General features: G+C 41.8%; 3 protein-coding genes across 5 annotated transcripts; 1 reads left to right on the top strand and 2 right to left on the bottom strand.

The window, feature by feature from the left end:
• The first annotated feature begins 31,107 nt into the window (after window positions 1-31,107).
• On the top strand, window positions 31,108-35,609 carry mrps18a (mitochondrial ribosomal protein S18A). Its single transcript, XM_030047714.1, has 6 exons — window positions 31,108-31,325; window positions 31,808-31,839; window positions 33,221-33,325; window positions 33,974-34,097; window positions 34,834-34,903; window positions 35,044-35,609. Exons 1-6 carry the CDS (start codon window positions 31,175-31,177, stop codon window positions 35,186-35,188), a joined length of 627 nt encoding a protein of 208 aa, XP_029903574.1. The 5' UTR covers window positions 31,108-31,174; the 3' UTR covers window positions 35,189-35,609.
• A 168-nt stretch (window positions 35,610-35,777) lies between these two features.
• rsph9 (radial spoke head component 9) lies at window positions 35,778-40,713 on the bottom strand. Of its 3 annotated transcripts, XM_030047712.1 has the most exons (6): window positions 40,638-40,713; window positions 40,270-40,449; window positions 39,971-40,145; window positions 39,563-39,689; window positions 38,281-38,427; window positions 35,778-35,994 (listed from the first exon to the last, which is right to left on the bottom strand). In XM_030047712.1, exons 2-6 carry the CDS (start codon window positions 40,362-40,364, stop codon window positions 35,834-35,836), a joined length of 705 nt encoding a protein of 234 aa, XP_029903572.1. In that variant the 5' UTR covers window positions 40,365-40,449; window positions 40,638-40,713; the 3' UTR covers window positions 35,778-35,833. The 3 variants fall into 3 exon arrangements, with proteins under 3 accessions (XP_029903572.1, XP_029903571.1, XP_029903573.1); XM_030047711.1 differs by having other exon boundaries at window positions 40,270-40,673; XM_030047713.1 differs by lacking the exon at window positions 35,778-35,994 and adding an exon at window positions 37,437-37,573 and having other exon boundaries at window positions 40,270-40,673.
• A 5,947-nt stretch (window positions 40,714-46,660) lies between these two features.
• Window positions 46,661-61,947, bottom strand: tmem63a (transmembrane protein 63A). Its single transcript, XM_030047708.1, has 23 exons — window positions 61,826-61,947; window positions 59,605-59,784; window positions 59,292-59,371; window positions 59,032-59,110; window positions 58,697-58,734; window positions 58,446-58,588; window positions 57,658-57,709; window positions 57,393-57,501; window positions 56,995-57,065; window positions 56,715-56,795; window positions 56,460-56,583; window positions 55,860-55,993; window positions 55,477-55,635; window positions 54,670-54,823; window positions 54,475-54,581; window positions 54,270-54,356; window positions 53,114-53,179; window positions 52,733-52,895; window positions 52,158-52,263; window positions 51,674-51,841; window positions 50,961-51,076; window positions 50,832-50,882; window positions 46,661-50,235 (listed from the first exon to the last, which is right to left on the bottom strand). Exons 1-23 carry the CDS (start codon window positions 61,943-61,945, stop codon window positions 50,095-50,097), a joined length of 2,529 nt encoding a protein of 842 aa, XP_029903568.1. The 5' UTR covers window positions 61,946-61,947; the 3' UTR covers window positions 46,661-50,094.
• Window positions 61,948-72,089: the final 10,142 nt, after the last annotated feature.

Here is a 72,089-nt window from a genome sequence, read left to right as displayed (position 1 = left end):
CAGGACAGGGATGGGCCGGTGATGTGATTGACGATGTCACCCGGTGGGTGCATTAAGAGGGTCTGTGTGCTCTTGGGATTACGCACTAAATGAGCTGAAATCAACATTTCCCTTACTCTTTCTCTCTCGCTTTGTCTTTCTTTCTCACCCTCCTCTCCAAACATTGACTTTCCCAGTCTGTCCTGAGACTCTGGACAAATCCCATTGTGTTTTCTCTTGTGTGTCTTCAGAGCCAACTGAATATTTCTTTTTGCCCCTCCCTCAGAGAGCTCGCTCCCAAACCTTTGATTCTGTCGGCCGGACAAAGTAGTCAAGGCACAGCAACTCAAGGGGCAGTTTAATGAGCTCAGTCATTTTTAATCATTAACTCAATGCGCTGTGTATAATAGTTTATCAGTTGATTTAAAATATGAGTTAAAGGAACATATTACAAAGCATTCATGTCAATGAAGAATTGTCAGCTTAAGAGCAAACTGTACTCTGTGCATTTGTGTAAGTCTCTAAAAACGTCTTCTTATAGGATGTAGACTTGTTATCCATGCATTTTTAGGAAATCTTAGGTCTGTGTCTGATAAAAATGAAAATAATTCTAACCATGATGACAGCTAGTGTCCAGTTCAACCCATTACTGCAACCCTAAGGTTAAAGTAGCCATTCTTTGTTAGATATTACAAGCTCTATCCACTTTCTGCACTAGAGCTGATTCAGCTGCATAGTTTACTTTAAATGTTGCAATGATTATGTGACACATGCTGACACTGAAAAATCCTCACTTGCTATACAGTAAATAACAGTGGAATGCTGTTAATAAATTAATGGATTCAACCAATAAACACTTGTCAACATGACTGGACATTTGCTGATTGAACTTGTTTTCTTAACAAACTTCAGGCAGCAAGGACGCTTATGTTTTCAGCTGTAGTGCCTTAATGCAATTTGCAGTGTGTTTTATCACTTAGTTGACACTGCCTGTGGGTTCTCAGGGAAAAATTGCACCAGTCAGACACTGAATGATGTAGTGGGGAAAAACAAAATCATAGATGGTTTAAAAGAAGAGACACACAAAATGCAGTTATTCTTGCTTAAATCGATTAACGGGCAAGAAAAGCAAAACACCACATTGCACTTCCTCTATGACAGAGTTTTTTGGGGTTTTTTTTTTTGAGAAAAGAAGTTGAAAGTGAAGGTAATGCTGAGCCAGCAACATTAGAAGACTGGCATCAGCAACAACCACGCTTCAGTTCATGACGAATGAGGTGAGATGTGTCACGGTGTCGTGGGATTTTCCACAGCTCCACACTGTATCCACACTGATCTTATGACGCCTCTGTTATTGTAACTGTGCCATCCTGCACGTATCCTCAGCCTGCTAATGATACAGAGAGGCACTGGTGCCATCAGACTACAGGGCTTATAGACATGGTACTAGGTTTGCTATGGTCACAATATGAGTATGAAAGTGGACCAAGTATGAAATGTTCTGCTTAATACACCAGTCAGTAGTATTTCCTGAGAAATCAACTGCAAGCAGGTTATTATGCCTCATTTAGCCATTTCTCTGCCAGGCATCCACCAAATAAAATGATATGAAGTTGGAGACGCCTTTTATCCAGCCATTGGTTCCCATTCATTCCACTACAATATGAAAATGAGCTTTCAGAGACTTCAGACTTTCTTCACACCAGGATTCATCACTGTAATAAAGTCGTCCACATTAGTTTTCCTGAAAGCAGCAGCACTGTTGAGGTTTGATGACCTGAAACTGGGCAGTGAAACGGTCCCTCTGCCAGAAAGTAGTCCCCTGGGAAATGCTCGCTACACACAGCCAATTATTAGTTCTGTGGTTTCTGGTTTGACAACTTTGTTAGCTGTAGGAGCAGAACATTATAAGGTCAGTGTTTCAACCAAAAATTCAAATTTGAAAATTGAAAATTTTTTATATGTTGTGAAATCTTTAGTGACATGACTTGCAGAACGGTTAGTTGTGATGTAAAATGTGGGTAAAGTGTAATGCATGGGCCAAACACTCAAAATTAAGTCATAGCATTTTCAAATTCCATTAAAAATAGCAGCACAGCCATGTGCAAACTAGAAGTAATCCCATCTAACGTTTTACACAATATAAAACAATATAAAATATAAACACAATACAAAAATGCCATTCGTTTACAGATGCTTGTTGTTTATGAGTCTCTAACCTACAGTTACAGTCCAGTATGAAGTCACTTCGTAAGCGATTTACGTGTGACTTCAGTGCAAGTCCCAAACTCCTGTCCCCGTCTCTGCAGCAGCAGCACCCATAGGCTCTCCATTCGAATGCTGACCAGGTGTGGTCCTGTTTGTGTGGGAGAGGAATGTGCAGATGGATCTGTGTGTATTCCCCTGTATCAACAAACATGTGGATGCGGATGTCTCCAGATAGGAGGATGCTAGACTAATGTGCAAAAGGAGTAGAGGGGCTTTGTTAGGTAATGTGCTTGTCTGTTTCAGCCTGGCTGAGGATCTAAAGAGCCCAACTTGTGAAACTCAGGTCAGGAGGGATCCAGTAAAGGCAGTTCAAAGACACCCCCTGTTTGAATAGTCTGCAGGAGGCAATAGATAATGGTTTATAAACAGCAGAAGGGGATTTATCCTGAACACCCAGTGAACCTAAACACAGTGCATGTGCGAAATTGCACACACACACTGTGAAACTGCCTTTTTGTCCAGCAACTGATTCTTCACTCTTCCTCTTTCATTTACATAGAGACTTCCTGCTCTTCTGCCTTGAGAGCATCATCCTTTTTATGTGAGTCAGCAACATTAACAAAGCAGGAAAATTCAATCAGGAAAGTGTCAGGCTGAGGGATATATTTGATCTGTTTCCATGGTAAACCTACAAACAGAGTCACTGTACAGGGAAATACTGTACTGGCTGCAGTTACTGGCAGATCCACAGGAAACACCGGCAAAAGCCATTTTGCAATTAAGTCTTGTCATCGCTCTTCTCGAGTACCTACAGCAGCAGCTAAGCCACCTCTGCCTCTTGGGCCGAAGCCATGTGCTGAATGAGAGAAAAGAAGCCTCTAAAGAATCTCGGGTCTCTCTCAGATCCTGAAGGATTGAGTTTTGTAACGCTTGTATTATTGCCAGGGAAGCTGCGGTGTCGAGCTGAATTCAAGTACAGGACGAGAATCCATTCCAGTAAAGCCACAGATGTCTATCTCCTTGATTTAAAGGACAAATTTCAGCATTTCCTGCAATATTCAAAGCTTAAAGTGGTGGGCTGGATCTGAAGCCCACATGAAATTAGAATATATAGCATGGGTATCTGTGAATCTGTATATTAGAGCAGTTTAGCCACCACAAATATTACATGAATGAAGGTCACAGGGCACATGTCTCCAGCTTGATCATTCTTAGCAAGCATGGGAAAAGTGCTATTTGAATTGGTTTGGCACGACTTGGCCATGGGTTTTGCAAGACGTTGCAGCTGCAACATCACATTCATTTTGGCACTGGCAGTGACTTAAATCCCCCCATGCTGGTGTGCTGACCAAAAAGGCAGATCATGCATTCCGGTTGCACCTGAGTCTCATTCTCAGGTCCAAGAACAATGTCTAAAAAAAGTCAATTTTCCATTCTAAAAGTTTGCACACACATCTTTTGGTGTGCTTTTTTTTTTTTTTTTTTTTTTTTTATCCCTGCCTTTATTTACCCAGGGACATTTTCTTTTTCAGCCTCGCAAAATTCATTCATACCTTGCGAGCAGCTCCACTTGAGTAACTGGGGTCCGGTTCCTTGCTCAAGGGCAGCTTGATATTGGCTGTTGAGGGACACAAGCGCTCCCTTGTTGCTCTGGGGATTTAAACCCTGCTCACCTTGAGGCTACTGTCACTCATCTTGTCGTTGGGAAATAACTCATTCTCTACTTACAGTGAAGGATAAAAATCCATTTGAACCGGCTGTTCTCTATCACACAAGCTGTGGTGCAAAGTGTACTAGAAAATGCTGCTCAATAAGAACTACTGCTGATATTTTACTAAAGTAGGAGCAGAAGAATTGAGCAGAACTAGTTCAGTCAGGAAACTCTCCAGGTACCATCAGCTGACTGGTTCTTGACTGGCGGTTTTCATCATTAACCAATCATGTTCTCACTCCCTGAATTCAAAGCCCTTTAAATGACATGACTGTAAATGACAATCACGCTGCTTCTCATGCATTCCAGCATCACTTTAACCCACCTCCTCCCAGCTCCACCTGTTTACATCTGTTTTCAGGCTCTAGGGCAGGTTACATTTACGCCTCCGAAATCTGTACATGCAGCAGCTGTTTGTGAAGCTAAATGTGGTGCAGTGGTGAACATAAAAGCAGATCGAGTCCACCAAAGTCAGACCCGTTGTCATGCCTCATTGTTTAATAAATATATTTCCTATACGTGAGTTGTCCCGACTAACCTGCTGTAAAACCCACTTAAAACAACTATTCACCCATTTAAAACAGTTATTTAAATTAGCCTCCCAGTAAAAGTCACTGAATTACATTTTAGAAACAACAACATTGGAAGGTGTGATTTTTTCCCCCATGCATTTCTAAAAGAACAAGAACACAAAACTCAATTGGAAACTTGGAAATTACAACAAAAGCGCGCCATCAAAGCAAAAGTACGCTGTACTCTGTGTTGGATGCAATTTAAAATGTAGCTGAATACAGTGCTTCTGCAAAAATGTAGTAAAAATTAAATGTCTGGCTGCAAAGTGCACAAGTCAAGGTTATTCTACTTAACTAAAACTGAACTAAAACCCAAAACTACTTGAGAAACAAAAAACAAAAAACTAGATTTTAGGAAAAAAAGAAAACCAACAAACAATATTGTGCTTACAAAAGTAACTGAAATAAAACAAATATATAGTATAGTATATATATAGTATATACAGTATATAGTCTTTTTGCCTACACAAAGTGTTGTTTGTATTGTAATAACTATTCTGAACTTCTTACATTTTGACCCTAACAAACACCCCCCAATATTATATATATATATATGTATATATATATATATATATATATATATATATATATATATATATATATATATATATATATATAAACTAATACAGAAACTAATGAAAACTAAACATTAAAAAAATTGAGTTAACCTACTATGGAAACTAATTGAAAGTAAACTGAACTGAAAACAAAACTTAAGAATAAAACAAATGAAAAATACAAAGCTACGAGAACTCCGGTGCAAATGTAGAAAAAAGTCACTCAATTGCAATAACATGAGTAAATGCAGTTAGTTTCTCTCACTCCTGGTTATGTCAGTGCAGATACTGGACAACAAAAAGTCCTCTTAAAAGTTCTCAAAAGCTGGTGGTAAGCCTGCAGCGGCTCCAAGCAGAGCTCAGCAGAGCCACAAGAACTGCACTCTGTGTTACAATGTGGCCTTCTAGGTGCATTACTGTAAAATGAGACCCCTCGGTGCACCCGCTCACACTTCAGGACATTACAGTGCCTCACATTCAGCGAGTGAGTGACCTCAGCCTGCCACCAAACCAGGGGGAGTAGCAGAGCGAGAGAAAGGGAGGTGGAGAGGGACGTTAGATGGAGTGCGGCAGTTCAGTAGTCATGCTTACTTTACTCCGTAGGTTAATTACCATACTGACAGACAGATTACTGAGAGTGACATGGAGGTGTGGGGGGTAGCAGTGGCCAGCTGTACTCCATAATCTTCTGGTGTGTCTGCCCTGCCCTGCATGAGAGGGAGACTGCAAAAGGGAAATCAATATCAATTTGCTTTAGAGAGGGTGTGCACAAGAAATAGCTGAAAAGTGTAGTCATAGACGGCTGAATGTCATATTCATTGTTTGATTGATTCTCTCTCTCTCTCTCTCTCTCTCTCTCTCTCTCTCTCTCTCTCTCTCTCTCTCTCTCTCTCTGTGTGTGTGTGTACTGGACACCTGAAGCCACAGCAGAGTGTTTTTGGATGTCTGCATCTGTATACTTTCCAGTTCAAGGGTCAATGCAGAGGTCCTGCATGTCACTGCAGTTGGAAAACAAACACATCAAAATAAGCCAGGAAGTGCGCACACACACACACACACACACACACACACACACACACACACACACACACACACACACACACACACACACACACACACAAAGTGATTTTCTTGACATCAGAGGGCTCTGGCACTGGCCACATGGCTGCATTAATCATCATAATTGTTTTCCTTGTGTGCTGTGGCGGATACAAAATACAAACAAATGAGTGCATGCACTTCGACTCACTCACAGTGCACAAACAGTGGACGCACTTACATGGATATACAGTCATTAGCACCGGCAAATTAACACACTTACGACGTTAGCTGAGCTAAACACACTTTTAAAGGGTTACTTCACCCATAATGCATAAGATTTAACTGTGTGCTGCCCGCAGTCCCTTTAGTTGCAAGCCTTCATTGTAAACTCATATCTGGGCCACGCATTTTAGAACATTACTACAGAAAAAACACAAATCAGAGGTTCCCTTTATCAAGCAAAATCAGTGTGCATGCACAAGCGGCTGCGTTAGACTGGATGGATGCCCACACACACACACACACACACATACAAACAACCCTACACTGACCCCCCCCACACACACACAGATGTGTCTGTTGACAATACTTTCAACACAGCTGTTTTTTATTTAGTTTTCACCTCCGTTTGGCAGATGAAAGACACAAACAAATCACGAATGTCCTGCTACTGAAAGAGGTTCAAAGTGGCCTGCGTGTGTGAGAATGTGCACATGTGTACTGTGTTCATCTGTGTGTGCACCAAAAAGTCAGCCTCTGGTGTGAAGTTAACAAAAAATGTGACCCAGCAGTGTGAGGCTTTGGGTGCTGCTGGCCTGTTGATGGCGCTGTGGTCAGCCAATCTGGTTTATATCCAAAATACTGAACCCCAGTGTCAAAATCCATCATTCCCCCAAGTTTGGTCCAAAATAGGTCAGCAGAGGCTCAGAAATCACAATGGACAGAAGAATGATTGGATGGAGCCCAATCCATAGTTGCGTCCGCGACGAAAAATAAATAAATATAAATAAACGGCTGACCATCAGTTTGGCCACAATTGTGCTAAATCATGTGCGCTAACATGCAACGTGCCAGCGCCAGTGGGTTACGTGACCCTGTGGAGGGTTCAAACAAGCTCCCGCTTTGTCCAACCTCCCTAACCTCGTCCTCCAACATTAGAGATCCTCTGGGGCAGTGAGGCGAGGGATGAACCAAAAGACGATAAGAAGAAAGTGAAAGAAAAAGGAGGACGTCTAAGTAGCTTAAGTGCTTTTTTGTCTTCATCCGTTGGGGATCAAAGCTGGCTCCTGCTATAAGAGCTGTCTCTTCCATAAGAAGGATTAGCAACAAACGCGGTTCCAAATGGGCCCGGCCGCCTCCCATCGGGGAAGTTAGGGACACGTTCCCATGCAGGTAGATGGATGGGAGGCATGAGACGAAATGCGGTTTGGAAATGATCTTGGAGGGTGTTTTAGGAACCTTTGCGTATGTGACACCACACATAATCACAAAGCACGCTGCTGACTGTGTGGCAGGTTAACGTCCGCTGAATAGCCAGGGTCTGGGGGAAGCCCTCCTCAAGCCAAGCTCAGCCCCCGCCTGTCAGACAGATAACCCAGCAGGTATGAGATGAAACACCAGGGAGTTCAATGAGTGCGCTCTGACCACCCCGTGTATGAGTGTGTATGTATGTGTGTGTGTGTGTGTGTTTGCATGCCTGTTCATGAGATGGATCTATGATTTCACGGGGTGCTTGCAGCCAGAAGTTAATTTGCAATTGTCAAAACTTGGACTGTATCCCTTGACCTTGGTGAGATATGTGTGCAATATTCAGACTAATCTGTAACCCTCTCCTCCATTTGCTATAAACAGCAGTGAGGCGAGGGATGAACCAAAAGAAATATTAGGGAATAACCTTTCTTTATGACGCACATGCACGTACACACACATGAATGCATGTACCCGCGGAAGCGTGTCCATAAGCAGCGGCAAACACTGCGTCCGTGTCCATATTGGGTCATCCTATCTGATATCAAACTAAAATAGAGTTGTGCAGCTGTCTGCCTCGAGGCCACCTGGCCAGCACACTCACTACACAGGTGACTCTGCCGTCAGTACCAGGCACAGGACACACGCTGTAATGGGGGAAGGTTATAGTCTGTACAGTATGTCTGTGTGCATGTTTGTGTGTTTGCATGTGTGTGTGTGTGTGTGTGTGTGTGTGTTTGTGCACCTGTGAAGCATGAGGGGTGGGAACGGCTGGTGGGTGCCAGACGTTGTCAGGACATGTTCTCATTACAGCAATAGCACTGTTCAGCCATTGTGACATTTCGGTGCCCTGTGCCTCTCAACATAGTGTACGTCTGCCAAAGCCGGCATGGTCAGACAGTCCGAACCTAACACCCCAGCAAGCTGGCACCCATCGCAAAGGATAGCCAGCCTGGGCCTTATTTTCCCAGTTTTTGTGATTGTAATGGTTGATTTGTGTTGTGAATTTTCAGTCAGTTTCATCATAAATTCTGTTTTAACCCTATTAACCCTGACCTTAACCCACCCTAACCCTAACCCTAACCCTAGGACGTGTTCCAGCACAAACAGAAAGCATAGTAGTTTATCCCCCCAAGGTATAAAAATATCATTTTGTTATCAGTAATTACGGACACTGATACAAACAATCTGATTCACATACAAATTACAAATATGTGCTGTGGTTTGTTTATGGTTGAGTTTGCATTCATAAATACAAATGATTTGGGAATTAAAATGTAAAACACATGAAGAATGCTACCAGACTGAAAAAACAAAATCTAAAATCTCTCACATGACTTTAACATGGCAGACTGGTGTTGGTATCAAAGAGGGAATAGATGAGAGGCAATGTCTTTAACAAGTTATAGAAATTATTTTGAATTAAATACCAGGCAGGGTTATGCATATACATATCCTGAAGTGCTAACAGGAAAGGAAATACATTGGTTTCATACATGAAACAGAAGACATTTTTTTTAAAAGATCGACAGAATGATAGTCTGAGGTAAACACGCTGCCTTGCTGCTGTGATCAGATGTCTCAAACATGTCGCTCAAACAAATAAGCCTCATGTCCTTTTGCTGGTCGACGAAAAATAAAATCCACACTTTGCCATTTCCCTGTGTCAAATTTCATTGTGCAAGACGAAAATAAACAAATGCATTCAAACAAACTCAAGACTGAAGCCAGCAAATGAACCATGTGTAAACCTACACACACACACACACACACACACACATATACACATACACCCTCATCAGCACACAGTAACCGTGTTGTTTGGGGTTCATCATGCTTGTGCCAGGTCAGGACACATTTCTCTCTGAATTGACAAGCAGAGGGGCTAACATGTTCGGAGCTGCCTCACTTTGTTTTCTCTTTATACACAAACAGCATCCAACTGTCATCACTTCATCCCTCAACTACCAAAGGGCCCCTTAAGAGCGCGGGCGCTACTCTGGCCTCCGCTCAGGCCCCCATCATTTCTACTGGAAGGCAAGTCCCCACGGATGTAACTTCGACTCTGCACGAGCTTGGGGGATTTTCCTCTCTCCAGGCTTCCTGTAAGCAGCCTTGAAGCCAGGATAACAGTGCATTCCCTAATGTGCTCTTGTGAATGGAAATGAGTGCAGTGGAAAAAAATGACAAAGGTGCCTTCAGAAAGACACAATGCATGCTTTTCCCCGAGTCATGTCTTGTGACTTTGGGATCGCGTTACACTCTTACTGACATGGCAAAATGTTCTCCCTGATGCTATTTTATGACTGGTAGTCAATCTCTCACCCTATAAACCTGCTGAGCCTGTGTCAGTGTGGATTAGGGGGAGTTTTCTCACAGGTTATCGCTCTCGTGGCTGTTTTTTTCCTGGTTCTCGGGCTGTAATTTAAGCCACTCTGCCATGATAATGGATTTAACAGGTTCCTCTTAACAAAGCCCCTGCCAGATGTGCACAGCAGCCCGGGGACAAGCTGCTTACTGTCAAGTCTTTAAATCGACTGAGGTGGCCCTCCATTTTCACCCAGGCAGGCCTCACCTGGAGGTCCTCTGCATGCCTCTCATCTGAGATACCATCCTCGTGTAGAATACCTCACCTGATGATTTGGTTCCCACCCTGCGTCTGTCCTCACATCGCAGCTCATCAGCTCCTGGCGCTTTGTTTTTTCAAGCTAATCTGTGGTATCTCCACCCTGAGAATTTAAACCTCAAGCCTCACCACAACACATCAGCGATACACCGATTATCTTGTTTTCAAATGCTTTAGATTCCTTACATCCATTACAAAACCCCTTCTGTGCAATTCGCATGTGCTCTGATGAAAGCAGCTACTTCAAACGTCCTCGGCGGTGAACTATTTGAACTGCGCTCTTATTAATTCACTGCTTCAAGGCGTCTTTTTTAGTCCACCTGCAACTACCTGTTTTACAACTTCTCCCAATGCTCCAGCCCTGCCTTCTTATCTGTATCCCTCTTGTAAGTCCGGTTTCCTCCAAATTCCTAACCTCATGGTCACCATTCATGTAGCACTAAGAGACTGACACATGCTCTCTGGTAAGAGGATTAATGGTGGAGATTATCGAACAAATTAACCCGCTACCAGTAACAAACTCTCCCCACAGCCTGCAATTTGATCCCTAACAGACTTGTGGCTACACTGTGGAACCTGAAGTGACATCGTCTGAAAGGTGAGACTTTGCAGCTCCGTGAATGATTGCATTTTACCTGGGAACAGGGAGTAGAATAGAGTTGTCACTCTCACTTTAGGAGGCAAAGTAAGATCTTCAGCATCTCAACTTGGCTGCCCGCAAAACCGACTTTCCTCCTGTCCTTAACCCTTCCCAGATGTTTGGGTCAATAGGGAGATGGGATGTGGACAAAATAACAGGGGGATGATGCGGATAGTGAGCTGAAAAGAAAAGGAGTGAAGGGAGAGTGAGAGCGCCACGGGAGGAGGAGGATGTAGCGGTGTGGGGGGGTTGGTGAGTAAGGGCCGGGAAAGAGTCTGTCACTGCCTGCAGGGCTGAGGTAGGGGGCCGGAGGTGAGGGAGACAGGGGTCCCTGCCGTCTGGGTGGGTGGTGTGGCCACGGGGAATGAGAGCAGCATTAGGAGGAACATCTCACAGGAAATAAATATAGTGTACGCAGAATTGCCGGGAGGCAGCTAGACAATGTTGAAAACTGCAATAAACAGTGTAGTATACCAGTTCAGGCAACATCGCATGGTGTATATGGAGAATTTATAACTTTTACTGCTCAGACTCTGTAAAACTAAAGGGCTTTTTACTAGAGCGCATCATACATGTATATTCATATGCACGCGACAAGACTAATTAGTTGATTTTATCTTTAGTTTGTGAACTGAACTATTAACCAATCCGATTCAGCGATGACGTCTTTACATTTAATGATCATACCAGTGAATTTGTGTTTAGCTTAATATCTACAAAATGTAAAAACTCTGCATTTCAACTAATTAACTTTCAGCGAACTATTTTAGGACTCTGATATCATTTTCAATCCCTTTTATTCAGCCATTGGTTTCCATTCACTCCATTACGATATGAAAATGAATGTTCAGAGACTTCAGACTTTCTTCATATCAGTATTCCATCACCATAATAAAATCGTCCACATTCATTTTCCTAAAAGCAGCAGCACTGTTTTGTTTTGATGACTTGAGATTGGACGGAGTGACACGGTTTCTCTGTCAGAAAATAGTCCCCAGGGAAAAGTTTGCATCATAAGGAAGGTATTGCAATCAAAAATTCATGTTTGAAAATCGAGATTTTAATGATATGTTGTGAAATCTTTACTAGCCCCGCATTATTTGCACAATGTTGTTTTTTTTTTTTTTTTTTCAAATGAAATGTGGGTTAATTGTGGTAAATGGGCCAAACATTCAAAATCACTGGCATGGTCTTTGAAGCATGTGCAATCCAAGTGCCTGACAGCCAGGTCATCTTCAGCCCATTGAGAAAAAAGGACTTCATCAGCCTTGTTCTGGCCTTGTTTGTTGACGCTGACATTCAGACGTCTTTGTACGAGCTGCATTCCACCGTGTTGTGTCTGGATTTCTTGTGACACTTGTGAGTAACAGAGAGAGGGAAGACAACTGGATACTTCAGTAGCTCCACCGTCTAAGAGCCATCCATCCTCTCTGTCATTTGTCCAAGGATATTTGAGAGGGAAGGAATGAATGGCATGGAGAGCACAAAGAGAGAAGAGAGAGGTGACTTTGAAGAAATCCTCTTCAGATATGTCACTGTCAAGAGTATTTTTTTTTTTTTTTTTTTGCCAAAGCAAACTCTGCACCCCCAAGCAACACAAGCAAACAGGTGAAACACTCCAAAACACAGCTTCCTACATGGTCAAGGATCAACTTGAAAGCAAATTTTTTTCCTCATACACAACCTCTGTGGCATTCCTGTCAGGTTTTTGCCTTTGTCTGTCACAGCGTTGGCCTGGCATCCAGCACTCCACAAAGCAAGAGGGAAGAGCCGGACAAATGGCAAATATTATAACAGTGAGAAAACTAGGAAATGAGGTTCCTTACAGGCAATTTAAAAATGTTTTCCAGTTGTCTGTAATTATTTTTGTGGCTTAGATGACTGGACATAAAAACGGAAGAGTCTTTGTAACATCACTCTGAGTCAGCGTGTTGCTTTGATGTGGATTTGAATTCCCTGACTCAATAAAAGCAAATGAGTGTGCTAATTCTTCCATGCCTAGTATTTTGGATATCACTCAGATGATTATCAGTGCTTCCTAAATACTATTAAACACTCACATGCTAGACACCCCCTCGCCCCTCCCCCTCCCCTGGTGTGTTTGTGAGCCAAATGCTTAATTTAGTCCAAAAGAATGGATGTCAGAGAAAAGTCTCAGCCGCACAATTTCAGTCGGGACTTTGTGCAAGTCAGATCTATGCAAATGATGTGCTTGGTTGTAGAAAAAAAAATGACTGGGGAGCTTCTGCTTTCCATCTTTTCTTTTGCGGAATGCCAGATTCCTAGAAGGTGTCGCTGAGCAGATTCTAGGAATAGCTCCTCCATGTGCCAAGTGTTTGGCAGAGAAGTAGCAACACTGGAAAACACTGTCACGTTTAAGATTTTCTCCAACCTACAAACAAGCACTTTGTTCTTCAACAGAATAACATAAAAACTGGCGAAAAATAAACTGTGACATTGCAAATTAAGATACTTGTACAATCTTGACGCATGACTGCACATACAATACACAGAACATGTGTTTTTGGAGGAGAACATCGTTCTCCAATTTAAACTCGTCTAAAAAGTTATTGCATGCGACGGTCATGAAGTTAGCAGAATATCCATGAAAAAGGCCTTTTCCGCTCTGTGCCACACAGACAAAATATCCCTTACATTTCAATTGGCATGTACAACATGATAGAAACTGCCAGTGAACAAAACACAGAACCAAAACAGCCAAAGGGTGTCTATGACTGTTCATTCAAGACCGCTATCTTTAGTCATCTTAAAAGTAATATTATTCTTCTTGGGCCTTTAAAATGTGACCACCATGGCACTATGAAAAAGAGGTAATTGAATTTCCAGCCAGGCCCCAGTTGAGAGAGGCGTACTCTGCTTGGAGCGAATCCACCAGGATCCCCTGCCAGGACGCAAAGATCACAGGGCAAGGCGGGGGCTGCTGTGTGGTTTTTGTTTTCTGAATAGTATTTCATAGATTTATGTCTTTATTGTATGCATAGGTGAAGAAAATGGTCTATGTTTGGATAAAGCTGTGTTGTATCTTAAATGCTGGTCTTGTGGACTCAAGTTCTGGACATGGGCCCTGAGGTCCTCTTGACCTCCCAAACCTATTTAATGCAAACTTAATGCAAACATTCAATGTGCATGTCTTAATAAGCCAGTGGGGACTCCATATAGAGGATATTGCTATTTTCTTTATCTTGAGTGCACTTGTGGGAGTCAGCCATATCTTGTGAATGAGGTAAGAAAATTACACCCCTGTGTGGGACAAAAGATAACTGTGGCTACAGTGCATCCAATGGTCCATAGCATGAGTTATTTTGGCCATTGTAAAACTTCAAACAGCTCATCTAAGCATTTAGGTCTCAACGTGAGGAAAGTGTGGATCATACAATTAAAGCTAACTTCTTTCAAACGATAGTATCCTGGGGTCTTAGGTTTGATAGGCAGCTGGTGTGATTGCAATTTGGAAAAAGGCCAGGAGAAATGTTAAGAGAGTGGTTACGTACGCGGCCGGGTTAGGGGGTTTTCTGTGTTTTGTTCAACAGAATTAGCGCCTGGACAAACACTCTGCAAGACAGCTTTGTGCGGAATTCTCTGCAGAGCCACGTGCAGACACACGGCCACAGACATAAAATACAGCCTGTCAAATATTGTATAGGGACTGACTGTGACAAAAAAACAGAGCGACCACGGCAGATGTTTTACATCTGGGCTCATGTTCATAACGCTTCTCAGAATAGGAGTACAGATCTCTGGTGAGGCCTCAAGATGGCCTATTAATATTCATCCTGGGATTACCCAATCGGTTCAGTGATTCCACCATGCGTTTGGTGTCAAAGAGGAAACAGTGTTTGCTCAAGATGCACTATAGCTGGGACAAAGTGTTCACAAAGTGTTCACTACAATACTCCTATTTACTAGGAGTGTAACCATTGATGGACCTGGATTAATATGTAGATCAAATGATCAGTGATCCAACATAATCGATACTAATTGAAAATGTCTATCCATATCATCTTAAACATATGCCTTTATTTTGAAATTCCCACGGCATGTCTGTGTCACCATTTCCGTCCACGCACACCGTATCCTAAATGTTCAAATAGTGCTAGACAGATAATGGCAGCCGCGGCCAGCAACCAAGAAAAAGACAACAAGGATATCTACTCCCTTCTCGGGAATTAATCAGAAGTGCGGAAATATTTGGGATTTTGGAAAAAAGCCTGGTCATGTGACAAATCACATGCCATATGCAAACAGTGCCAGTATGAGATAAGATACTCAGGAAATATGACAAACCCAGCCGAGCACTTTAAACGGAAACACAGCATTGTAATGTAACTGATTGTGTTGAATGAGCATAATGATATCATCTCATATCGTATCATTTTCCAAAGAATTGATGTAATATAGTATTGCATGGTATGGTATTGGATCATGATGAAACTTGTGATTTACACTCCTACCATTCATGTCAACTGATGCGGTGAATCCTGGGCAAGTCCCTGGAAGTCATTTTGCATCTTGTACTTTTTGGCAAAAAATATCTCCATTCAATCGTCAGTCACAACAAAGATGAGTGGAATTGACTGAGATGTGTAGTGCAAGGCATTATGGGTATTTGAGTGTTTACAATTCTACGATCCTGGATGTACCACTGGAGTGTATATATATATTGTAAAGTCACAAAAATTGAGCACTGAACATGAGATGGTGCATTTGGTACGAATTTATACAAGGTCCGGTGCTGTTGGTGAATCATAATGCCCAAATGTTTGGAGCTAAAAGCATCAAAGTTACTGTGCTTACTTTGCTTACTTGTAATAGTGGCAATATTTTGACAGTCCATAATTTTAATGATGCAGGCCTATCCTATTACCAGTGGCATGCAAACTCTATACGTCCTCTATATGGATAGCTGGTCGCCTTGGGGTATGCAGATATTACTTCAGGGAAAAGAATCTCATTCAGCAGACAGTTAATGCTGTCTGTGCCCTTGGAGACTGTCTGGTATCTGGATTGGAACGCTGGTGTTTCCAGCCCAAAGCGCAGTGAGTTTAATATGATTTTCTGGATGATGACAAAGGTATGTCTTCTTTGTAAAGTGTGGCTGATAGTGCTAAAGATATAGTATATCTGTTTTGCGTTAGCGTGCCTCCCAAGGTTTACCCTACCACTCAGTTGACATACAGCCTCGGTAATCAGAGCCATATTTCTGCTGCAGGGAGGCAGGGTGGGTTTTTGGGATCTGGGATATGAGGACCGGTGAGTGATTACATTGTCACTGCAGTAAATGATTATTCCATGCTTTATCAAAAGTGTCTCCTGGACTCAACATGGACTCACAGCAGGAGGATGTTCATCCTCATAAATTCTCCCCTAACTATCTCTCAGCCTCGTAAGGGGATTTACGTCTCATTTTTCTGTCACTTCAGAACAGGATTTAGGTTAAATCGGACATGCTAGGATCATTTACTCTATTTATTCTAACATTTTGTTGGAATAAAATGAAGATATAGACCAAATATACGGCAAATCACTTGCTGTTCAGGCAGAAAATAGAAATAGATAAATTATATAAATGGAGAAAAGTGAGATAAGCAAAGAAACCCAGGAGCATCTCATACTCCTTTCAGTTTCCAGGGAGAATCGAGTTTTGACAGATTCATATATCTAAACCAAGACCTTAGAGTGCTTTTGTTTCTTGTTTTTTTCATGGACATTTAACAGGAGTAAAAAAAGGTCAGATAGATCCATCATTACATTAAATGGACCACAACATGTTGTTTAAAGTAAACAGGTGCTCATAGACTTCATTGGAAAGAATATTTGCACATATAAAAGTGGGCAATGACGATCACCTGCAGCTGCGGTGTCATTTTCATTTTATTTTGAATTGATTGAATTTGATTTTTTGAGCACAAGTCACTGCATGGAGCAGAGACACAGAGAGTCAATATTTCCTTGTTTTTTCAACTCCCAGGGATCTTCTTCAGAGCAAATATCTGCAGATTTCCTGGGGATCAGTGGTGCATCAGCTCCACAAGTGACTGAGTCCCGCAGAACCCAAGCATGGCCCGGATCTCTTTAACACCTAACATGTGTCAGTGCAAAAGGAGTTTCTCCACTCTCATGTTTGATATGAACGGGCTTTTCAGTGAACAACATGACAGATCTAGCTGACCATTTTTTTACTCTTGAAATTTGTCTCTAAAAAAAAAAAAAAAAAAATCTAAGACCATGTATGTTCTTGGTTTATATGTCTGAGAAAAATGGATTCTCCCCCGAAGCTGAAAGGAGTGCTAGGTGCTCCAGGGTTTTAGACAACTCTCATTTCTCTCTTAAATAAAATTGAAAGAAAAAAAAAAAGACATACTCTTGCCGTTGTTCATTCTCATCTGGGGAATGAAGCACTGAGAGGATCCAGATGCAGCTCCGGAGTGACCCTCAGTAAAAGACTTCCCTAAAACTCAGGACATGAAAGGAGATAATTACTCTTAGACAATACTAACAGGTCATCCTTTCAGCACAGGCCCACTGAATAATTTTTAAACGCATGACCCAAAACCATAATGACATAAACGATGCAAAATTTAGTCTTTTTCTGTCATCGCCTCTCACTCGAGCTTTGTTTTTCACATTTCGGCGGTGGGGTGGCTTCATTCCAGCTTGTGCTGAGGTTGACAACACTGATGCTTTCGAAAGGCGCTGACGCTGCTAAAACCTGTGGATGTGTATTAGTGATAGTGAGGGGGGATGACCTTGGGGTCCAGTGCAATCCCTCTTTGGAAGAAGCCCAGGTAGAGGGTCTCCCATCTCTGCAACGACGGTGAGGTCAAAGGAATAAAAGAGCGCGGGGCACCCTGATCCAATCGGGACACAAGAGGGACGGGAGACTTTGATGTGCTTTCAGGTTATTTTTTGCTCATACGGGACACTGGCAACAGGGTGTGTGTGAGACATGAAGAGACTTTCTATCAGCTGTGAAGCCTTTGTTCATGTTCTCCTGGTACTTCGCTGTGTTTCTGTCATCCTCGCCCTTCACTCCCCTCTTTAATCTGTTGCTTTCTTCCCACCATCACGGTCGGTGAAGGTCTCCTGTGAGCTCCCAGTGTTTGGGATCAGTTTGCGCACCACAACAAAGAGAAAACATCCCCCATTTGTAAATGGGCTCCTGCCAGATGGATCGTTTTTTGTTTTTTTTTTTCCAGCAGGAGAAAGGAAGTCTGCTCTCCTGAATCTCAGCAGCCAGCAGCATGGGTTGAGGGCCAAGATGTGCGATCAAACATAATTTGCTTTTGGCAATGCTTTGCAGACTTGACACCTCCCCCTGATGCAAGTCCTCTCTGTCTATTCGGAGCGCTTGAGTGCTGAGTAAGACCTTGAAGATTTCTTTATCATCACTGTGATTGTTGCGAGCTGTAGGGGACTTATTAATCATAATATTGACTTGGTTCTTTTCCAGCCCTTTTTTAGCCGGACTGTATTTTCTGCTCATCTTTTATAAAACTTTTATAAAACCTGATACAATATTGCTTTTTTGGCAACATATTTAACACAGAACCTTTTCCAAGACTAATGCGCAAAGACAAATCTAAAGACCAATAAAAAGACCAATAAAACGTCTCAGCTTCTTCTCATAGCTCTCCATGGCATGAGATTGTAAGGGGAAAATGACAAAGTATTACATAAAAAAAAAATGCCAGCAAAACAGCTCCAGACTGAATCTCCAATATAGGGGGATAAATGGGCCGATACAGTGTATTAGTTAGAAGACACTTGACCCAAATGCGCCCTTCCAGATAGCTCCTCTCTGTCACCTAAGACGATGGGGATGAATAAGCAACCAAATAATGACTAGTTAGTCCTGACCTATGAAGCATCACAAGCTGTCCCTCAAACATTTAGATTTTCAGCAGAGGCTGACATGCTATTAGTTTATTCATCCAAACAGGAAAATGATGAAAAATGCAATGACAGAATAATGGAGGAAAAATGGTTTTGATTACATTTGACTGTGTAAATACACTTTTGCTGGCAAGGCAGCCATCAGGGTGCATACCAGCTTTTTTTTTTTTTTTTTTTTTTTTTTTAAGCCAGGCATTGCTTTTGTCCTTTTGACCATACCAATGTTTGGTCCATTTACTACAATGTACCCAAACCATTTTGCAAATCATGTGGGCGTACTAAATATTTCGCAACATATGTTCAAAATCCCTTGATTTTCAAATTTGAATTTGAGGTTGAAATACCCACCTCATAATATTCTGCATCTGCTACTAACAACGTTGTCAACATTCATAAACCGCAGAACTGATTATTGGCTGTGTAAAGCAAATGTGTTCCTGGGGACTATTCTCTGGCAGGGAGACTGTTTCACTCCACCCAATTTTAAGTTGTCAAAACACAACAGGGCTGCTGCTTTTGGGAAAACTCAAAGTGGAATGAAAACACATAAACGGCTGGATAAAAGGTAGATACAGTGGCCTTGGAGTTCTAAAATAAGACCGCTTGTCTCAGGAAAAGATTAGCAGAAATGTGAAGTATAAACTTTTTTGTAGATATTACAGTAAACATGCAAAATCATTGGTATGTTCCTTGAAAGCAAGAGCCCGTCTGGGTGATCTGATTTGCAGCTGATCATTTCCTGAAAAATGAAACACAGCATCTGTTAACTTTTAGCGCTTGACCCAAAAGCATAAAGCTTATAAGTGAGACATGGAAACACATTTGGTTCTCCTTTGAAGCTTCGCGGTTATTAACGTGGCCTTTAATGTTAAACCTGAGGCTATGTTACCTGTGTTTCAGCACAGTGTGAGCTGTTCCACCAAAGGCATATTTACATTAGTGCAGGAAGGAGATCAACAGCTGGATCAAATGCTAGCTGAGGCCAAATAAAAGTGATGCATAGAACATTATCTGACCTCATCTCCGTCCGCTTAATTGACACTTCACTTTTGATACACAGATGTAGGTCAGTGCTGACTTGAGACCTAATGCTGCTGTTTTGGTTAAAAAAAAATCTCTTGAATATTGACTATTTGGTATGAATGGAAAGCAGTGAACATGTGATTTACATTTGACTTGATGAGAAAACAATTCTCAGAAAAAGCAGCTCGTAGCTCGTTGCCGTTCTTAGTTCCCCTTTTTCCCACTGATGGAATTTTCCTGAAGAGTTTTTCTTTGATTTGACTGCTCGGCCTTTGCACATAAGCATGAAAGGGACATGGGGGGACTTCAGGTTTGCCTCTTTTCAGCCTTCAATCTTTTGTTGCATCATGTCTCTTTGTAAGAGCGAATGTCTCCTAATTAAGCCTGATGCTCGAGACTGGAGAAACTCTTGACTGGCTGCCGTGCACTGTACGGCCCTTCTCACCATGGTAAGACAGGTTGCACACACACATACACACACACACACACACACACACACACACACACACACACTCACAATGAGGGGTTTTACATTGTTATTCAGAGGAGAAGATGTATTGGACACAGTGTTAAAATACCAGAAAAGACAAGGTAGTAAAAATGAGGGGGGAAAAGAGTGTCTCAAGTTGTTACCATGAATGGCTCCCGACCGAGAGAGGAACAGAACGGGGAACAAAGATCATGTGGCCCATCAGGGATCCCACATAACATGTCACAGTGGAAGAATGGAGGGCTCTCGAGTCTGAAAACACAAGGCCCTCAAAGGGGGAAAAGTCATTTATTGCCTCTGTTTTTATTCCAAGGCTAAAGACGCCTGTGCAGTTCGGTCTGATAAGAGCAGTAATCTTCCATTATGTTGGTGAGTTTAAAGGTTTGTCTATAGGACTACACAGACGACTACACCTTATCTACCGCATGGAATGTAATAATCAAATCTCGGTCATGCATGTGTCCATAAATCCATGTGTCCTCGCTTGATAACATCCAGTTGAATATGCTTCAGTCTTTGATCCTCGCTGTCTCCCATGTTTGGCACTAATTCAGTGCTGGAGGGCAACAATGTAAAGAAGGTGGGAGGGAGGCAGGCAACCAGCATCAGCAGAGCAGAGCAGCACCTGACAATCACCACTGCCCCCTGCTGGGCTCACACCTGTCTAGAATCCTCTCTGGTTTCTATGCATTCTATACTTTCCCATCCATTTACTCTGCTTCAGTCACTGTGGGAATCAAAGAAAAAGGGGCAGATTAGTACTGAAGAAATGTGGCAATAACCCTCTGGGACTTTGAAGCGAGGCTCTCTGTAGTTGTGGTTTATATAAAGAAGGGTTCCTCAACCTGGTGACTTAAAAAAAACAAAAAAAACCTGTATGTGTTTTCTCTTCCTCTCTTTATAAAGGAGCAAACATCACAGTCTAACAAACACAGACCTTTTACAAAGCATTACAGTCTATTGGTAAATTCAACATATGGAAACCAAGATGTCAATAAAATGCCCACTGATGCCCACTGCTCGCTACCATGCCACGTTGTGTAGTTTGCTGTAAGAAGACTGTACTTCTGTTTCACAGGTTACAGGTACGAACCTTCCCATGGCTGTTTGTATGCACTCTACACAGTGAAGCAGCGTGGATGTCATGTTTCCAAAGAGATCTGTGCGGTGATCCAAGGCCCTGTCAGATCCTCAGGTTTTATCTGCTGAATTTGCCTGCATCTTTTTTTTTTTTTTTTCAGGTCTGTGCTTTACATTTGGAAACAGCACCTGCTTTACACAGGGTGTAGGAGAAGAGCAGGCCATGACTGCCTGACACGAGTCAGACTTGTTATGCAGCATGTTGTCAGCTTTGTCAGGGATGCAACAAGGGGGTGAAATGGTCAGGGTTCACCGTTTAAGCCAATAAACCCCTGTTAGAGGGTGATGAGTGTGTGAAACAGATAGGCGCACATGGTAACTGTAGGTCTGCAATTTTCAGTGAAGCTGTCTTCCTGCGGCTGAAAACCTTTCCAGCAAAATGCACCAGAGCCAAAGTTTCTGCGTCTTGCTCTTGGAAGAGGGTTCTGAGGACAAAGTGATCATCCTAAGATCTTTTGCGTTTGTGTTTCCACCGCACACTGAGAACATCAAACGTACTGCAATCTAGACGTTCTGCCCGCATCCGTTAACAGCAAATCAATAAAAATGGAAGATGTCAAACCCAACATTATGTTCGTGGGGCAAAAAACAGGGTGGTCTTCTGCTGGAAAAGGGGATAAGGTTCTTCAAAATGGCTTCTGTGTTCCAGGGACAATTCCTGTGGTGCAAAACAGATATTTGTGGATGAGGACTGCTTTTGCTCCTGCCTTGTATAGGCTCATTCTGACTGGCTGAGCAGGTGCATGCTGATTTTCAGTGTGCTGAGTCAAGCAAAAAGGTGCCCAGACAAATAAAGCCCAGTTCGAGGGCTCTGCCTGTGATCATAGCCCTAGCGTTACATTACAGGCAAACCAAAGTTCACATTTTACTGAAATACGTTGTGATGTTGTAGGATGTATGCATGTTTGCTGATAAGCAGGGCAGCATTCAACTGCCAGATTGCACAACACGGCTGACGTGACTTTTCCTTAGACACAAAGAGAGATGGGGAGCACAGCACGTATTGCGGCTAGGTGTAGCTAATCGTAAGTATGATGAAATGGGGAAGTTGTGAAATGAGCGAGAGGCTGCCCAGACCAGAGTGACTTGAGGTGGAGTCATCAGCAACTCATCAGCTCGTCTTCAACAGAGATTGATGATCAATAGCAAGCCCTGGATGAAACCACACCTGGTCAGAAGTAGCTAGGGTCAAGGTCAGCCAAAAGTCCGTGCTTCACACAGGTGTCCTTCTGACAGCTACAAACAATTTACTACAAAGCACCACGCAACACATCTTTCAAATGAGAATAGTTCAAAGACAGCAGAGTGCCGCGGAGCCAAAGCCAAAATAACTCGGGTGAACTGGTCCTGTCGGGGCAGGCCTTTCTTAGATGTCGAGGGGGTTTTGCCCCACTTGAAGACAGGAGCGACACGTCACTGTGTCAGTCTGTTGGTCCAGAGGGCCATGTCTGCACACCAGCAGGCCAAATTGTCAATATTGCAGTGGAATATCGCTAAATCTGTTTGGTGGATCAGCATGAAATTTGGTGATAACTTTCATGTTGCCTTCAGAATGAAATCTGGCAGTTTTGGTGACCCTATTACCTTTCCTCTGGCACCACCAGGAGGTGAAGTTTTTAATCTTGCATGGTGCATATCCAAATGTATGTGATGGATCACCATTAAATTTGGTGATTTACAAAGAAGTTTGGGAACCGTTGGCCTACATGATGACATCTGTCCATTTTCATGACTTTGTGAACATGCCTCTAGCACCGCCAACAGCTCAAATTGTTAATATTGCACACTAATATCCCAAAAGGTTTTGCATTGCCATGAAAAGTGGTGACAGCACTCATATTGCCCAAGAGATGAAATTTGGTCGTTTTGGTGACCCCATGACTTTCCTTCTATCGTCACCAGCAGGCAAAGGTTTTGATTTGAGGTTCTTTAGCAGTGCCGTTACATTTTGTTGCATTCATGTTGACTAGATGAGATACTATTTAATTTTAGTGACCCCATGACCTTTGCTCTAGTGCCAACAACAGGTCAATTTGTTAATATTGCACACTAATATCTTAAAACTTTTTTGCATTGCATTGTGACGACATTCATGTTGCTAAGAGGATGTGAATCCAGATTTGGTGACCCCATGACCTTCCCTCTTGCGCCACCAGCAGGGCCAGCATGCCCATCTGATTTGGAAGAATAGTCCAAGCTGAAAAGAACTCTCATGCCAAAACGAGAATTTAATTTGTGAATTTATCGGATGTTCATCGCCACTTTATCACCAAAAGCGCTGTCATCAAGGGCTGAATTTCACAGAGCAAAGCAAAGACATCAAAGGCGCACCAGAGAAAAGGAACTGGTTCCAGCAAACCCCACACTGGTGAGAAAAAAAAAAGTAGCAGTTTCTGTACGTTTTAAGGAAATGGTCACCTCACAGGTCAAGTGACCACCTGCAGACAATCTTTTGGTAAAGAAGAAATCTGCGGCATGTGATTCAGTTCACTGGAAACCCTCCGGGTCTGCGTGAGAATGCCGCTCCTGGCGTCATGGCAACATACACAAGGAGGAAGTGGAGAGCGCCGGGAGGGGGTGGGAAACTAATCTGCGCTGTGCTTCACAAATCAACACAGCATGAGAAAGCCTGACATCACCTCAAAACATCCCTCCGAGCTTAATTGAATCATTGATTAAGTTGGTAGTTTACGGGTGAGATCTTTGTTCGCGGCTTTGCTCAAAAGAGACGGCAGGATTTTCCAGGTCAGTGCAAGAGCAGCGCGCCGGTCAGGGGAGTTTCAGTTATACCAAAACATCCAAACTACACCCAAATGCTACTGTAATGCACACACAAACACCAACCGTCTAACAACATGGAAAACTTTTTCATCTCCTCAACTAGTGGCAATTTTCTCCTCCTACTTAGCGCCCCCCTCCTCGCCCCAAGCTTTATTTCCTTTTTGTTCACCCGCAGGGATAACCCCTTAAAAGCTCGGGCAAACACAACTCACACAAAGCAGACAGGAGCACGGGAGCTGCTGCGCCACTTCCAAACCGAAACAAAACCTGCATCCCGGAGGGGGGGGGGAATGTTTTCCAACATTTAAAGAGGACTCCTCGGGAAGGAGCGAGCGCTTATTGTATCACAGGTAATGCGACGTGCATAATACTGAAGTCCCAAAGGGATCTTCCTCCCACATTTAAAGTGTGCGTTAAAGAAAGACAGGTGCAAGGGAGTGTGTGTGTGTGCGAAAGAGAAAGAGAAGTGATAGAGCAGTGTGTGAGGACTGAGCCTTGCACTCTTGGCGGAAAAACAGGGATAAGGGCCACTCCAAAGAGCATTGATTTTTTTTTTTTGAAGAAGAAGCCAGTGCCATTTAGCACGTACACCCCAGGTCTCTCCATTCAGCTGACAGAAGTACGGAAGGGCTGGTTGTTGGGACAGAGGCACACACACACACACACAGAGAGAGAGAGAGAAAGAGAGAGAGAGAGAGAGAGAGAGACAGAGGGACTAGGGGGGCTTGTTGGACGACGATTCACGTCGCTGGCACTGCAAGGCACGACCCAACAACACATCAGAGGAAGAGCAATGAATGTGCATTGTAGATAGCCTGAATGTCATCATTCACGTCTCCCTCTAATCTGGACGTGGAGCTGACGGGACATCCACGGCCCGGTCGCCAAAACCGGCGTCTCTGCGTCCAATTGTTGAATTGCATTGACGAACGTGCTTCTCCTCACCTCGCTCTGAAACCCCCTTCCCCGAAAATAGGCTAATTGTGTTCAGTTGACTTCCTTGGATGCAACAGCCCTTACAAGTTAATCACCCAGGAAAGCCTCTTAGTGACAGCTACACCTTAATTGCATACCAGGCTGAGTGAAATAATTCCGTCGAAAGCTTTTTGTCCTCTCACGTTCAGAGAGCCTGATCTGAAGAACGAGTCGCGGAAGAGAGAAGCCATGAAAAGCCGCCAGGCCGTGTCACAACAGTGAGGCCGAGGGGGAAAATAAACACCAAAAACTTGACGTGAGGGGTAGAACTGATCAACACGGGCTAATTTAATGGTTTTTGGAGAGCCGGACCGAATGTTCCAGCTCGAATTCAATGATCCAGAGAATTCCACAGATTTGCGAGGTTTTCTTGTATATCGGCTCCTCAGAAGGGGGTAACCACCGGGGCCCCTTCAATGTATGCCAAACCGTTAAAAGCTAAACAAACCATCCTGACCAGACTGACGATAAAAAGGGGGGATATGTCGGGACGGGGTGGATTTGTTTGTGTGTGTATGTGACGGTGCCCACTCGCTCTCGGTTCAGTCTTGGCTCATGTGGCCGCTCCATGCTGTGTTTAGCAGTTTGTCCAGGGAGGCAGGGTGAGGAAGCTAACCTTTTCTACACAGCCATAACTTCCCACCATGACATCAAACCAACATCGCCTCGGTGTCTCCCAGTCCTCGCTGTGAAAATGTCAGACCCTCTCTTTTCATCTGAGGGAAATCTTATCTGATCCCCCCCCCCCTTTCTCTTCCTCTGCTGGGGCGCCTGTTTGTATAGCGCCATGTTCCATTTGAATATCAAAGCCTGCGAGAAGGTGGCCAGACACTTTAAATGCCATTTTTTTTTTTTTTTTTTTTTGCTCTTCTCTCAAGGAATGTGACTGCCTAAGTGTCCTTGACGAAGGGACCTGGTCATTGAGACAATGCTTCCTTTGTGAGTGCAGGGCGACGGCAATCTCTGTCCTCTAGCTCTTCGTTCCGCTGATGAGATGCTGACAGAAGGAGGCTATTTGCATCTCAGTGGCTCTGCAGTTTTGAACGACGTTTGAGAAATTGTTTGCATTTTTGACCATGAGATCCAAGGGGCTATGATGATGAAGGTCTCCATCATCCGTTCTCCATACCCAAGACCTCAGTATTCCCAAGCAGATGTTGAAGAGAAACACACATTGATGTCTTATCAATAGTCGAATTCTCACTCTCTTCCACTCTTTGCATTTCCAAATAAACATTCCCTGCTCCAAAATGGATCTAATAACTAGGTTCTCTCATCAGTTTGTGTTTTGCTGTGCCATTCTGACCTCTCCAGGGGTAGCAGCCCGTAAATAAGTCAAAACTGTAAATCAAGAGAGAGAGCGCTGCATGCTCATTGAGGCTCAGGGCTGCCTAAGTGGTTTAGATGTCACAAAGTTTTTCTTTTTGTTGTTTGAAAAGGTGTAGCCATACCCTTAGGACAAGAAAAGCGACCGGTAAGAGCGGTGTAAAGCAATAACTATGAGGTGTCAAAACCCAGTGGAAAACTAGAGGCCATTCATCTTTGCTGTGGATTTCTGCTGCTGCACTAACTCGCTTGCTAATGTTTCAGTGAAACCTTGAGGGAGGCGCAGACGTTCCTTGCAACATCACCTCAGAGATGTTATCGGATGGAGCTACGTGTCATGTTGATGTTTTGTATGCTTTATGTAATCATACAGTGTGTACTTGTCATCTGGGCGAGATGAGGTTCAGTGGGTTTATTGAGAAACTGGGACAAAAAGGCTTCTGTAAGCAGGTCCATTTTTGCACATAGTCCTACCTCTAAGGGTTTTCCTTTATGCCGACTGCAGAACCCGTAAGATAAACAGCGAAAAACAGCAAAACAACAATGGATTCCAGAGATTTGCTCTTCCCATGCACAGGGTTTCTTTATCCTCAACCTTCTGTCGGGCTTTTTGTCATCTGCTTATGTAGGCTTGTGGGCAGAGGCATGCAATGCTCTGATGATAACGCTATCACACATCAAACTGAAGCTCTCTATCTGGTTGTCTGGGCATGAAGAATCTACCTGTATCCTTTGGGTTCTGCAACAAAGGTCGGGCATGTTCCTGCACTGCCCCTCTCGGTGCTGCATTCATCTGACAACAAACTCAACAGGAGGAGAAGCCTGACATCCGTGACCCTGGCTTTACTGCGGTCTCTGAACATCTGAGCGAAAGCAACGTGAGAATCAAAACATCCCTGTGATGCAAAGATACATGTTACATGTTTATCCTACACTTCGCAGGATCGTGTTTTATTCTTTCCCCCTGCACCGACACGTTAGTCTGCGTTTGGATGAATCCGCAGTGCACACAAATCACCCCACATCTGGAAACGCGGCGTTTCTGTAACACGAGGAATCATAAATCTGGAGGTCAGGAAGTCTTGGCTTATGTGGAAATCATAACTTTGTTTCAATAAATGCGAGTCTGTGCTCTGGTGTAAAAGCACATATTGTTTCATGAGAGGATCTTTTGCTCCCTTTACTAGACATCTGAGTGCAGATTCATTGTAGCTTTGTTTCAAAGGAATGTTTGTAACCTAACGTGCCCTATCGCTGCAACTTCCAAGGTGAAATTTTCCCCCCGAATGACCTGAAGATTGATGGAAATGCCACCAAGCCAAAGCTTTGAAAAGTACTCACGCATGTGCACGAAGACGGTGAGGCAAGAGCATCTTTAAGCCAAGCCAGTTAACCCTCAGCTAACTCTGTCACGTCACTGGTGAAACACAAAGTGAAACACAAAAGGCTTTCTCAGGAGGCCGCCCTTGTTTTTGGCCCTTGGACAGGTTCCCCCTGTTGGAGAGTTTAAGTGTATTGGTACTATTTGGTGCTATTTTTCTTGCATTTCTTTGTGTTTCATTTTGATTTCATTGATTAGACTTAGGTGTCAGTCGGCTATGAGACATACTTTGCAATGATGAGCTATAGAAATAACTTTGATGTGACTTGAGGGGATTTTCATGTAGCAGTTGGCGGCGTAGCCCTTTAGACAAAACCAATATGTGCAGTCCCCATACATAAAAATCGATATACCTGAGATGGTTTGTGTACTTTGTTTTGTACTTTGTGTATTTTGTTTGGTTTGTGTACAGTGTTTGTGAGAGTAAACAGAGTTGTTTTTTTTTTTTTTTTGTAAAGTAAGGTCACAGGACAGGGTTCATAAACACTTTGAGGGATAGACTTTTGAGTTATGATTTTTTTTTATGTGTCAGATATAAGTGGAAATGTCTATAAAAGATTTTTCCATTAGTGAAAAAATATAACAGCTTAATTACAAATTTCAACATGCAAAGAAATAGTCAGAATTTTACATGATATTTATTGAAGTAGATAAAATGTGCACATATCATTTCTGTGTGCATTTTAATGTTTAAATGAGTTTCTGTGTGTTCTGCAAAAAAATAAAATAAATAAATAAAAAAAAAAACAATGGGGATGGATGTTGTAGCATCTTCTTTCTGTCTTTTTCCTACTGCCTTTTTATCTTTTTTTACCGTCTTTATCTTTCAAAATCCTTCTGTTTTCCTTTCTACTTTTGTTTTCCTGTTTTAATCTCATCTTGATTTTACCCTTATTTTGTATTGCTTTCTGTACAGCTTTCTGTTGTTGTTTGCTCTCTGATTATTCTACTTTTGCTGTGTCTGCCGAAGCATTTTGTAAACTCTGCTTTTAAAGGAGCTATATAAATAAAGATCATTATTATTATTAGTGTTGTTGTTGTGGTTGTTAATATTCGACTCTTTGAGGAGGCATGTGAGTTTGTGTGTGTGTGTGTGTGTGTCTGTTAGATGGATGTTTCACTATCCCTCATCAGCAGTTGTGCAGCTACAACCGTGGCTGAAAATTCAGATTTTGCGCTTTATGTCAAAATCTCTCAAAATCTCATATATTTATTAGATCTAAAATTTATAACAAATATAATATTATTATATATGTGTCCACTTTTTGACAAAAACAAGATTTTTCTATGATTTTAAAATGCTTAACATAATCTGCCTTCACTTCACCATGCAGGGTTTATTGGATTAAATTCAGGTCAAGCACATCAAGTATATACAGTACAGGCCAAAAGTTTGGACACACCTTCTCATTCAATGCGTTTTCTTTATTTTCATGACTATTTACATTGTAGATTCTAACTGAAGGAATCAAAACTATGAATGAACACATGTGGAGTTATGTACTTAACAAAAAAAGGTGAAATAACTGAAAACATGTTTTATATTCTAGTTTCTTCAAAATAGCCACCCTTTGCTCTGATTACTGCTTTGCACACTCTTGGCATTCTCTCGATGAGCTTCAAGAGGTAGTCACCTGAAATAGTTTTCCAACAGTCTTGAAGGAGTTCCCAGAGGTGTTTAGCACTTGTTGGCCCTTTTGCCTTCACTCTGCGGTCCAGCTCACCCCAAACCATCTGGATTGGGTTCAGGTCCGGTGACTGTGGAGGCCAGGTCATCTGCCGCAGCACTCCATCACTCTCCTTCTTGGTCAAATAGCCCTTACACAGCCTGGAGGTGTGTTTGGGCTCATTGTCCTGTTGAAAAATAAATGATGGTCCAACTAAACGCAAACCGGATGGGATGGCATGTCGCTGCAGGATGCTGTGGTAGCCATGCTGGTTCAGTGTGCCTTCAATTTTGAATGAATCCTCAACAGCGTCACCAGCAAAACACCCCCACACCATCACACCTCCTCCTCCATGCTTCACAGTGGGAACCAGGCATGTGGAATCCATCCGTTCACCTTTTCTGCGTCTCACAAAGACACAGATCTCAAATTTGGACTCATCAGACCAAAGCACAGATTTCCACTGGTCTAATGTCCATTCCTTGTGTTTCTTGGCCCAAACAAATCTCTTCTGCTTGTTGCCTCTCCTTAGCAGTGGTTTCCTAGCAGCTATTTGACCATGAAGGCCTGATTGGCGCAGTCTCCTCTTAACAGTTGTTCTAGAGATGGGTCTGCTGCTAGAACTCTGTGTGGCATTTATCTGCTCTCTGATCTGAGCTGCTGTTAACTTGCGATTTCTGAGGCTGGTGACTCGGATGAACTTGTCCTCAGAAGCAGAGGTGACTCTTGGTCTTCCTTTCCTGGGTCGGTCCTCATGTGTGCCAGTTTCGTTGTAGCGCTTGATGGTTTTTGCGACTCCACTTGGGGACACATTAAAAGTTTTTGCAATTTTCCGGACTGACTGACCTTCATTTCTTAAAGTAATGATGGCCACTCGTTTTTCTTTAGTTAGCTGATTGGTTCTTGCCATAATATGAATTTTAACAGTTGTCCAATAGGGCTGTCGGCTGTGTAGTAACCTGACTTCTGCACAACACAACTGATGGTCCCAACCCCATTGATAAAGCAAGAAATTCCACTAATTAACCCTGATAAGGCACACCTGTGAAGTGAAAACCATTTCAGGTGACTACCTCTTGAAGCTCATCGAGAGAATGCCAAGAGTGTGCAAAGCAGTAATCAGAGCAAAGGGTGGCTATTTTGAAGAAACTAGAATATAAAACATGTTTTCAGTTATTTCACCTTTTTTTGTTAAGTACATAACTCCACATGTGTTCATTCATAGTTTTGATGCCTTCAGTTAGAATTTACAATGTAAATAGTCATGAAAATAAAGAAAACGCATTGAATGAGAAGGTGTGTCCAAACTTTTGGCCTGTACTGTATGTTACATAAATTTTTCGTTCGAAATTATTCTGTAAATATACTTCAGTATAAAATAATATAAAAATAAATTACACTGAACAAAAAAAAAAAAAAAAAAAAAAAAAAAAGTAGACAGAAGAAAGAAAAAACAACTTCTACCTCAGACAACTTCAGAGTCTGCTAAATAATTGGAGTAGAACTGAAATGTCAAAGTAAATGAATAGTTTTTGTTTTTAAAAAAGTTTTTAAAATCGGATTCTTTAAAATATTACAATATTTAGCCGGGTCTAGGTATCGCACCACGAGAGCTGCTGACCCCGTTCTCGCGAGATTATCAAACAGGAAGAGAAGAAGGTCATCGACAGTCAAACATGGCCGCCCGCATCCCCCTCAGGTCCATCTGGAGCGCTTTAGCGGGCATTAAGTCGGTCGCCGGCGGCAGCAACGTGGCTGCTCTGCAGAGGATAAACATCCCTGTAAGCTCCGCTTGTGGAAACCTCCAGAGCAGAGGTGTCCGACACGGTGAGGCTTCTTCACTGCGCCAGGCTCTTAGCTGGCGTGTCCACCGTGACAGCTAGCATCAGCGGTCAGAGTTAGCCTGTTAGGTAACCAGCCATGTGTTTGTTAGTGAGACACAGAGCCCTGACAGGCTTCAGCTGTCTGCGGCTCAGCATGGGAAACAACTCCAACAGCTAACTCACTGCCACTGCATGACTAAAGACTGGGAGTGTTCCTTAGCAAATGCTAATCAGCTCAAAACACCCCACATAAACATGTATTAGTTTTGTTTACACTTTAAAAACTAACTTTAATGCTCTTAGTATGCGCCATAATCCATTTATGCACCTCAAAGCAGGACAACAGACTTCACGTACAAAGCACTATTGGCAATACCTAAAATATTAATGTCAGAATCAGAAATACTTTAGTGATCCCCGAGGTGAGATTGGGTCATATAAGAATGCATTGTGAGTAATAATTATACTATCATGTCTTATTCACAGTTGTGCAGAAGCAGGAGGGCAAAACGACAACCGTAAGTACAGTGGACTTGTTTTGGATGTGTGACTGTATTATTGCATGTGTGCAAAGCCCTTCCTGAGGGGTTTCTTGTTCTCACTAACACACGGAGAAGCCAGGAAAAGAGCTAAATGAGCCAGAGGGGGGGGGGGGTCACATTTTATAATACCACGACTACTGCTGTGACTACTACTAACACTAATGAATGACTGGCCTTCCCAATAATTCACCCACGGCTTCTGCTGTTTCTTGGAAAGTCAGGGGTGGTGGTTTCGTTTTCAGTAAACTGTGGGACTGTTACGTCCATAACCCCCTCAGTGTCTTTGATATCAGCTAGACTTCTTTCAGTATTAAACGTCTCTAAGTACATGATTAACATCCTTTTTTTTTTTTTTTTTGCTTCATATTTCATGACTTTACTAATTGAATTGGCACAAGCGGAGTCAGTGTTGTGTTTTATCTCTATAAAACATAAGAAATATCATTTTACACACAATTGTTTTAGTTGTTCCGGATGACACTGAGGAATGATAACATGCCGTTTATAATCTTCCAAAAAACTTCCCTCTGTTATAGGGCCCAAACCTAACCTGAACACACCTGTAGTGAGCCACTGAGAACCACTGATAGTTAATGTGACATTTGGGAAGTATAAACATGATTCCCACAAGAACTTTGCTGATTTATCATTTACAGGACAAGTGAAGTTATCAGTTGATATTAGATAAACAATTACAGTTGGTAGTAAAGTACCAAAGAGCAAATCACACCCGGATCTTGACAGCCAGGAGTTGTAATGCAGTCTGCAACAGTGTTACGTTCATGTTATGTTTGAGTTCTAGGCAATTTTACATATCAGCAGACATCTAGTTGTTAAGTTGATGTCTGGCTCACACAACCATAATCACAAGCAGCGAGGAGCGTGGGAAACAAAAGGAAGCCCAGTGTGGGGATGGTGTTTCTGATGTGACCATAAGGCTCCTCTTAATGTCAGGAGGACTTCCCACAGTCGAAATTCTCCAGGAGAAAATAGTGCCTTAGCTTTACAGATCACGGACCGCAGGGTGGCCTGGTGGTGAGAGTTCCCCCTGACAGCCAGAGTGAAGCAGGACCAGTGACCGTCCTTGTGCCGTGCCTTCTGTGACATAATGGCTGCTGCATGGTTTAGGAGGATAACAAAATAAACAAATAATACTATAAGGAAGGGGATCTGTCAAATTCATTGAGGAGGGGAGGTGGTGAGATGATAGAGAGAAAATGAATCATGATACAAAAAGATTTGTTCTCATTGCACTTTTAATTGCAACATTGTAGGCCCCAAAGCCCCACTTGAGGAATAACAAAAAGCTAAAAAAGAAAGGTAACTAATTAGACTAAGAGTATTACTCTTTTGGCAGATTGAGGGACAGACTAAGGACATTCGAGCTGGACCAGAACCTCCAAACCCCACAGCCAAGTGCCCGATCTACCGATGGAACCTGCAGCACAAATACGACTACACAGTAAGGGCACTCGTTGGCATAATGAGCAAATGATCAGTGAGAGATTGTCGTGCATGAGAGGGGCTGAAAGAATTAGTGTGATCGATCAGTTGTTTTAGTCATTCATCAAGTAAAAATATCAAACATTGCTGGTTAAAGCTTCACAAATGCAAAGAATTCCTTGCTTCGTTCTGTTTCTTGTCATACAGAATGCAAATGAACAGCTTCTGCATGGCTGAGTTGTTTGTGCAGGTGCACAGGAACCAAAACAGATGAAATGTAGTAAAGATGTAGTCCTGCACCCTGCTGACTTACAAAATTCCCCATTTTATTCACAAAAGAATTGCAGCATTTCTGTCCAAGACCTTCGTCGGGCATATATGAAATAAGATTGATGCAGTGATATATTATCTAAAACATGGCACAGCTACTCAAACAGTCATCAACTAAGACCATGTCATTTACCGTGAAATGGTCAGCTGTTTTAACATCATTTCCAGCACGATTAGTCATTAGTTTTAACTTTTGAAATGTGTAATCAAACAGGATATTGAGATTAATTGCCAATGAAAACTTTGGTTAGCTGCAGCCTTATAAATGAGATAGGGATCTTTTCCTCCTCCTCTAGTATTTTCATTTTCCTCTGTGGTTTTTGTTCTGTCCTCCCAGGATGTCCTGTTGCTCAGTCAGTTCATCAGGTCAGATGGCGGGATGTTGCCCAGGAGAATCACGGGTCTCTGTCCAGAGGAACACCGCAAGATTGCCATCTGTGTTCAGATGGCTCACAGAGCTGGTTTGTGTTACTGCCTGTCCCAAGCTAATACTGTATATCTATTCTTGTTTGTTCCCAGTCCTAGTTGCTAATTAACCTTAATATCCTTTTTTTATTTGGAAACGGAGTCCCTAAGGTTACACTTTGGAAATACCCCAAACTTTCAGCAGGTTTGAGAGATGTTGCTGTGCTTTAAAGGAGACAAAAACAAGTCATACATAGACAGGATGGCAGTGACTTGTACTGTTAAGATGTTAAGAACTGGGGCTGAGTGAGGAAGACGTGCTAGTAGCTCACATACTCATTGCCTGCTGGTATATTCCCACACATTTTAAGACCATCACAGACCAAAGTCTTGAGATATAATTGTATTAGCCTGTCATGATGCCAGTTACGGTGACTTCTAAATAATGGCATGTAGATTCCCATCCAAGCTATTCCCACTTGTACAGACCCATCCAGACCACAAATATTTAGATTATAATTGACCCAAATACTGAAGTTGAATTCTGCCATTATGTGGGATACATAAGCTTCCAATATTGGTTGCGGTCAATGTCAACTTACTTAAATTGTTTGAATTTATGAATGGGAGCAAACGTATGGAAGTACATATATGGTACCAGTTGAAGCCAGCAGATGTAAATCTGTATGTTGTACCTCGTTGCATAAGATTTGCTGATTGATAGTTGGCCTTCTTGATGCCATAAAATTTGAAGAAAAGTACAATAAAGTCAAAGTATTTGTTTTCTTGAAGGTCTGCTTCCTGACCACAAACCCAAACTCCCAGAAGGCCATGTCCCAAAGCCCAAGCCACAGCTCAACAGGTGACCCGAACATGTATTTATGTGTCCATATGTGCATGCCTGTTTGTATGTTTGTGTGTGTCTCCCACCATTTTTCTTCCAACACACATTGGCATTATTTTTACTTCTTCAAAACTTCCATCTCCTGTTTCTGTTTACAGATACCTGACTCGCTGGTCCATCGACACGGTGAAGCCCATCTATAAAACGGGTCTGAAGTGGTGTAAGAAGCGCATGCCCGTTGGCCACACAGCACTCAAAGACAATGTGCGCTACAGTGTCAAACCCCTCTACCTGAAACACTGAGGGACAGAACGGCTGCCCAGTCAGGACAGCAGACGAAGGCGAGTGGGTGGGACCACCATGCAGGGATGCGGTCTCCATTGGATGCTCCTCAGCCTCCAATCACAAGCCAGCCTTTTCAGCGACTTCCACTGACTTTCCAAACACAGGCAAACAAAAGTTTCATGCATCTGTATTTATGCTGCTTTTTTTTTTTTGTTGTTTATGAAGCTGTTTCATGCCTCGGGTGAATCATGCTGAGCACCGCCCAGAACCATCCATTCTCTCATTTGGTTTTCGAAAAAAGCCCTTGAAATGAACTCTGCTGACAACTTTGCGTGAACAGCAACTGGGTCAGTGTTAAGAGTCTCCAAGTAGGTGGTATCTTGACTGTGTATACTCGTGGAAACACAGATGTGCAAATAAAGTATGTCCGTTTACTCGGCCTCTCAGCGTGTTTACTGAATGACTGTCTGGGAATACCTTTTGTAAATGTGACTGAAAAGCTTGTGACTGCACCTCTTTTGTTTATTTGCGTTAACAAAAACAAAAAATCCCACATCTATTGCATGAAATACAGTTTGGTTTTGAGGGCTGACATGGATGATCGTACTGTGCACGAGAGATTGATAACTTGGATTAGGAAGTAACACTTGTCTTTTTTTTTTTTTATAACATGAAAGGAAGATCCAAATTCTTGGTCCCATCACCCATGTAGATGTATCCGTGCTGCGGTGCCATTGGTACATGGTAGAAGGTCAGGCCAAGCCACAACAGACTGCGGAGCACGCACACATTGCTGCCACACTCAAACTGCAGGCTCCATGATCCTACACACAACCAGAGATAAGATGAAGTTGTTAAATATGTCTTGAAGAAATGTGAAGAAGATTATAAAATGTACATTATTCAATAAGGAGAAATGCTTAGGTCTAACCATTAGACTTAAATGTTGGCTGGTGGCTCAGTCATTCACGGGCCAGTTGTGTCTTTGTATCAGGGTGGCCTTGCTGCGTACAGCTGTCTGCAGCCGGCCCTCAGCCAGATCTTGAGAGCAGTGTTATTGCTGAAAACGCTGCCACGTCATGTTCATTGACTGTGTTGGATTGAAACAGAGGCTCCAGAACTCTTTGGAAGTTATTCCCAGATAAGAGGACTATTCCCATGTTGGACGCATCCAAGGGATGTTCTGATAAATCGGCTCTTTGTGCTTTTGGTGTCTGCAGTCTAACCTGTTTCTCAATGCCTTTGGGTGGGGCTATGAACCCCGAGACCCAGAGCACTCAAGTACAAGACCGGGATGTTCTACCAGGAAACCTATAAGTCAGTTGATGGATTTCTTAAAATAACAGAGAGGTGATCCAAACAAGTAAGAAAGTTGTTCTTTTGACATAAATCAAAGTTGTTTCACCACTCCTGTCTTTTAATCTGTCCCACAAGGGCAGGTGTGATCTGACCAATGGCACATATTGCTTATAAATTTTTGCATGCACAAAGCAGCATGTAGGCACTGGTGTCCAAGTTGTAACTATAGTACTGTACAATAGTTCACAGAGTGTGGATTTTCCACACCGCCGTGGCATTAGGAGAAACCTGAGGCCATAAATCAGGGGCTGGAAGCAGAAATGGTTTGTGTAAACTCCCAGACGAGTCTGCAGGATTACTGCAGGGGAAGAGGGGGACCTCATCTTGGGGTCCCAAAGGAAAGCACCTGTCTTTGGGTGGAGATACAATATACCACACTGTCCCTCGAGTCCTGTCTTGAGGATGCTAACTTTTCTCCTTTTCAGCAAAAGTTAATGAGTTAATGAATTCACATGGAGTGGGATATTGGTACAGCTCTATGTTTACTGGACTGATGACCCTGCAGACAATCTCATTTACTTGAAAAATACACACACACACACACACACACACACACACACACACATGTCTAAACCTTCTTAAATCAGACAGCTGTTATATGTTCTGGTCATGGGCACTGAACATGCTCAAGCATCTTCTATCTCTTTGATTATTTTGCTCACACACGTGCATGCACACAGACACACACACACACACACACACACACATATGCATGCATACAGGGCCTCACAGGACCTCACTCCATTTACTATGGCCTGCATCCAGCTGTGCAACCAACCTCACTTGCACAACAAGATGTGAGTAATATTATCAGCCAGGATTACATTAGGAATGTCACCGCAGCTCGAGTTAATGCCGAAATGAGCAGTTCTATTATTTGCCCTTTATTTGGTCTCTGGTTTCCTTGCTTGAGTTCTATCTTTGTCCTTCTCACTGCTCAAGTGAAATGATAGTAAGATTGTCTGCAATTTTTCAATGAAGCGCTGAAGGCCAAACGCACTGTGGGTGGGTCTGGAAACTAGCTCGCTGCACCCAAGAACTCAGCTGTGAGCAAAATAAAGAGAAACCCTTCAGCACACTCTGAGAACCCATATCTTATCTGGTGCAGATGTGCAGTCAAAAGCAAAAGCAGGCCAACAGGAACTGGATGTTATGACTTTGGAAGGTTTAGTGATGCAGCCTTGGTCAAATCCTCAACTCTGGTGATCTGCAGTAGTGGCAACTGTTTTATATGGCCTATCCAAAACATGATACAGAGCAATGCAAAAACGGAGGGGTGGAGTTGGGGTGAAATGGGCTCATTAACCAGGAGGGGATGTCTCGGTTGCTTCCTCTTGAAAGAATTCACTGGTGACTCACCGGCAGCCTAAATCACCATAATGATTTGTGCCAATAATTCAGTCCATTTACGTATAATGTAGCGTGGCAGTTGGAACATGACAAACACAAGTAACCTCATACCACCGGCACTGCAGAGGCCCCATTAACTCTTTTGTTTGAAATGTAGCTGTAATGTTTATAGGTTCAGACCATGTGGATAACCTTCTCTGCAGTGGTTTAGTTGTAGTTGCTCTTATAAACTTTCTCAGAGCTCCGTAATATTAGAAACATTAGACGTACTGTTGTTCTTAATTAATTCAAGAAATTTTGTGGTAGGCCAGATGTGCAGTCTGGGTTCTCTCTGGTTACTGTGTAGTCATACAAAGGCTGACAGGTTATAGTGCAGTGCTAGCTGAACCCAGCGGCTTCACCTTTAGGAGTGTCGTCACTCAACGGGTCCAGGAAATCAATAGATGGGTCCAGATAAGCCATTTCCAGAATGGATTTCTTCTTCAGGTTCTTTGGCTCAGTGAAGTGAAGGAAATTGTGAAGCTTTCCGGCCTCGGAGTGAGAAAGACCTGAGGAATGATGCATCGACACATGATCCACATTTTAATTTCATTATCCAACCTGTGTATCCAACCTGTATAATGACCAGTAAACTTCATTGTATCCTTGATGTTCAGACTAAATAACACAAAATAATCATATATATATATAAAACACAGGATTTTCATACAAACATGCACCAGCAAAGTTTTTTGGCCACTTTCCTGATATCAATATGAATAGTGATTATCTGTGCTTAGTTACTTTATTGTCCAGTAATTTTAGGCCAAAATTGGGGTCAACCTAGGACAAATTGCAAGAGAAGCAAACTCAACTGATTTTGTATCCTCAATTTGTCCTGAGTGAGGGAAAAAAAAGTCCCAAGGCATCCCATTGGTGGAAAGTTTTGAAAATCACCTATTTATGACCACATGTTACCAAAAAACACTGTTTTTAACACACAGGGGAAAGGGGTTCAAAATTTTACTTTCAGATATCACTATAAAAATTCACAAGTTGATCACACACACAAAGACAAGAAAAAAAGTCAATTACAAGTTCTTTGAATTATTCTGTTTACACATGCATATCACACATTATCTGATTTGATATGCAGTAATAAGGAATATAAGGAATAAATGCCAGAAGAGACATTTAAACAGTGAATTAAAAGGTTACTATATATATAGTAACCTTGAATTAAAAGGTTACTATATAACAGTGAATTAAAAGGTTTATATATATATAGTAACCTTTTAATTCACTTCATATGCATGTGTAAACAGAATAATTCAAAGAACTTGTAATTGACTTTTTTTCTTGTCTTTGTGTGTGTAATCAACTTGTGAATTTTTATAGTGATATCTGAAAGTAAAATGTTGAACCCCTTTCCCCTGTGTGTTAAAAACAGTGTTTTTTGGTAATATGTGGTCATAAATAGGTGATTTTCAAAACTTTCCACCAATGGGATTTCTTGGGACTTTTTTTTCCCTCACTCAGGACAAACTGAGGATACAAAATCAGTTGAGTTTGCTTCTCTTGCAATTTGTCCTAGGTTTTTTCATAAAATGACTGGACTATTATCTCTGTCAATTAGGCCAGTGCATTTTTGGATCTTTTGGTGGACCACACATACACCTCGTGACACAGAGGGTAAACATTCACCATTAAAGCTGCGGTTGGTCTGGATCAGGCCGTGACTCTTGATGAAAGCACCACGTGGCACCACAGACACTTCCCGGTCGATCTGATGAATTGTTACCACCAGTCTCTCCTCCTCGCTCACCTTGATCTGCAACCGAGAGCAAACCCCCGCCCACACACACAGCTGGAATTTCACAACCTGACAGAAGTACTTAGAGGTGTTTTAAATGTTGGCTCCACATCTGTCCCTGTTGTGGCTGCAGGTAGGGGTCTAGGACAGCGTGATATTGGCAGCACAAATAAGTAGGTCAGTAAGTTAAAATGAGGCTGTCTTTTGCTGAGGTGCAGCTGCTCTTGCTGAGTCACAGTCATGTTTTCTTCAAACCAAATACGCTCCTATGACAGTTACACAGAGCTGATCGCACTCACCGTGACCTCGTCCTCCTCCTCTGCAGCCTCAGCCTCCCCTCCCTGCCTGTGTGTCTCAACATGCTCATACTTAAATGAGGGGTCTCCCATGAAGCGACCCTGAGCAGCTTTGGACACTTCCTCGATCATTGCATCAGTGGCCGGGGGGAGCAGGAACCAGTCCACACAGTTGAAGCTGCAGACAGAAGATGGACACATAACTCAATAGCAAAGAAACTGCAACACCAGCAAGCTACATCAATTATTATTAGACATCAAGGGCAGAGAGGGATTTGATCAGCATCATGTACAAATCCTACCTGTAAAGATTCTTTTTGTCCTTCAGTTCGTCCTCTCCCCTCCCCTGAACGATGAAATAATCTGCGTTTATTCCAAATATTTTGCCCCAAAGCATCACCCGGTTGAAATTGTAGTTTTGCCTCAGGATAATTAAGGAAGTCTGCAGCGCGGCCCTTTGCTCGGCGGTGAAAGTGTAACCGCTGCCGGCAACAAGGTCCAAAGAGTAGTACAATGAATTTGAGTCCATGGTGCGCACGGGAAAAAAGTCTTAGTTTAGTCAGCGAGATGTTAAAAAACGGTAGTTAGCAAGCTTCTGTGTTAGCATGCTAACTAAAGCCTGCAAGTACCGGTTGCTAGTGCGGTTGCCAACGAAAACAAATCGAGTTACCGACGTTGTCATGGCAACGCTCCTCCGCTTGATGGTAAGTGTCAGCGGGTTGTCCACACGTGGCACACTAGAGAAATATATATCTTTAGAAAAATAAATAAACACAGGTAAGATAATAAATAAAGTGGATCAATGCAAAAAAAAAAAAAATTAATAATAATAAAATAAAATAAAAAATAAGAAGAAGAAGAAAAAAAGAAAAAAAACTATGCATACTTATGCAAGTGTAATAAAAAATAAAATGTACTAAAACATATATGTTATCTACAGATGTTTCACCTTTGAACCTTTGCATAGACTATATGTATGATGAAATATATCTGCAAACATCTATAGAATAGAATATGTGTGTATGTAATAAAATATATAATATATAATATAATAGATGTATATTTATAATAGAATTTTAAGTATAATTTCCATGTGGCAGTCCATGATGCCCGGAGGTGATGGTGCCAGACACTTGGTTCAGCCTTCAACTTGTGTGTGTGTGTGTGTGTGTGTGTGCGCGCATATACAGTACAGGCCAAAAGTTTGGACACACCTTCTCATTCAATGCGTTTTCTTTATTTTCATGACTATTTACATTGTAGATTCTCACTGAAGGCATCAAAACTATGAATGAACTCATGTGGAGTTATGTACTTAACAAAAAAAGGTGAAATAACTGAAAACATGTTTTATATTCTAGTTTCTTCAAAATAGCCACCCTTTGCTCTGATTGGCATTCTCTCGATGAGCTTCAAGAGGTAGTCACCTGAAATGGTTTTCCAACAGTCTTGAAGGAGTTCCCAGAGGTGTTTAGCACTTGTTGGCCCCTTTGCCTTCACTCTGCGGTCCAGCTCACCCCAAACCATCTGGATTGGGTTCAGGTCCGGTGACTGTGGAGGCCAGGTCATCTGCCGCAGCACTCCATCACTCTCCTTCTTGGTCAGATAGCCCTTACACAGCCTGGAGGTGTGTATGGGGTCATTGTCCTGTTGAAAAATAAATGATCGTCCAACTAAACGCAAACCGGATGGGATGGCATGTCGCTGCAGGATGCTGTGGTAGCCATGCTGGTTCAGTGTGCCTTCAATTTTGAATAAATCCCCAACAGTGTCACCAGCAAAACACCCCCACACCATCACACCTCCTCCTCCATGCTTCACAGTGGGAACCAGGCATGTGGAATCCATCCGTTCACCTTTGACTCTTGGTCTTCCTTTCCGGGGTCGGTCCTCATGTGTGCCAGTTTCGTTGTAGCGATTGATGGTTTTTGCGACTCCACTTGGGGACACATTTAAAGTTTTTGCAATTTTCCGGACTGACTGACCTTCATTTCTTAAAGTAATGATGGCCACTCGTTTTTCTTTAGTTAGCTGATTGGTTCTTGCCATAATATGAATTTTAACAGTTGTCCAGTAGGGCTGTCAGCTGTGTAGTAACCTGACTTCTGCGCAACACAACTGATGGTCCCAACCCCATTGATAAAGCAAGAAATTCCACTAATTAACCCTGATAAGGCACACCTGTGAAGTGAAAACCATTTCAGGTGACTACCTCTTGAAGCTCATCGAGAGAATGCCAAGAGTGTGCAAAGCAGTAATCAGAGCAAAGGGTGGCTATTTTGAAGAAACTAGAATATAAAACATGTTTTCAGTTATTTCACATTTTTTTGTTAAGTACATAACTCCACATGTGTTCATTCATAGTTTTGATTCCTTCAGTTAGAATCTACAATGTAAATAGTCATGAAAATAAAGAAAACGCATTGAATGAGAAGGTGTGTCCAAACTTTTGGCCTTTACTGTATATATAAAATCTATGTATAAATATACCAAATATAGAAATATATGAGTGTAAAATGATATAATAAAACATTTGGAGTATAGATATGTGCAGTTCACCATGAGCAGAGTTATTGTAGGAGCAAAACCAAGTGTACAGGCAGAAACTACAGAGCTGAGAGTTGTGAGGGCTCTCTGTCAGACTGAGGTGAGGTATTGTACAGAGTTATTAATATTATATAAGTATTCTCAATGGGGCAAAACCCTCAGCAAGTTAGGGTGTGGAGCTGAGCGTGCACATGTAGCCAATAGGAGTGCATTACTTGAAAAAGTTTTACAGGCTACCACTTCTGGGGCAGCTGCAACTAAAAAAAAAAAAAAAAAACTGAACCAAACCAACTTGCTAGAGTAATTAAAGATATAACTCTGAAGTGGGGTTTCAAACACACACAAAAAACAGCCTAATCAGACAGTGGTCTATACTGTGGCATGTGACCACAAGCATGTGACCACAGTTGGCTCGCTGATTAAAAAAAAAAAAAGAGAGAGAGAGAGACACTTGGCCCTTATATCTCAGGAAAAAAGCCATTATGTGAAAGTTTGGCCCTTAAGAATGGAAACTTGTGTTAAACAAATGGGAGAACCAGTGACACAAGAGAAGCAAGAGCGGCTTTATGTTTTACCAATACCCCTAACTATGGTATTGTGTGTTGTATTGAGTTGCAGTCACGCACACTGGGGTAATACACGCTGGTGACAGACTGATTGGTAGGTTTTGTTGTCATTGTTTTTGCATTTTTCTTTCAACCATAACATTGTAATATTTTTTCTTGAGCTTCCTCGAGTTGTACACATCGACTTTCATACCAGTAAAGCCCACTGAGCAGAAATTGGACTGTATGTGTGTGTGTGTGTGTGCAAAAGAGAGAAACAAAGAGAGCTCTCCATACGATCAGCAGAATAATTTGTAAACCTAATTTGAGATTCTTGCTCTTTGCCTGGAGTTTGCAAAATAATTTGCAAGAGTTTCTTCCCTCCCAGTGCCAAAGGCTGTCCTCTCTGAGCTCCTGGGAGGTTCTGCTGTGCAGCTCTGATTGATGGCTCCGTGTGCTCGCTTCCAGCACTCTTGCTCTTTCACCCATGAAGCGCATGACAGAGGTTGGGAGCAGAGGAAGGGAAGGACCAAAGAGTGCAGCGGCCGAGGAGAGAGAATTGGCTAAGCCCTATGCACAGCTGGCAGGATGCATGCTTAGATCTAACTGACATGACAGCATGGCATTTGGGAATAGGAGTACCTCGTGTTTGTGAGAGTCTTGTGTTCATCTGAGAGAGCACCACGCTAATATATGTAGGCTATCACTTCTTGAAATGTTATATGACACCTTATAGGGGTAACTTTGTGCTCGAGACCAACAGGCAGGCAGCGGTTGCAGGAGATGCAACATTATTGCCTCATGATCTCATGTGAACTGAAATTCTTTTTTTTTTTTTTTTTTTTTTTTTTACCCATAACTCAAGGTAACTTACTGGCTCATGACAGCAGCTTACAGCTCATGGTAGCCATTAATCCCAGGGGCCACTGGAATCTCATGAGCAGGATTTTGAAGGCTAAAAAAGCAAGAGGAGCAGGGAGAGCCTTCAGCGTGGGGTTGTGTGGGTGTTGTTTCTTTCTTTTTTTTTTTTTTTTTTGTTTTGGGCTGAGGCTGAAGTGAGATAGTGAGATAGTTACAACACAAATGAGGAGGGCAAGAGGTGGAGGAGAGGGACATTCGAGGAAAGGCTGACAGAGAAAGTTTGGAAACAGCAATGAACATTTAACAGGGAACTCAGTGTGCCTATAAAAATAGAGGAAAAGACAACTGATCTAAATATTACATTTATCATTTGTATCATTTGTAACCCTAACCCTAACTGAAACTTCTTTCTTCTGCTGTAGCAGAATACAACAGCACCCCTCTTAGACATTCTCTGCTTATTTCTTTATTTGCAGGCTATGTGACATAGTGGGAAAACTACAGGGCATTTGATTGTGGATGCAAACCTATTTTGCCTGTCACATACGCCTACATCTGTACTCAAATTATATACTTTTAACAAGATTTAGCATTCAACTAGTGTTTGGCAGATCTCGTGCTGGATGCTGCTGCTGCTTTGGCCCTTTGATCTTGTCCTTTCTAACCTTAACCGCCCATCTGAGCTCAGCGCTGCCTGTCCCTGTCCTCCCCATTAAGGCTCAAGAACAACAGTCACAGAATACTAGCAAGTTTGAATAATTCCCAATCTTCATTCATTCCCATTCTGGCCTGCCTATTCCCATGCCACAGTGCATTTCTGGGGCTCTGTGTTTCAGCTATTAACTGTCCAAACAAAAGAGCCTCGGTCTAGAGTCACATGCTTCATGAGTGGCAGTGATTTCAGCTGCCTGGACCTCCGCCCTTCTGGCTTGTGTAGTCCCCCCAATACAAAAGGGAGGGAGAGTGGGGTGACTTTTCTGCAGAGCACCCCACACAGAGCAGTTGGACGTGTACACACAAGGAACAGCCCCCGACCCACCCACCCACTCACGCAGACAAACACACTTTCAGCATTTTGCCCAGGATGACACCTCATTAGACTTGGCACTGGATGTGGAAGTTTTGGGAGATGCAACAGAGCACCCCCCCCCAAACACGCACACACACAGACACACACATACACACACACATTGGCTGAGAAGGAGGTAAGACTTGGAGTGCTTGCCGTCAGTGATCTGTTTCTGTCCGGGTCCCACTGCTCTGGGAAACTCACCTCCCAGGCGACCAGCGTTGCCACGGCACTAATCCCGCGGGACAAAAGGTGGGAGTGCCACAGAGCACGATGCTGCCGTGAGTCCTCATTGGCTGGCACAAGCCCACGCGATGCTGTGATTGGCCGGTGCCATGTTTATATACAAATTGGAGCGGTCAGAGGTTACATCCATCGATCTTGGTGGTGACATGAAGGAAGACTGAACCCCCCACCGACACCACTGCAGCCCCGGAACTCTAAATAGGTTTAATTCCTGTTTCATACACACACACACACACACACACACACACACACACACACACACACACACACACAGTCCTTCTTTCTAGGCATGGGTAAGTTCAGTGGCCTGAGAGTGCAGACTTAAGTGAATGCTGAGTGGGAGGGAGGAAGATTACTAAATAAAGAAGTGTCTGTGGTGTAAAAAAGCACAGACAAAAACAATACCAAGAATGTGTTGAGGGCCCTGGGTTCAATGGGTTGCACACCTACACACAGTCACAGTAGCATTGCATTTGGATTAACATAGGATAAATATTTTAATGCTACTTAAGACAAGTAATATCAAACAGGCTAACCATCTTCCATTTGACCTCACCAAATCAGCCAATAGATACAACAAATAACTGAAAGTGTGATAATTTTTTTTTTTTTAATTGCATTAATACTTCACTTATTTACTTTTGTGCTTCTTGAACTTCATCTTTTATACTGTGTGATATGCACTGTATCACCTAAAAAGGGTTCTGCTTGCCATCACATTTTTACATTGCAAGATTAGCAATTTACAGGAAAATGTTATTTTCTGCTGAGAATAAGACAGAACACTTTAAAATCCGCAACTTGGAGACCAAGAGCGAGAAAGTGATGGTTCAGGGGCCAAGAGCGGAGCAGAGAGCCTCGTTGCAAATCTCAACATCAACAATATTGTACGTGTGAGTGTTGGAGCAAGCTGTTTGAACTTGAGATGCCGTGAGCCACTCCCAGTTTGAGCGTAATTAGATCAAACTTCAGATCAGACTTTCACACACCCATTAGCTGAAGCCCAGAACCATGTGGGTCGGAAGAGAGCCAGCATGTTTGAGGTCTAAGCTCTATTTCAGATGGGGTCAGGGTTCGCCGTGTGGTTTTGGATCGATGTATACTGTAGCTCTGGCTGCTGCAGCTCAGGCCGAACAGCTTCCCAGGCTCCTGCAACCCTAACTTCCACATTACTTCTGCTCCACCGAGCTGGCAAAAGACCGTCTCTCAAACTGGGAGCACGCATTAAACACACCACACACACCACATACACACATCCCCCAGACAGTATATCAGGTGTCTAATATCACACTCTCATCTCTTTCCCAGCTCATCATCAGAGCCACATGAGCATGTCTGCAAGTTATTAGTGCCCCCGCATCCTCGCCGTGCACAGCTTTCTCATGTGACTTTGTTGATGTCTGCCTGTTCAAATCTGTCTCCATGTCTCTGTGCACGGGATTCATGCGGTGTGTGTTTGTTTGATTATTAGATTTTCATTACAAACCCGACTAGATTATTGGCTATATTCTCAATTACTGCACACTGGGAGATCAGTTAACACAGTGTGAGAGCAAACTTTAAACAGTGCCCTTTATTACCTGATCACACTCTCACAATGAAATAACAGTTGTGTATGAGCGAACAAGCAACAGATTGTTTTGTAACTCTTAATCTCTATCCAACATTCAGGCTAAAGCAAACCTGATAACCTTTGTGCTCTCAGATGTTGTGAAACTGCAGATTAAGACAATGAAAAAAGCTAGAATCGATACTTTTCAATGTTGTGTAGTGGACAACATTTGAGGCTTGCACAGGTTTTCTTTCTAAATATACAGTTATTAGCAGGAGGAAATACATGTATACATAGTATGGGATGTGCACATTATATGATATGATTTTCCCAAAATGGGTGGAGCTGGATTTCAAAATTTCATTGCCACATTTTGGCAATCACTGATGCACTCTGCTGAGTTTTCTGTTACACAATGAGCACACAAAGCACATGGACTGCACTGGACTTTCTTAATGTTGTCATTTTCTCTATTAATATGACTTTGATAACAAAGTTGCACCCATAAGACCTCCCTTGGGCTTAAGATTTTTTTTTTCTAAATCTGCATTAGTTTAAGACTTTTAAGGGTGTTAATGCCCCTAAGTAAAAGTGCGCACATGAGTGTGCACATGTATACATCAACAAATTAGTAAAACCTGACAGAGAAGAAGTGTGTCAGCTCCTAAAGCCAAGAAACATTCATTTGTTGGTAAAGCCATTAAGAACCACCTCTGTGGCTGCTGTTCCTGATTTTCACTGTTCATTTCAAGAACTAATGTGAACCTGCATAAAAGGTACACTGATCCTGATCCAATAACAAAACCCGTTTTCACCTCAGCTAACAATGAAGATATGTTTTGTTAGCTTAGCACTTCATTAGCCACATATAACAACTGTGCTAATCATTACAGCCCCATAAAAAACACTTCAGTGAGAACAGACGTCTTTCTCAGCTGGGGTAGGTACCGTGGTGAGAAAGGGGAAAAGGGCAGGGAAAAAGAGGATGGGGGGGAAAGGGAGCAGGAAGGGAGACAATGGGGAAAGATCAGGTGAGGAGGTGGAGTTACTGGAATTGCCACCCAATAAAGTGGTTCATACCAGTGTCAAAGTGAGTTAAAGAAATCGTCAGTCCAACACTGTGCATTTCTCCTGTTTCACCGCAGAAGGGAAGCTGCCCTGTCACAGATCAACAGTGCCCCCCACTGCTAAGGCACACTCATAACCAGTGAACTTATTTTACAACTGCATGATTCAGGACACGTAACTCTATACCACATGTTAATGGTTAATTATTAATATAAGTCATCTATAAATTAGTAACATTTTGTCTGCTGGATTTTTGGGAAGCAAGATTGTCATTATCACTGAATGCACTGGACGTCACCGAGATCAGTTTGCTAAAACAATGACTTAGTTCCATATACAAAAAAACAAAACAAAAAAACAATTAAACAAAAATAAAAAATATGCAGGCAAAACGTTAGGGCAAATGGCTCTATTACCATTACAAAAATAGTCCTTGATTATTTGTACAGTCATGAAAACATGGCATCATTTCTTACTCTGATTAAAATAATGCAGCATCTCATTTAAGGCAATAATCAAAATAATGGCTCTAATCATTATTATCATTATCTAGAAATTCAACAAGAGAATGTGCTGGCAACAAATATACTGACACTGAGACAAATGTTTGTACTGTTATCAGCTTATATGAAGCAAAACAGGAAGCCCTTGTTAGTAAATACATGTTCTGTGCTCAAAAAAAGGCTGCTAGGATAATATCAGTCATTTGCTTCAACACTTGGCAGGACTTGGCTTTTGGAATTAAAAAAAAAAAGGCACAAATGAGAATACAAAACTAGGCACAAATCTGCCTAGACAAGTATTACAAACATGGGTGGAATGTTTTCCACCCATTTGGCATCAGCAGCTATGGCTTGGTTGTCTTAGTTTGGTCGCCTTTGCATAATTGGCTTCAGCTTCAACTTGGACACATTCATTATTAAGGTGTATTATTTGTTTAGTTTGGTTTTAAAAAGGCACTTTTTGGCTTAGCGTTCTTTGGTGAACTGGTCCTTGACAGCAGAAGTGTTAGTGACTAATTACATTTACTCATAATGCTGTAACTGTGTAGATTTTTTTTTTTAAAAAACTGTAGTTTGAGTATTTTTTAAGTAAGTAATTTTACTTTTACCTAAGTGCATTTTGCTCACATATTGCATTTCAGTATATTTTAAATCATAGCCATTACAGAGAACAAATGATCAATGACAGATTGTTGAACCTTTCACAATGAAGAGTGAACAAAGATGACAAGAGGAAACTGTTTCTACTTGGTTCTACTTTTTGTCACTGCCAAATTTCCAGTAAAAGCTGCACTATGAAAACTGCAGATAGTTGAAGGAAGTGAAGACTGTTTAGACTCAACTGGCAAAAATGTGGAATACATGTGGAGAAAAGAATAATGATACAAGGGAGTGGGCCTGATGATGAGAACCATGTAGACTCACCATCATATAATGTGCTTATTTGTCAGTTGAGCCTACAGGGTCCTCACTTCATTCAGCCCTTATTAATTTTGCACGACGCGCTTTTAAAAGAATCTAGTTTGAACCGTGTACTCATCCTGTTAAGATCACACACAACAAAGTTATTGTTTTGAAAAAAGTAACTCTTCAATGCACTGGAGAGTAAACTTTTACTCCAAGTATTTTTTTAAATTAGATACTTTTTCATTTTACTAAAGTAGATTTTTACTGCAATACCGCAAGTAACAGTACTTTGTACTTTTGTACTTTTAGCAATTTGTAGCATTCTTTCCATCACTGCTTGTCAGTGGTGTCTATTTAAGGCAAGTACAGTATTTTAACTGTAGTACTGTTTTTTTTTAACTGCATTTCTGTTGCATAGAATGGCTTTAAGTTAAAACTTGTCATTCAGTTCAATTTCCCATGGATGCATTTCTCTAGCCCACCAACCCGCAGTTTAAAGAGACCTCATGGTTTCATGTCATTTACATATTTCCTTTAAAGAGCAATACATCTATGGCAGTTTTTTCACTAATACTTTCATTTCATATCTTTCCAGAATGGAAGATAAGAGTGTCTTCTATTTTCCATGCTTTCCTTGTGTTGGACGGCATAACTCCAGACTTTGGAAACGTTTCCACTTTCTGTTATTTCCCTCGGGCGGTTTCTGAATCAGCAGCCGGGAAGAGTTCACTTGAAGCTCTGATACAAGAAACTCACTTCACTGAAATGATCTTCAAAGGTAGGAGATTCCTAATCAGCACTGAAGGGCATCTTGACTCCAGTGCTCCGATTCAGTGATCCAAGAGGCTGTCGTCCACTGGGTTGGCACAGTGAGCTGGACTCTCCTCCGTTGAGCCATAAAACTGCTGAGGTTTAGACTCCTCTGGCGGGCTGGCTGGCGAGTCAGGACTAAGCACTCTGGGAAGGTAGACCTGTGGACATGCATCAAACACATCATAGAGGTTCAGAAGGAAAAACAGCTTATCTTTCCTTTATTGTTGGCCGTTCTCTATCACCTCTGTAATATCTAATAAACAGAGTATGACTCCAAAACAAAAGAATGCTGAGGGTGGACAACAGATCTTGGAAGTTTACTAGAAAACTGAGAATGTACTGGAAGATGACGTGGCCAATGATAGTGAATGGAAAGACCCAGGATTTGCTAGGAGAGTGACAGATCACTTCCAAACGACACCTGTATCCTATTTCACAAATAACAAGGAGGCAAGTATTGATTTAGCATTTTTGGATGTGAAAATCTAATCTAATCTAATCTAATCTAATCTAATCTCAATCCAGTAACTGCTTTTGTATTTTTGAGCATTGGTATTTCGTCGCTTTTCTGTACTAATTTTGCAGTTGCTATTTCCATAGCAGCTGAGGTGAGAGTAATAACCAAAAACAATGATGGATAGGGTGCCAGAATGGTGAGCAAAGTTAACAAGAGTTCTAATCTTAATTGGACTCATGGAGATGGAGGGTCGAAAATATTTAGGTGTAAAATGTGTTATGCAATATGAACACTTGCCATGACATTCTCTGCCAATCCGTCTTTTGCATCCTCATCCTCCTGTTTCACCTGCAAAGGAACACAAATTGAATATGGTCTGAAAGTGCACACATACACACACCAAACCACACACATGCACACACTCACCATGTAGTTGTGTGGACTGAGGTATCTGAAGTGTCCGAAACAGGTGTAGCTGACACAGATGAAGACAGTGACACACAGGACCACCAGGGTGAACAGAGACGTAGCGGCCATGAAGCCTGAGGTCACCACACAGGCACACATGCAACCACACACAAATGGACAAAGTTAACATGGTTGAAAGAGGACATCTTAATCACCTCATAGGGTTATCATCCATTAATATATACTCAACAGATACACATCTAACCCTTACTACATCTGTGGGTGTATATGTGTCTGTGATTCATAGGGGGGGGATGTTTGACAAAACTCACAGTTCAGAATGCATTTTGGTCTGGGGATCATGGTTTGGAACACTTAGTACAGAATTACTTTTTTTTATTTTGACTGAAACAAAGACTAACTATATTTTCAGCAGTTTTTTTCAGACAATGATCGGTAATCTACATGGAAAGTATTAAAATAAAATTGAAAACCCTTCATTATATCAGTAAAAGATCACTACATGGAAATTGTACCAAAATCAATACCAAATTACAGTATGCACTTTCAATGCAAAAATACACATCTTCTGTTTAAACTGGCACATACTGTTGCTGCTGATGTATTTATAGATCTGTAGTTTTCTAAGTAGTAGTGGTCTAACTCATTTGGTTCATCTTAAACTGCGCAGGCCAGTTTGCCAACCACTCTACATTTAGCATGTCTCTCACCTGTCCTGAGGACAGAGAAGAAATAAAGCCAGATGAGGCAAATGATGGGTGCAGCCACAGCTTGATTGACAGCTCCCAGGTGGACTTGCCGATCCATGCGAGCAGGCAGGTAGGCAAAGTACAAGTTGTGTTTGTCCACCATGTGCTTCAGTATCAGGTACAAGAGACCTGAAAGTTGAGACAGACATATAAAAATCCAGCCATGCAATTCAGTGAGATACTTGTGGGTATTCAAAGCAGGTTGAGGAGGACAGGGGATGCATTTTAGAAAAGGAAAAAAAAAAATCAGACAGCTAGGCCTCTGTGGCAAAGCCTGTGTACAATGAGCAGATCTTTGAGATGAACATAGTGTTCCTTGTGGCTGTGGGTGTTGGGAAATGTCATTAAATGAGCAAAATAATGAGAGCGAGACCTACAAAGAATATGGAAGAGGGTGTGTGTGTGTATGTGTGTGTGTGTGTGCAAAGCACTCCTAACTACTCACCAAAGGGCACAATGACAGGGCAAGTGATGCTGTAAGCCATGATGACACTAAAGACACAGAGGGTCCAGCCATACATAGCTCCATATTCAAACTCATAGGCCTGGTTCTGTAGAGAAGACAACATGATGCTGTGCATGTATGTTATCAAAAACACAGATCTACAGAGCTGCAGCTACTGAGGCTGTGAGGGCTTATAGGAGAAGTGCTTTGCTGGACTGTTCGTACAAATATGTTCTTTTCCTGTACTTCCTGTGATCTCACAGTCAATGCAAGAACAGGGGAAAACACCACATATTTAAGATGTCAGGTGAGTGCTTGCCTGTTGGTTCTGTGCATAGAGCACAGAAACATTGCTAATTTGCTTAAGTTAACTGTCAACTCATATCAGAAAATGGCCACAAAGACTGCATAGGCATAGGTAGCTGTTGCATCACTGAGTTGCACTGTGTGGTCAAAGTGATGCAGCTCAGTGGCTACATACAAAACCAACTGACAGTGAGTTATACCAGCTGCCGGTTGCTGCAGCTGCTGCAAAAAAACACATCGCTACTTAAAAGGACAATGCCATGACTGACCTGTTTGACGTATTTCCTCTCAGCAGCCGTGCGAGCAAACACCATGCGGATGGTGTAAAGTAGTAACCCTGGCAACCGCAACAACTCCATGCCAGAACCCACCAAGGCTGCTGCGATCACATAGTTGACAAAAAATGCCCCTTGGTCAGGTAAGAACACACACCTGTAAGATGGGAAAGAAAAAAAAGAAGGAAAATCACAAAACAAAAAGAAACTAAGATAATCAAACAGAATCTGGAGCAAATTACAATGCCACAATGAATAATTCTGCAAAGAATACAAATACAGACAAAATACGGCTAGAGCGAAAGGTAATTACAATTACAAATCTATGATACAGTACTTTCTTAGTAAGAAACAAAGAAAAGGGGCATTACTTACTCAAACCTCAGTTTCCCATCATTGAGAAACTCTGTATCAAATAGCCAGCGGAAAAAAACTGCAAGGCTGATGGAGGAGAACAAAAGATCAGAACAAAACTCAATCCAACCATCGGCCTGAGAGAACTCATCTTCGGCCAACTGGTAAAGATCCAATTTCAAATTTGGCATTTTATTGTGTATAAACACACCATTAGTAAGCCAACCAATTTGTTTCTTAATTTATTGCTGCAATAAGGTGACATGACATCAGGGAGGCATCAGCCGCCAAAAGCTAATCACTTCATGTGCCTCTTTGTTTCCTGACAACGTGAGCAACAGTTCTTATCAGTTCTGTGCAAGAGTCAAGCTATGTGGCTTATCGAAATTGCTCAATAAAAGATCATGTGATGAAGCAAATGATATCGCTTGTAAAGTTAGCAAAAAATTGTCATGACTTAACATTTTGTAACATTAGTTACTTTCTAATAACAATGATCTTTAATAAATCATTATCAAAAAAGGGAATTGATGCCAATAATACCATGTGCTATCTGAGTGTACTATTACTTTAATTGAAGTTTTGCAATAAGATGAGCCCTATTTTGAAGCTGACATCAGGATCACTTAAACCATCCATAAGGCGTAAGACAAAGGGAATCATACAACCACACTGTTCATGTCTATTTCAATAATGTCTATTGAATAGGGAAGGCAGGTGTTTTGGGGTTGTTTTTTTGTTTTGTTTTGTTTTTTTCCTAACCAGTCTTAAAACCCACAACAGCCAATACCACTACAATACTGCTATGATTTTTTTTCTAAAAAACATAATACAAATGCAGGTGCAAAACAGGTTGAGCTTTTCAGACAAGCCTGTCTTAAAATAATCAGTGTTTTGTAAACAAAATATCATCTTTTCTTATGTTGCTAATTTGTCAATTATATTAATGACACACTCCCCAGAAAAGATCACAAAAAGCCAAATACTGGCAATAAAGATTATTTTCAGACAAAAATCAGCAATGCTAATATTGCTTTTAGAACTCATAACCGCTGATGCCAATAGACTGCTGATGTATGGATCCATCCCTACTACTGACAGCGATGAACTGTGAACTATAACTTAACAGGTAATTCAGATGCTGGAGAAACTTTACTCTGATGGCGGTGCTAATTACCTGGTGAGTCCCAGTGAGGGGAGAATGAGCACCATGAACAGCAGGAACATGTACAGCTTGTGCATCATGCTCAGCTGCTCACTCGACCTGAGACACAGGTGACACTGGATCAAGACATTTTCTTCCAGTAACAGTAATCAGTCACTGCACTAATATGATGTGTGAAAGAATGAGAGCCAGGGAAACAAAGAGAGAAAGAGAGTACCTGGTCCAGTGTGCCTCTCCCAGTGTCGAATAGTAGACGATGGTGGGCAGTAGGGCAGAAAATGACCACAGCAGGAGAGTGGGGAAAAACTGACTGATCACAGCACTCTGCAAGGAGAAAGGAAACACCGTCCATTCCTCATTTAAAAACCAAAACCATGTTAATAAGGAAGTGTGTCTGGATGTAAAGTCTCACGTTAAGGTAGTAGATGGGCTTAGTGACGTTGAACTTGTCAATGGTGCTGATGATGATGGAGGGAGTGGTGAGGAAGGTGAGCAAGAAAAAGAGGAGGAAGTTGAGCAGCACACAACGCAGCAGCCAACAAAAACCCTGCACGGACAGATTTTCCCTGGGATCAAGAAAAATAGCACAAGCAGTTGGATAGTTACTTGTGATGAAACGGCATAGGCTGTAGATAAAGACAGACTTCCATTCAAACCTCAGATCTAACACTCTAAAATCTAGACCAAAATGACACATCTGCATTGTATATTTGCTACATTTTACATTTTAAGCATTTAGCAGACTTTAATATCCATAGTGACTTCGAGTGAGTGGACAGATAGGGATTCAATGTCTTGCACTTACACTTTGACAGGATAGACGAATATTGATGGACACACTGGACGTTGCAAGGATCAAATTTGCGATCTACTGGACCAATTACGACATGGTCTCTCTAACCACTAGTATGCCCTGTGCTAACGGTGATGTTCACCATCATCATGTTCACTAAGTGGGTTTTTACACATTCATTCAGTCATCAACAGATTGTAAAATAGTACAAATTCATGAATTTACAATACTAGCAGGCAGAGATTGGTAGCGAAACTAGAGAGTTAGCTGTATCCAACAAGTACCAGGGTATGCCATGAACATTAAGTCAATGCTCCTTAATCCAAAGTTCAGAGACGCTTCATAAATACCAGGTCTGGTGTTCAGCTGTGATCTAGATTGCCTCTAAACAGTTCATATAAAAGTGTTAATGTTTTCAAGTCTTACCAAAAGATATTCCTTGGGTGAGGTGCAAAGCTGACTTTCCACTTCTTCACTTTCAGAGGTCCACTATTGGATGAAGGCTGTGGTTCCCGCCCACAACAACAGCTTCCTCCACTGCCACTTCCGCTGCCACACTCCAGCGCATTGAAGTCTTTCAGAACACTGAAGGGAGCGAATGACAGCTGTCAGAGATAAACATCAACAAAATGAACCTGTTTATCCACAGAAAAAAAATGTTAGACACTTTAATATGAGTGCTATGGACAAACTGACAGTCATTTTAACTTTTAGAGGTCTGGGGTTTGCTAACTGAATACTCAAGATGTAAACATAGATATAAATACAGATACAAAGACAGAAACAGAGAACTTCAAATGAGTACTCACTACTTGGCCATAGCCTCGGTCTGCAGAGTGACAAAGGCCATCCCCAGGGGGTGCTGTGGCACCACTTCTGCCTGATTCCTCACTTCCTCCAAAAGGTCTGCTTCTTGTTTGCGGTAGTACTCTATGGCATCTACCTGGGAGGAACACATTCACATACACACAAATGCACAAATATAGTCAGCTTATTCATCAAAATTTCAAAAACAAACCAAGAGACTACACTGTGGCACAAATCATCGTGTGCTATAGAATGACACTGCAGTGTTTTCTTTTTTTTTTTTTTTTGGTAGAACCACTGGACATAACAGCTGCATATAGAGTGGGAGAACAGCAGTAAGCTGCTATAGCAACGGTAAACAAAAAGAAACTGTCATCTAATTGTAAAATACTTTACATATTTTCCCCTGTCACTGCCACCATAAAGCTTTAGCATTGAAAAAAACTTAATGTTCAGTTTCACAATATAGAGCTCTACAGTCATATGCAACCTATGGCGAGTATTTCTTACTTTTCTCAACAGCTGAGGGGATCTTAACACGATATGAAAAGCAACAAAAAATCCTGCATTAATAAACTGTCAAACAGTGTGGTCAATCTCACCTCCTCACAGTTGCAGGTGGGGCAGCAACAGAGCTGACCACACAAACGTGGGTTAATCATTTCACGTCTCCCTGTTTTGACCATGACCCGCTCATAGTAGCGCAGGTTTTTTCCAGCTCGCATCCTGTTTTGGGGAAACCACAAAACAAAACAAAACAAAACACAATTGGTTAAAACAAAACAAATCTCTCAACAATATTTTGAAAATCAGACCCAAAGTATGTTTATATGCAGTCATCTCTGGTTTCTTCTTACCTCTCCTTGTCAACGTGCATGAGTTTGGCCACATCATATGCCAGGGTCACAGCACACACTCGACAGGAAGGGTATGCCTCTCTATAGAAAACCAGTACTGACAATGAGAAACAGAACAAATGGCAACTATTTACATGCAAATGCATGTCCTTGTTATACACAGGACATTTTAATCCAAATTCAGTATTAGAGAATATGGAAATACTGCGCTCAGCCCACTGTAAGGTCCCACAGTTCCATTAAAGGACGTAATACAACAACAACAATCCAGTCTACTCACGTGAAATGCATCTTTACAGCATCCACTGTGGCATCTTTAGGGACTGAACAAACAAACAAGGTGTTTCTGGTCTATGGAGAAACAGCCAGAATGACAGATCAGAGTTAAGTATTGTTGGACAGGTGAGTGACACTCTACAAGTTTAATATGGGTGATGCTGCAGTTTGTGTGATTTTTTAATCACACTAATCTGTTCAGGACTCTGCCTCAGGAGTCTGGATAGAATTGAATGCATGTAAGAACAACATAAAAAATTGGAAAGAACAGGAAAGTGGACACAATTTAAATAAATGCATCCGGGCACAGGGTAAAAGCCAAAAGCCAAAAGATCAGTGTGGATACCTTGAGATATGCCCTCAACATCAAATCTTTGAAATGTTAGCAAGTCAGAAGCTCACCATCTCCCTGCGCAAATCCTTCATCTGTGATGTGTGACGTCGCAGCAGAACGACAGTCAGGACCAGGTAGAGGACTGCAAACACGGTGTGCAGCCATAACAGTTTGTTTCTACAGGCAAAGACAGTTAACAGCGGTTAGCATTTTTTCCATACCTAGACCAGAAAAACAAAACACATTCACTGCAAGAAAGGCTTAATGTTTACATACTATATGCCTACATATCCTCATGCTTGTTATTTTAATGTTCGCGTATATTATAGTTACCCCTTTTGAAGATTGGCGATAGTTGTTCTTCCAAAACTGTATGGATCATTTACTAAGAGAAATAACGTAAATAAAAGATGAATTAATGACATACGATAATGACTGATTTTACTATTTTGATTTTATCCACTCTTGGCAGGAGACCCATAAAGTTCACTTCTGACAGTAGTTACCATTGTGCCAAACAACACCTTAAGAGGGCCCCCCAAATGGGGGGCTGCAGGCAACCTCCGCAACAAACAGCATAAAACAATGCACTAATCAATTAAAAATATAGTGATGTTGCCACATCAAATTAAAGAGAAGAACCTCGGCAACAAGAATATATAAGCCATTTTTACATGCTGCAAACACAACTCCAACACTTTTGCTCTGCTTCACTTTATCAGAATCAACCTTTGCATAGGTAATGTTCACATATTTTGCTACGCTTTGGTAGAGGACTGGAGCTGCAGCTGCATCATTCCAAGTGGATAATCATCCTGAAAGTGATTTTTTTTTTCATTTATGCTGTGTGCCATCTTCATTTACTCTTACCCAGTAACATATAGACTGATATTTACACATCTGAAAAAAAAACCAAAGGGAACAAAAGTGTTCCCTTTATTATGACACTGCAAGGTAAGATATGAGTAAGACACTGAGTAAGACATTGTAGTTGCATTATGGGCATGCAATTTTCAAGCAGACACCTAAAAAATAGGTTAGTTTTCAAAGGGTTAAAGCTGCTCTCTGTAAATGCCACTAATGCCTTCTTGATAAAAGATAGAGATTAGTGCCCAACTCACCAAGCAGGTCTCCAGTCAGGTTGACAGGCAGGATGATTGAGATGGAGGCGATAGTTATTAGTACCAGCAAGGCGATCAGGTGACGCTGGAAGGACAGGTAGATGACTGCATCGATGCCACATTTAGCTTTTACCATATCATCACTGAAACACACACGCACATACACACAAAAAACACACAGCACACTCATCAGAACCATATTTGACTTTACTCTTAAACTGTGAAACATCAACAGAGACAAACTAACTCACTCCATTCTGAGGATGTAAGGCAGCCACCCACAGCAACCCTGCAAGGAAACAGATGTGTTGATTAACATACACTAATGGAAAATAAAAAAATATGTTGTTCCTGTTGAAAAGTTGTAATATGATACATAGTACAATGATAGCATGCCAGGTTTAACAAAGATGAGCACCGCCCATTGTGGTTTGAAATAATTGTAATGTTCCCTTCATTAGTTTTCTTGTTGATAAGAGTGATATGATGGCTGATTTCACATGACTCTTAATCTTAATCAGCACTGATTTTTTAGAAGCTTCATGAATGCATGTTTTGGGGATGGAAAACACATTATTTTCCATACCAGTTCATTCTCAGGGTCCTCTGCGTTGGAAACACGGGATGACATGCGTCCATAGCGGCGGTGAGATGTTTCACTGAACCTGACAGACAAAGAGCAAAATGAGGGTAAAGGGCTTTCAAGTCAAACTGGCAAATTAAAAAAATAAATAAATAAATTTCATAATTGTTGTTTAATAACTATGTTTTCTACTTTGGGTACATCTCCATTTGGGAGAAAATAATTCACATATGAAAATTAATCATATGAAATTGTAAACTGACCCTTCAGTGTCTGATACCAGTGCCAGACGCCCATAGTCCCAAAACTTTCGTCTGATGATAGAGAAGAGGATCAGCAACACCTAAAGTTGAAACAAATGAGTCACAGTGACTGTTTAATAGGCCTATTTAATTCATTAAAATGAGTTTAACAGTATAGGTAATAAAGTCATTTTTTTGTTGGAATACTGCATGACTGGAATAAATTGTCTCGTGTTCCACTCACAGTGACAGTCATGTTGTCTTCTACCACACAGTAGAAGACAACATGACTGTCACTTGATCAGAATTACCACGCATACACACAAACACATACCACGAAGACAATGAAGTCGAGCAGCAGTACTACGTGCACCCCTCCGAAGACGACTCCTTTGAGGACGGTGCTCTGAGTGGAGCTGAAGCAGCTGCTGTTGTCCACATGGGAGGAGCTGTTTGTGCCCAGCTCCCACCACGGCAAGGACATTACTGGAACGGAGCGAGGGCTTCCACTGCACTGTATGAGAGAGGTAATGGTATGCTGAACAACTACCACATTTCTCTAGTCTGTTCAAATCGGCAGAGTTGCTAGAATCATCTGCTCAACTCTCATAGATTTAAAAAAACTGCATTTGAAATTGCTGTTATGGAGTGTCCAAAAGATGCAACAACTCTTATGAAAAAAAGAAATGGATAAATTTGTCTCCACTGAGAGTTGTCCCTAACTCTTCTAAAGCTTGCCAGAGTCGAGGAGTGATCTGCTTTGGGGGTGGCTTCACCATCACTACTTGAGTCATTGCCCATGATTTCTTTACTATAGGATTTGTAACCCAAAATAGGTCACAGTCCACCGGTTACAAGAAAATCAACTCTAAATTTTACCCGTGAGAAGGATATGATGTAACACACATGAAATCAATGAGATGAAATGGGTAAGCACACGGTGCTACTACAGTGAGCACCTGCTACAGAGACCTAACTTTGATGTTAAGAGGTTTGGTGGTTACCACATGGCACATGCATCATGGATCTGAATTAATCACACGACACCCTGAGAAGGCACAAAACAAAGTCCGACATCCAAGAGCCAGCAATGTCCCACATCTGCCCTCAATCCTGGTCAGAACAATAGTATCACTGTTGCTGTTGGCAAAACAAAGTCAGGGCCCGACAATGTCAGCTTTTGAGGAACTGATAGACACTGCCTCGTGTTTAGCTTGATGACAAGGCATTTTTGATATTATGCAAGGGTTCTGAAATTATTCTCATAAGACAAAGAGCTTGGAGAATTTGCATGCAACCCTTCAGTCCCAGAGAAAATCTCAAAAAAGATACATTTGTAAGGATTTTGGAAGGTGAATTGTACAGTAAATTTGTAAGTATTCATATGACAACAGCATTACTTTTTTGTTAGAGCAGATCCATTTCATTATTTGGGGCCCCAGACTGCAAAACAAGTGTAAAAGCTGAGTACATGAGTATGATATTGAGATAACTTTCTCATCCTTTCTCAAGATGTCTTGAGAAGGGTTCATGTGACCAAAACATTAATTATTTCCCTTAAAAAAAATAAAAGCAGAGGTGAAAAAGTGTGTGCGGGAACAGACTTCTGTCTTTGGAATATGAGCTACGGACCAGCAATATACAACAATGCCTCAAATCATAAGCCATGGTGGACTCAGAGTGTGCAGGTTTTTGTTGCAAGTCCACACAAGACAATTTGCAGCCTGTAAACACCCAGAGAGGCGGAAGTGAGCTAAATGTGATGGTGTACTGTACGCCTTGGCTGGAATGCAACAGTGAGACAGTCCACTGTAAGGCCATGACTAATTTCAATTTATGATTTCCCTACGACTAGGGGTATTTCTCATGACCCAGTGTTCAACCATGGTGTGGAAGGTGGCTATGTTAAAACACTGTTTCAACACTGTTTCACTACAGCGCGTGACGAACCGACGCCGTCACAAATAAACGTGGTCACAAGCCCCCAGAGCCCTCGCGCCCCACCCGGCTCGAAATATAAGTTAAAGATACGCTTTGGGTCACGCGGACGCACTGACTTCGTACCGTTAACTTTTAAATTCAAATAAATGGCTACCAAAACTGTGTACAAATGACTGCTTACACACAGGCTAGATGTTAGCACAGTCTGCTGTTTGCTGGCGTGGCAGTGCAGTCTGACACCGCGACACACACTGAAGCCTCTTTTTATTTCTAAACAGCTGTTAGCTGTTATGACACTCGCTCACTGACTTGTCATTGTTGTTATATCGTTAATTTTCTGTGAACCCGGCCTAACTTTCACATTCGTAAGTAGTTGTTATGACGCATAATTGATCCGACCAAGTACGCCAAAGCTGAAATCTGCTTTCACCAAACAAGGTAAACAAACTTTGCGACCTTATGAAGCCAAACACAGTGACAGGCATCTGCTAAACCAAGTTAGCATTAGGTTTAGTGCTGCTCCAGACGGCTCTCTAAAGGCTACAGGTCTGCATTTGTGTGTACACTTTAAATAACGTTGTTTGCGAAAGTGTGTGGAACATGGACGGACTTACCTCTTTTTGTCTGTCTACAAGGAAACCTCTTGCTGCTGTAATACCCGAACTTATTAAGAGGAACTCAACCTGACAAGTTTCATTTTTCTTTTTTTTTAACTTGGTGGTTGTGTTGTACATCCGTGTCTGCGCACAGAGTGGAGTCGGCTCCTGCTGGGTGGATGCCTTCCTCACTCAACACATCATTACCGCGCCCAGTGCCTCTTAGCTTACCCTTGGCATAAGTGTGATTGTGTATTTACATGCAAGAAAGTCAATATTGTATAAGATTTGCTGCCATTTACTTTCCGTCCCCAGTGAGAATAAGGACGAGGTGATATCAAAAGTGGAAGTATAAGCGCCGTAACTCACTGTTACTGTAACTGAGCAGCTTTTTGTACCTTTTGAGTCTTTTTAAATCAGTAAATTACACTTTTACTAGTAATTTTACCTAAGTACTGCAATTACCGGCTTTTTTAAATGCGACGCATAGCAGAAAATATTGCGGGCTCTCGATAAGCATAAGAAATGTGCGCCATAAATATTGTGAGTTAGCAGTAAATGACCAACCAGCAAAGAAGAGCACTTTGCATCGTTAATTTAATTACAGAGTTTGGACTTCTGGAGTTTGAACTCATTTCTTAAATATATTTTTAAACCCGGACTTTTAGTTATATATGAGTAACGGCCATTAAAGTTTCAACATTTCAATGTGTGTGTAACATTCTTACAGGCTACATGTGTTTCATTTGTGGACAGAGAGCTACAGTACAGCAGTATAACAAGGCTACTGTAGGAGTGTATAGGACATTAACACTAGGACACTGACCTTTTTTCTTTTTCTTTTTATACAGGCTATGGATATGGTTTGCAATGATGATTCCTAGGGATAAGGGATATGTTGAGCTTGTTATCAAGATGAAATTTATATAGATCTTTTTGTGTGTGCTAGCATGCTTCAGAGATAGAAAAAAGAGGAAGATGCAACACATATTTTGGAAGAAGTAGAGAACAAACGACCTTAGCAAATTCATAGAGTTAGCGCTTCAACATAGGCAATCAGAATACCTTAAAGATGAAGGAGCAATGGAAAGAGATGAAATATTTCTTTGATTTCTACATCTTTGCTTTAGTTTTCTTAGGCCAGGTCTATGGTGGCCATGATAATATTATTGATAGGGATAATATAATATAGCATCACAATTGCTAACCTTTAATAGTATAATATGTATAAATATTACATAATGCGTAACTTTTATTTCACTTGTTGATGAATAGAAACAAGGTATGTTAAGGGTTTTCTTGCACCTTTGCTCTACCACACAGGCAATCAGAGCACCATTACTAGTGTTGTTCATTTTTGTGTGAGAAAAATGATGATTATAACACATTATTATAACACAATTAGAAGTGATATGTGAATGTAAGACCAAACCATATGGATCTACACCCGTTGCAGTTTTCTCATCTAGTTTCTCAGGACCAGTATGCACATCATATAGCAGCATACTTTTTTTAAGGTCTCACTTGGACACTGAAATTATCGCTATCACACCACATAGCAATGGCATATGCAGCATCCATTCACAAAATATGTTCTATATTCATAATAGTTGTATATATCAGCTCTGTAAGTCTTAAGAAATGGAGTTTTCAGTATTTGAGGAAGATATTTTTCCACATGGCACCCTAATCTCTTAGTAGCTGTTTTAATTCAGTAAAAATCTCTAGATGCATGTTAAAGCAACAAATCCTGAATAGGTTTGACTGTGTTCTCATTTTAGTTGTTTAATTCAAAAGACCTTCTCCCAAATCATATAAGCAATGAAAATTTTTAAAAGAAGACGATGAAGGTGAAATAGATTTTACATTTTTAAAATATTTTAAGGCAAAGTAATGTAATTGATAGAAACATCAGTAATGGAAGTGGTTGCTGGTTAACATAATGCACAAAATAAAAATAACTAACAAAGTGGCTTTTAATCCTGAGGTGAGTGTAGCAGTAAAGATGGTGCAGAGCCTCCCTCCCCACCTGTCTTGGCTGTCATCGGTGGTTACTACTCAGAGATATCCATAGCCGTTGCTAGGCAACTCAACCTGGAGCACGTCCCTCAGGTATGACTGAGCTTAAAGACCTTCTCTCGATTAAAGTAAAGCTGCTAAATTCTGTTGGATGATACAGTTCTGCATTAATAAAGCCCTGAGCTAGGATCTGAATTGCAGAAAATGTCACTTAAAGGCAGCTCAGGTCCAGCTCAGCGTTACTCCAAGATATATGGATACAGACCAATTTCTCATCTTGCTGTCACAGTCTAATTCATATTTCTTTGTTTTTTACAGATAAATTATGATTCAACCTCCAGTCTCCTAAGTGGTAAGAGCTCTTTCCAAGCTTTATGCGGACAGTAACAGATCATCAGACATGTCCAATCATCCAGATTCTTGCTTGAACGCCTCCAGCATCATGTCACAGAGAGTAATATACGTATTTGTCCTACCTGATGTTCTGGGTGACTACAACCTCATGAACCACATCACTGCAACAGCTGAAAGCATTATTGATAACCCCAATATCATAGTCATTGTCTCCTTCAGCAAGCCTGATCATTTGAGGTATTTTTTCATGGTCTTATCCATGATCAGTAAGACAGGGTGGAAGTTTAGTGGACAGTAATTATTTGTTTGAGTCAGCACATGTGATAAGGAGTCATGCCAGAACTATTACTGGGGTCACTCAAAAATCTGGAAGAACATCCAAGTCTTTGTAGTGCCTCAGCGACTTTGACACAATTTCCTTTACACTTTCTATGCTGAAAGTGCCTAAGGATGCTTTTTTCACAGTATGTATCATCAGCACAGGATCGGCAGCATATTGCACCGACCTTGGTGGACGTGCATAATGTTGTAGCTTAGTATAGTATACAAAGCAAGACTTTCACTGAAAGCAAGCAGCCAAGATGTCATGAATCCCTAACCTCTGTTCTCTTTAGAATTTCTTCATTTCTTCTTTCACAATCTTATTCTCTGTTTCTGTTCTCTGTTTCTTCATTCCCTGTGGCATTACTCCTCGCCACAATTCAACTTTCAAAAGTTAGGGTTTCACTGAGGCTTTACCTGCTTTGTCTTTTCTGCATTTCTTAAACAACTCTCTTCGTATCTTAATTAAGTCTACTAAAACAGTGCATCATGAGGAAACTCTGTGTCCTCAAGAAGAGGGTTTCTACCTCTGCATGCAGGTGTGCTCCTGGCTTCAGGAGGGAATCAGCCCAGGGGCAGTCAGTCTACTTCTCCTCTGTAAAGGAGAGGACAACTTTGTTACTGACACCTCTATGTGTTAGTCACATCTTGTCTTTGATTCAAGTTGATTCCATTTGCATGCTATATTCCACAAACACTGAAAACATCAATAGCAGTCATGACCTACATCATGCAGTTAAAACCACAATGATGATGACACTTCATTAGAAAACACTGTTATTATGTTGTGCCCTCATAAATGAGGAGCTATACATTATACAGATTATTATACTTATACAGATTTGTGTTGTTGTGAAACCAATCTTCCTTGGTTGAGAAAATATCTTAACATACTGCTGGTGTTTACTGCCTTGGGGGCACTGCTCACCTCCGTTGCTGGGATCATCTTTATAGCTTGGTGGAACATCCCTGTTGAGCAGGAATCTGCGGGCCCCATTGCCCTCTTTCTCCCTCTTTCTCTGTTAGACATTATGAGCGTGGTCTGCAGTCCACTAGGTGGCAGTGCCCAGCACAGCTTCAGTTTCTCACTATGCATCTTGTCAGTATCCTGGTAAAGTCCTGTTAGGGCATCTGGGTCTTAGAGTTTGACCCCAGCGTGCAGAGGCCTCTGAGGAAGCTCTTCAAGCCCTGTCATCACTACAGTGTGCGTGCCAAGTAGTATCTGTGCCCTGTGGCTAGAATTCCAGTCTCCAAGGCCTCAGTTGGAGCTACCAAAAAACGAAGAGGAGTATCTGTTCAAGTGCGATGAGAGGTCTTTTGGTGCCTGTGGAGCCCTGCTAAGCCCCATTAGCCTGCAAACTGTGATTGCTTTTGTTTTTGCCTTCAAACACAGGAAGATGTCTCACAGTTGCAACCAAGCAAAGTTCATCACCTTCGGCATACTGATCTACTTCATCTGCAGGGTCATCTTATGTCCAGTTTATGCAAATATCAGCAGCCACTAACTTCCAGCAGTAGAGAAGGCTTACTGCATTTGTTTTGTCACTTGCTGCCAAACATTCACTTGGTTCTGTTCAAGCAGGGAGCAAACACAGAAAGCACATTCCAGCAGGATGTTAGGAGCTGTTCCTTATGCTGGAGCTAGATGAGGATCGACTGAGGGCACTGGCTCTCATCTTAGGTAGGCTCTGGATGGAGTCACCAGTATTAAAGTCACTGCCAGATCATAGCTCAACAACAAAGCCACTCTCTGGTCCATAGACTGTATACTATGGCCCTCTGAAATACTGAATTAATATCTTTTGAGTAACAGTCATTTACAGTGGTCACTATTGCAGGACACTACATAATTATTCAAATATTATGTTATTAATTTATGCCCCTAAAAAGGATTTGGTATAAAATGACAATAAACACTCAAAAAAATCAATATAGGTCTTTTACATCTCTTAGAGCTTAAATGCAAAGTGTGTGAAATAATTAGTCACATTGAAGCTTTGGTATTAATCATGTTATACTGATGTAATAATTCCCTGGGGCTGCATACTTACACACAGCAGCCAAATGGGACCAAACACTGTATTCTATGTTCTGTATTAAATCCTGGCAAAAACCCACTGAACAGTTACATCATTCAAGAAAAAAAACAAGGATTTTGGCCCTCCTGAACATCTTGTTCCTTTTGTGTTCATGTTGATCCTCTATTTGTTTGGCAGAGTAATGTTGCGCATTATCACAAAGGATTTTAGTTTCAGTTTAGCAGTTGTTTTTAAACACTTTTTAAGCAGATAAAATTATCATCATATTCTACTTTGTTTGATTTTATTCTGATGCTATGGTATGGTCAATAGATGGGAAAATATTTCAGATATGATGTCAGTCCAAGAATTATATATGTTTTTTGTCAGTATTGTAGAAAAAGATTTCTGATACAGAACCCACTGTGCTGAATAAGCAATTAAAGCTAGCTTTAAATTCACTTTTAAGCTACTGGACATACATAGAAATCAGTTTTTCATTATATATGTAAGAGACTGTTTGGCACTTGTGAGAGAGAGAGAAACAGAGGAAGCAGCAGTAGTAGCTGTGGAAAAAATGCCACACAGAAGTAGTGACAGAGAGATATGAAAAAACAGAGGACAGTAGCACTGCAATGGAACTGATAATTTTCATTTCCTGACATGGAGCCTCTGGAAAAATCCCTTCATGCCAGACTCAGGATTGGGGTTTTCACTATACACAGTACAGTGTCAACAAAATACAACCACATCCCCCTTCATGCGACAGCTTTGCAGACATTTTCTTATCCTCATCTCCTTGGCCCTACCCAGGAAAGTCTGTAACACCAAATGACATCAATAGACAACACAGCACATCATTGTCTTCTTTGCTCTCGACCCACTGACTTTTCTCAACTTATCTGATAAAGTCAAATCTTTGCTGGCCTTAACAAAGTTTACATGTAGAATTAGTGTGACAAAAGGCATAGCGGAGAGAATTTGGATTGTTCCACCCTTTAGACATCACAGGAGATGCTGTTATGGTTTGTAGGAGAGAGCATTGCTAACCAATGTCACGGGCCTCTATCAGATCTGCCAGTGGTTAAATTAACGAGTCCAATGCAATTAGTCATTCAATTTACTGTGAGATTCTCTGGCTGCTTTCTGTGTGTATGCTCTCTCTCTCTCACTCCCTCTCTCTCTGGTTTTCCATTATGGGATTTTCTGTTTATCTGTTGTGGTTTCGACTGTTCATTTCTGCTTCCCCTGCCTTGCTGTGTGTGTTTGTGTGTGTTTTCTTGTTTCTGTGTGAGTGTGCAACAACAGTAATGTGTGTGTTGTCAATGTGTACACGCCAACATCAATCTGTGTGTGTGTGTGTGTGTGTGTGTGTGTGTGTGTGTGTGTGTGTGTGTGTGTGTGGTGACTGTTCATGCCTCACTGTGGGACGCGTTGATTAGCGCTTGCTGCGGCTCAGCTCCCAGCTGTCCTTGCGGCTGGCCGCTGATTGAAACCAATCAGGCTTGCGATGGCCCCATCGCGGTGACCCCTCACCCCTCCCACCCCCGGCCTAATCACCTGCTGATTGGCCCATGCAGGGCCCCCTCCCATTGGCACGGAAGGTTAATTTGACCGGCGGATGAAGGCACCAGGAGGGAATAGGAACGTGCGCCGGGTGATATTGCATGGATATAGCTCACCTGTCAATCACAGCCACTTAAAGGAGAGCAGCAAGGGAAACATTGGCAAACAGTAAGGAACGAAGGAAAGAAGGAGGGATGAAGGGAACTGAAAAAGAAATGGTGTTGCTGGTGTAATGATCTGTGGTCAGTGGTTTGCCTTTTGGAAGCAGCCTTATTTTGTTGGCACACTGCTGCTTTTTGTTCTTTTTTCTCTCCACCTACACCTCTGTTGCCCATTATTTTTGACAAAGGACCCACAACTTTTATTCTTTTAACATTCAAAATATTTGGAAGTAATCCCATGTGAAAAAGAACGGGAGTAATCCCATAGCAGATTTAAAAAAATACAACACAAATATCACATGAAAACTATAATTTATTTAAAATATCATAGACATTTATAGTGATAGCAGATGAGCCAAAAATACCAGAAACTACAAGGTCACCAGAAACTCACTATTGTGCACTTAAAAACACTCTCTGTATGAATATTAGTTGAATATTCTCTTTTTTTTAATTGGAAATGAGCACTATCATTAACAGTGTTTCTGCATAATGTGTTATTTTCTTACAAGTAGTTAATAGACACACTGTATGAATGGCTAAAAACACAACCAGACCTGAGTTCAGGAGTAACAATGGCCACCAACATGAGCTGGTTGTGGTTGTGGCTACCAGCACCACTCCTCAGCCATTTAACCATCATGTTAGACTTAATAAAACTCCCCTTCAAACCTTACACCTTCAGCTACCAATCTCTCAATACAAATGCTATAGCCTCATAGTCATATTTTGGTTAATCTGCTACACACCTCCTTTCCATGACACTATAGAACTCATTAATGTAGTATGGAGGTTTGGCCAGAGGGTGGCGGTGCTGCATTCACTGTATGAAGTTGTTCCCCATAGGATAAAGGCTCCATAGGTCACTGCTGTAGTGTCAGCTTCACTGATTTGAAGCTTTGAATCTATATATATCAAGATTTCTTTTATAGTGATTTTAAATATCTCTGTCGCTACATGTATATTTTTTAATATTTTGTTTTGCATCACAGCACTGTATTACATTTAAAAGTGGTGTGAAATGTGGTGTACAACATTCAGATTGCAGTTTACTGCTAAAAACAATAATATTTGTAATCAGCAAAGTAATATAGCAATAACTTATAAATATTTCTTCCCTCACTGAACATTTTGACAATGATAACACAGCACTCCCTCCACACTAGCCTCCCTTTCCTTAGTCATTCACTGTGTCAGTTCATAGATTTCACCTAACCCCTGTGCATTTGGGTTTGTGTGTCTGCATCTCTGGCTCTGTGTGTGTTTGTGTTTGTGTGTGTGTGTGTGTGCGCGCGCACAGTTTGTGGCAGGTTCTTCTCCCTCCTAGTCTCTGGTGGGTAGAATAATGTTGCCAGATTACCATATCATTACCATATAATTTCCATGTCATTATCATACTGCTGCCTGTGATATGTGTTGTGTATGTGTGTGTGCATGCATGTGTATGTGTGTGGTGTGTGTGTGTGTGTGTGTGTGTGTGTGTGTGTGTGTGTGTGTGTGTGTGTGTGCATGCATGCACCTGTGTGTGTGTGTGTGTGTGTGTGTGTGTGTGTGTGTGTGTGTGTGTGTGTGTGTGCATGAAGACTTGGTAACATATCTTCAACTGTTTCTCTTTCGCTCTGTATAACACAAACATGTGCCACACAAACACACACACACCACACAAACACAGACAATCCCCCAATGGAATACACACTTCCCTCTGACATCCTCCCTCTGTTTTTCACTGTCATTGACTACCTCTCTATCTCTGCCCCACATCCATGTAAGCACATCATAATTCTCAATAATCTGCCATTCATAATCCTTGTTTGTTTGTCTAAATGCCAATTAGAGTCAACCTCTTCGTGAAATGGCCACAATAGTTAGCATTTATTTCAGAGTGATAGCTGAACTGTATGAACCTGTAGACTGTGTTTTGCATTGTAAAACAGATATGAATGTTTTAAGACAAAGCACCTCTGAGGATCCAAAGCGGTAACTAAAATCTATTTTGGAGTGCCATAATATCAGCTATTTTTCATGGTGCAACATATATTAACCCGCAATCGAACACAAATGCACATGAATAAAACAATCAACCACATTTTAAACACGTAATAATAGATTGAACCAGACAAATTACATGGAAACCCCTTCTCTCAAAGTTAGCCTTGTTTTTCTTCAAGTCCTGCTGCCCTGCTAATAACACCTTTTGGACACATGACAGCCTAACATCTTTTCCACACAGTCAGAAATGCTGCAGTAATGAATTACAAAATGCCCATTCCTATAATACAGTCAGTCAGCCATTCTGGCTCCATTTCTCACCCTACAAAGTCAGCCATTTTGGGTCTGCAGCTGCCAGAAAGAGCCCATTTAGTGAGGGGAGCATGTTTGGGGTCGCGCCCTTGTTTACATGGGGAGCCAGAGCTGATGGTTTTAAAATGGCGTCCAGATGGTGACAGAGGCTTGATTGCAGCAGAGGGGGCTTCGATGTCCCGCCCACTCCTGCTGTCCAGCTACTTTAGCTGAAGCTGCATCTCTCTATCTGCTCCCTCTATCTTCTATCTGCCTCCCCTCTTTTATCACTCGCCGCTCTGTCCATCGCTGCCCAGAGAAACAGTGGGGATATACGTAATCCTAGATGTGTCCATCTTTATCTTACAGTTACAGCCTGTGTTACCTCTGCCACAGTTCTTTCTCCCTGTGCCCCACCTCTGTTTCTTCTGCTTTTAACTGACTCACTGTTTTGCTGTTACTCTTAAGCCCCCATCACCCCCCATCACTCGACACACACACACACACACACATATGCACACATCCGCCTGCAGACACAGGTGATGCATGGCAGCAGTGTGTGTACATTGTCTGTGTGATGGATTGGACTACCCGTTGGTAAATTACAGTGTCGCTGCCACCCCTTCCAAGCACAAGCTTAAATAAGAGTGCTCTGTATTAAGATAAAGCGGCACAGAAACTGAGAGAGAGAGAGAGAAAGAGAGAGAAGATACATAGTTTGATGAGGGGAGACAGTGAGGATGAGGGGAGACAGTGAGGAAGAGATGGAGAAGTGAAGGAAAGGAGTGCAGGGAACGAGAGGGGATGTCAATCTTCTGGTTTGTTTGATGTTTCATATTGAGCTCCTCTTCCTCTCTCTTTCTCTCTCTCTCTCTCTCTCTCTCTCTCTGCTCCTCAGTGGACTTTGTTCATCACCTTGTGCCCATTCCAGAAAAGATGGAGAGAAAGAGAGAAGACATAGGAGAGGGGGAGTGATAGAAGTGTAGTGAGGTGCTTGAGGAATGAAGAAAAGGGAGGCATGCGATGACAGCAGACAAGGAGGCAGGAATGGAGGAAGGAAGAGGGATTGAGGAAGAAGTGTGTGAGGAAGACGATGCGAGGAAGACGGGGAGGGAGGCAGCAATTGTGCTTTGGAGGAAAGGGAGTGAGGGAGAAGAGGGCGGGCCGCAGTAGATACAGATGTTGTGATTGTGTTTGTGTCAGTGTGAAATATGATTAGTGTTCTCTCTCATTAGGGAGCTGATCACCCCCATGCTTACCACACACACACACACACACACACACATATAAACACACAGCAGCAGATAAACAGGATGGGGCTGCCTTGAGTAGGTATATATGTGTGTGTGTGTGTGTTTGTGTGTGTGCGCATCTGCATTGCTTGTGCATTTGATTCTGTGTGTACGAGTGCTTTTACATGTCGCGTATGTCTACATCTGCTTGTGTTTGTGTTAATGCGTCTGCATGCACGTGTGTTTAGTGTGCATATGATCGCGTGTGTGTGTGTGTGTGTGTGTGTGTGTGTGTGTGTGTGTGTGTGTGTGTGAGCGTTCTCCCCCCGTT

The sequence above is a fragment of the Myripristis murdjan genome, chromosome 24, assembly GCF_902150065.1.
Source record: "Myripristis murdjan chromosome 24, fMyrMur1.1, whole genome shotgun sequence".
Taxonomy (NCBI): Eukaryota; Metazoa; Chordata; class Actinopteri; order Holocentriformes; family Holocentridae; genus Myripristis; species Myripristis murdjan.
This window is presented reverse-complemented; position numbering and strand designations above follow the sequence as displayed.

Coding starts and splice junctions, on each gene's coding strand:
- tmem63a (XM_030047708.1), bottom strand. CDS start 61,945: ATGTACAACACAACCACCAAGTTAAAAAAAAAGAAAAATGAAACTTGT. Junction 57,502..57,657: donor ATCGCCAATCTTCAAAAGGG/GTAACTATAATA, acceptor CTTTGCCTGTAG/AAACAAACTGTTATGGCTGC. Junction 51,077..51,673: donor CTTCTCTGTCCTCAGGACAG/GTGAGAGACATG, acceptor TGGTGACCTCAG/GCTTCATGGCCGCTACGTCT.
- mrps18a (XM_030047714.1), top strand. CDS start 31,175: ATGGCCGCCCGCATCCCCCTCAGGTCCATCTGGAGCGCTTTAGCGGGC. Junction 31,326..31,807: donor GAGCAGAGGTGTCCGACACG/GTGAGGCTTCTT, acceptor TCTTATTCACAG/TTGTGCAGAAGCAGGAGGGC. Junction 33,326..33,973: donor AGCACAAATACGACTACACA/GTAAGGGCACTC, acceptor CTGTCCTCCCAG/GATGTCCTGTTGCTCAGTCA.
- rsph9 (XM_030047711.1), bottom strand. CDS start 40,496: ATGGACTCAAATTCATTGTACTACTCTTTGGACCTTGTTGCCGGCAGC. Junction 40,146..40,269: donor GACAAAAAGAATCTTTACAG/GTAGGATTTGTA, acceptor TTCTGTCTGCAG/CTTCAACTGTGTGGACTGGT. Junction 38,428..39,562: donor GACCAACCGCAGCTTTAATG/GTGAATGTTTAC, acceptor ATCATTCCTCAG/GTCTTTCTCACTCCGAGGCC.